Here is a 72,089-nt window from a genome sequence, read left to right as displayed (position 1 = left end):
TTTTCACCTTAGGATATCGTGATGGCCCCTAGTCTTAAGCCTAATATGCATAGAGAAATAGCTGGAAATAAAAATTAAACCTAACCATTAAACTATCATAATAAGTCTCAACAACACATCTAACAAATAACTCCCAAAATCTGGTGGAATTGAGTCATAAGCTCTACAGAATATTCTAAAACGTCTACTACAACATTTTCTGGTAAAGGAAATAACAATAATGAGAAGGTAACAGAAGGTGACTTCAAGGCCTGCGGACGTCGGGTAGGTATACCTTGAAGTCTCCTGAAAGCAGCTAGCCAATCAAGCAGACATACTTGGATCTGCAAAAAATATGTGCGCGTAGTATGAGTACACCACAAGGGTAATCAGTAAGTATCAAGCCTAACCTTGGTAGAGTAGTGACGAGGCCAGGTCAAGATACCTACTAGGACATGATAAACTGAACAAAAATATAATAACGAGAAGTAATGGAAGGCGGAGAAATGGATGATAACAAGGCAGTTTAGTAACATAAACTAATGATAGAATTTAAAAAATGCAGAGAGAAGAAAACACATAATGAGAACCACAAATAATCAAATACGGACAAAACAGGTAAGACAAGGAAGAATAAAGGCAACAAGAATTGTTCAACCAATAAAAATTTTCAATATGATATGCACAACAAGAGTCACAACTGAGGTACCGCCTCGTATGTACATTTCTTAATTTCAATCACAATCTTTATTTATAACACCGCGTGAGCCTTTACATTTACTTTTGAAAATCATTTTTTCCCAAAATAGCTACACGTGTTTTAGCCCACCTTATCTCACCGTGTGGCTTGAAGTAGTTCCCGTACTAGCAATACGCGTATCAAGCCCACATTTTCTCCCTGCATGCGCTTCAACCCCTAGTCTTATACCACCGCATGTTTATCAATATCACAACTCGCACCACAAGTGCCCATATGCAACATCTTGCCACAAAGTCAACAATACCAATGTTTCCACAACAAATATCCCATGGATCAACCACAATGTGTACAAGAATCTCAACAATAATAAAATGAAAGTGAATTTCTCAACAAGAAAGATATCTCAACAATTAACAACTTCACCTCAATGTGAAAACGGCTTTTACAACTTCAACACCAATAACTCAACAAGAAGATATTCCATTAAATACAACTCCAAGTAAAGTAATTCAACAATTAAAGAAGTAACAATACAATAAGGAAGGCAATAACTTCAACTAAAGCATATAAGAGGAAAATAACAAGTAAGAGGTAGCACAAGTATTAACAATGTCAAATAAAGCATGTAAGGGTAGATTAACACATGTCAGGGTAGATTAACAATGAAAGATATAACATGTTATGACAATTCAATTAAAGGCATTGAAAGAGTCTAAATAACCTAAACCGGTCAAGTACCACATTTAGCCCGTGTACGCACTCGTCACCTCCTGTACACATCTTTCACTTAACACAAATAACATGTTCAACCCAAATCCTAAGTGGTAGTTTTCCCACACAAAGTTAGGCAAGATACTTATCTCAAATAAGCTAAATCAACCTACTAGTAACCCTTTCCCGCGAATATCCAACTCCGGATGTCACGCCCCGACCTCGGGGAGCGCGACCGGCGCTCAACCGAGATACCCCGATCAAGCAAGCCTTTACAATACCTCCTACCCAACTCACCCATTAATAAAAAGAAGAATAAATTTCATTAATTAGATAGTAAGAGGTCGTGTGAATAATACCAGTTCATTTCCATTAGTTACGTCAATAACAAGTCTCCAAAACAGTATATTGTACAATCATAGTTAAAGTGGAACAGATGATACGATTACAACATTTTTAGTTTAACCTTCCCAAAAATAGATACAACCCACACTATGTCAACGGAGCCTCTAACAGGAACAAAAGAGTGTTATGACAGTGCCGGCAACAAGGCCCCGGCTATACCTCAAAACTCTATGTACAAAGGATAAGAGAGAGGACCCCGAAATGAAGTAGGGCTCACCAAATCAGTTAAGGAAAGGGTATGCTGCTATCACTGATCAACTAGTATGTAAAACTAAACACCCTGTCAATATAATGAGCAACAGTAAACGGAGAATAAAACATGAAATCAATAAAAGACTTAGACAGTAACAAGGTGTCAAGTTAGGGGAAAGGTAAATTTCAAGGAAGTTTCAGTAATTTAAGTTGGGAGATCTTTAGCACCGATACACCACCGTGTTTTAGCATGGAGTCCGATCTCCGCCCGACCGGCTAAGCCGTCTTACCCCGATACATACACTCACAATACCACCATGTGCGCGGCATGGCATCCGATCTCAGCCCGATCGGCTAAGCCATCTCACCAAAATGCTGTGTGGGTCGACATCACATCACATCTTGCTAGCAATAATCTCATCCCATTTAAGGGGAAACATCTCAACACACCAATCTCATCCCATATAAGGGCAAACGGTCTCATCACATTAACACGGGGATTTACCCCTCAATCACTCCTACACTGGCACGTGTAGTTTCGGGGTTAGGTTGTTCCGACCTACCCTTCCTCGGTGGCTAAACGATACTCCCGTGGCATTTATTATTAAAAGGATTTACCACTCATTTTGTATTCTTTTACATGTCATTCATTTTATTGGCACCATTTTCCATAACGCAATATCATTCTTGGCATGTTGGCCGTACTTCATAATGCATGTTCTCTTCTTTCACTTTCAAATATCATCACGGATTGTTAACAACAAACATTTCTATTCAAGACTTTAAGCACACATTTGAGCAATTTAGGGTCTTAGGCACATGTGATTTCTTACACAATTAACATGATAGCTTTTATTAGGATCACGTTTTTAAATCACAACATAATAACACATAGCCCATACTTAAACCATATTCTCAAACAGTAACTCAACATAGCAAGAATCTTTGGAATACATGTCGAACGCACATTTATTTTGACACAAGGCTTGTTTGGAATAATCAATTCATAATGGACAGCTCGGGACTTACATGAACATCATGGAAATACAATTCTAAGAGAGAAGTTTAGCCAACATACCTTGCTTTAAACTTTCCTTAATTTACTACACAGTCCCGGAATCCTAGCAACTTTGATCTATTTAGAGATATAGCAAAAGAATTGAACAAAAATCAGGAAGGAGTTCATAGTTCCAGCTCACTTGAGCATTTTATCAACCACTAGGTGTGCATTAAGGTTTCAAGGTCCTCCTATGGTGGATTCTTTCATCCCACTACCCAAAGTTTAACCAAAAGAGCTCAACAATATTCCCACTACCCTTGATGGTACATGCATGTAAAATAAACAACTCTCATACCCAAAAATTGCTTGGCTTATTACCTATTTTCAGGTAAAATCATGAAATTGAGGGCTATGGAATAGAACCTTACCTTTAGGATGAAGACCTAGTGAATTCTTCTTGTAAATTCTTCAACTTTGAGCAAGGATTGATGAATGATGAGCTTAGGAACTTCCCTTCTCACTCTATGGCACTCCCTCTCTCTAGAAATATATGTTTTAACCTTCTAAAATAATCCCCAAGGTTGTTTTATAAGAATGGGGTCGGGTTCAAAAATTAGAAAAAATGAAGCCCCGATGCAGATCTGCGGTCGCATATGTGACCGCATAACATTTATGTGGGCCGCATAATGGCCTTTCGGAACTAGGCACTTCTACCACACTCTGCGACCGATATGCGATCCGTAGACCTGTTCTGCGGTTGCATAATGTGCCACAGAACTTCCCTCCAGAAATTTTTGTGTTGGGTCTACGATGGGTTATGCGGCCCGCAAAATGATTATGTGACCGCAGAATGGGCCATAAAATTCTACTTCGGTGCCACAAAACCCCGGGTTTTAGGTAAACTTTTATTGGGCCTTACACCGGATGACTCGAATCCAGCCAAAATAACTTAATACCATAAATACAAACCATAGGAAACGACTGCGTGTAATAAAGTTGCAATCTTTAAAGAAAATCAAAAGGTCAAATCAAATGGTCAACTCCGGGGTTGCTTCTCGGAACTCGACATAATTTACAAAATCCAAATATCCATTCTGATACGAGTCCAACCACACTAAAATTATCCAGTTCCGACCTCAAATCGATATTCAAACCCTCAATTTATAGTTTAGGAAGTGTTCACTAAACTCTCCAATTTCTCCATCTCAAAACACTAATTAAATGATAAATACAATGGTGGGATCATTAATAATAAGCAAATCCTTGTTAAAAACACTTACCCCCGATCCAATCCTTGAAAGTTCCCTCCAAAATTTCCCAAAACCGAGCTCTCTAACTCAAAATGTGAAAAATGGAATAAAACCCTCGATCTCCACTGTTTCTGCCCAGTTATTCCGCTTTTGCGCATATTTGGTCGCTTCTGCGCCTCTACATCTGCTAAAAATGCCTCGCAGATGAGTCCACACTAAAGCCCGGCAATTTACGCTTTTGCAATCCAAACAGCGCTTCTGCACTTCCGCCTCTACGAACCAAAGGCGCTTCTGCGTGTCTGCTTCTGCGAAAAAAGCCCGCACCTGCGGTCCCAAGCAATCAGGCAAAACTCCACTTCTGCGGAAGATAACCGCATCTGTGGTTGTGCACCTACGCATGAAACTCCACACCTACGAACACAGTTCACCAAGACTAATCTCTCTTCTGCGGCTCAGAGGTCGCTTCTGCGGTGCCGCACCTGAGGCCATACCATTGCAAGTGCGATTGCACCAGAACTACGCATGCATAGAAAATCTTCCAAGGCCAAAATGAATCTAGATTCTATTCGAATCACACCCCATGCCCCCGGGACCCCGTCTAAATATACCATCAAATCCCAAAACATATAACGGGCATACTCGAGGCCTAAAATTATATCAAACAACATCAAATATATGAATCGCACCCAAATTCTAACCTATTGAACTAATGAACCTCCAACTTCTAAAACTAATTCCGAATCTACCAAACCAATTCCGAATGACCACAAATCTTGCACACCAGTATCAAATGACACAATGGACCTATACCAACTCCCGAAATCACAATCTGAACTCGATATCAATAAAGTCAACCCTCGGTCAAACCTATCAACCTTCCAAGCCTTCAACTTTCGCCAAAAAGCCTCAAACTAACCTACGGACCTCCAAATCCATATCCGGGCATACGCCTAAGTCCAAAATCACCATACGAAGCTATTGGAATAATCAAAATTCCATTCTAGAGTCGTCTACACAAAAGTCAAACTCCAGTCAACTCTTTCAGCTTAAGCTTCCAACTTTGGGACTAAGTGTCCCAATTCACTCTGACACTCACCCGAAACTAAACCAACTACCCTGGAAAGTCACATAACCACAATTTAACATAGAGGAGGCAATAAATAGGGGAATAGGGCTAAAATACTCAAAATCGCTGGTCAGGTCGTTACATCCTCCCCCTCTTAAAACAAACATCCGTCCCCGAACGAGAATAGAGATATACCTAAAGTGCTGAAAAGGTGAGGAAAACGATTGCGCATATCATGCTCGGTCTCCCAAGTCGCCTCCTCAACTAGTTGACCCCTCCATTGAACCTTCACTGAAGCAATGTTCTTTGACCTCAACTTTCATACCTGCCTGTCCAAGATGGCCATTGGCTCATCAACATAAGTCAAATCCTTATCCAATTAAACTGAGCTAAAATCTAAAACATGGGACGGATCACTGTGATACTTCCGGAGCAAGGAAACATGGAATACCGGGTGAACTGCAGATATGCTACGTGGAAATGCAAGCTTGTAGGCCACCTCCTCCACTCTCTCGAGGATGTCAAAGGGACCAATATACCTAGGGCTCAACTTGCCCTTCTTCCCGAACCTCATCAAACCCTTCATGGGTGAAACCCAGAGCAAAACCCTCTCTCCAATCATGAATGAAACATCACGAACTCTCTGATCGGCATAACTCTTCTGCCTAGACTGTGTTGTACGAAGCCGATCCTGGATCAATTTAAATTTATTCAAGGCATCTCGAACAAAATCTGTGCCCAACAATCTAGCCTCACCCGGCTCAAATTAACCAACTAGAGAACGGCATCGTCTCTCATACATGGCCTCATAAGGAGCCGTCTGAATACTAGATTGGTATTTGTTGTTGTTGGCGAACTCTGCAAGCGGTAAGAACTGATCCCTAGTACCCCCAAAATCCATAACACAGGCACGTAGCATATCCTCTAAGATCTGAATGGTGCGCTCGAACTGCCCGTCCGTCTGGGGGTGAAATGTTGTACTCAACTCAACCTGTGTGCCTAACTCATGTTGCACGGTCCTCGAGAAGTGCGATGTAAATTGCATGCCTCGGTCAGAGATAATGGATACCGACATGCCATGAAGTCGAAAAATCTCGTTGATACAGATCCGAGCCAGCTGCTCTAAAGAATAGGTAGTCACCACCGAAATTAAATGAGCTGACTTGGTCAACGTGTCCACAATTACCCATACAACGTCAAATTTCTTCAAGGTCCATGGAAGCCCAACAACAAAGTCCATGGTAACATGATCCCACTTCCACTCGGGAATATCAAGTCTCTGAAGCAAACCGCTCGCCCTCTGATGCTCATACTTCACTTGCTAATAGTTCAGGCACCGAGCCACATACCCCACTATGTCTTTCTTCATTCTCCTCCACTAATAGTGCTGTCTCAAATCCCGATACATCTTAGCAGCAACCGGATGAATGGAGTACCACGAACTGTGGGCCTTCTCATGGATCAACTCATGTAACCCATCTACATTGGGCACACATAACCATCCCTCCTCATCATCTCCAATAGAAACCTCCTTGGCATCATCGTGTTGTACTGTGTCCTTAAGGACAAGCAAATGGGGGTCATCATATTGACGCTCTCTGATGTGCTCATATTAAGAAGACCGAGAAACCACGCAAGCAAGAACTCGACTAGGCTCCGAAACATCCAATCTAACAAACTGATTGGCCAAGCCCTGAACATTTATGGCTAATGGCCTCTCTGCTACCCGTAGATATGCCAAACTTCCCATACTCTCCGCCTTTCAACTCAAGGCATCGGCCACCCTATTAGCCTTCCAAGGATGATACAAAATAGTGATATCATAGTATTTAAGCAACTCTAACCATCTTTGTTGCCGCAAATTAAGATCTTTTTGCTTGAACAGATGTTGGAGACTCTTGGTCGGTATAGAACTCACATGGAGCACCGTACAAGTAGTGCCTCCAAATCGGCAAGGCATTAATAATAGCTGCCAATTCCAAGTCATGGACATGATAATTCTTATCATGAACCTTCAGCTGTCGAGATGCGTAGGCAATCACCTTACCATCTTGCATCAACATCGCTCTAAGGGCAACACGTGACGCATCACAATACATAGTGTAAGACCCCAAACCAGTAGGCAACACCAACACTAGGACTGTAGTCAATGCAGTTTTGAGCTTTTGAAAGCTCGCCTCACACTCATCGGACCATCTGAAAGGAGCTCCCTTCTGGGTCAATCTAGTCATAGGTACAGCAATGGATGAGAAACCTTCTATGAAACGACGATAATATCCAGTCAAACCAAGGAAATTCTAAATCTCAGTAGCCAAAGACGGTCTGGGCCAACTCTGAACTGCTTCAATCATTTTCGGATCTACCTTGATCCCCTCACTTGACACCACATGAACCAAAAGCACCACTGAATCAAGCCAGAATTCACACTTTGAGAATTTTGCATTTAAATTCTTCTCTCTCAAGGCCTGGAGCACCATCCTCAGATGTTGCTCATGATCCTCCCGACTACGGGAATACACCAAGATGTCGTCAATAAACACAATGACGAATGAATCAAGATATGGCTAGAATATATTATTCATCAGGTGCATAAATATTGATGGGGCATTAGTCAGCCCAAATGACGTCACAAGGAACTCGTAGTGACTATACCGAGTCCTAAAGGCAGTCTTCGGAATATCTGGATCCATAATCTTCAGCTCATGATACCCTGACCTCAAATCAATCTTTGAGAACACTCTGGCACTCTGTAGTAGGTCAAATAAGTCATCAATGTGCGGTAATGGGTACCTGTTCTTTACTGTAACCTTGTCCAGCTGCCAATAATAAATACACATGCGCATAGAACCATTCTTCTTCTTCACAAAAGGAATCGGAGCACCCCAAAGTGACACACTAGGCCGGATAAAAGCCTTATCAAGTAACTCTTGTGGTTGATCCTTTAACTTCTTCAACTCCGCTAGCGCCATACGATATGGTGGAATAGAAATGGGCTGAGTGTCCGACAACAAGTCAATACCAAAATCGATATCTCTATCGGGCTGCATGCCCGGAAGGTCTGCTGGAAACACATTATGGAAATCTCTTACTACCGGAACTGACTTAACGGTAGGAGTATCAGCACTCACATCCCTCACAAATGCTAAATATGTCTCACACCCCTTCTCAACCATCCGATGTGCCGTAAGGAAGGACACAACCCTGCTACGAATATGATCCAATATATCCCTCCACTCAAACTACAGCAAACCTGGCATAGCCAATGTCACAGTATTGGCGTGACAGTCCAGAATAGTGTGATAGGGCGACAACTAGTCCATGCCTAAGATCACATCAAAGTCTACCATACTGAGTAACAATAGATCAACTCTGGTCTCAAAACCACCAATAATAACTAAACAAGATCGATACACATGGTCCATAATAATAGAATCTCCCATAGGCATAGACACAAATATAGAGAACTCAAAGAAACATGATATATATCCAAATACGGAGAAAAGTAAGATGACAATTATGAATAAGTAGAGCCTGGATCAAATAAGACTAATGTATCTCTATGACAAACTAGAATAATACTTATGATGATTGCGTCTGATGCGACCGCCTCAGTCCTACCTAAAAAAACATAGAATCTAGCCTGGCCTCCCCCTCTAGGGAGACCCCTACCCGTCTGACCTCCACCCTTAGTTGGTTGTGCAGGTGGAGCAGCAATTGGAGCAGCAACCACGACCTGTGAAACCTATGGACCCTATGGAATACGTAGAGCCTGTGTAGTCTGTGGAGGTGCACCCCTCTTAAGTCTGTGGCAATCTCTCACCATATGTATGGTATCCCTACACTCAAAATAAGTTGCCGGTGGGCGTGGCTGCTGAAACTAACTCTGGCCTGGTCGGCTAGACTGACAGCGAAGGCACCCCATGCAGGAGGTACACTAGATAGTGGCTAAGAAAAATGTGCAACCTGAGACCTCGGAATAGCCGGAGTACCACTAGAAGGTGGAAGTGCTAAATGGACCAGACGGATCACATAGCCTCTGCCATGATGGGTTGTAGCTAGGGTATGGGCACCACTATATCCTCCAAAATCTCGAGGCCTCTTAGCCTCCATATCATCTCTCTCACGGCCCTGCATACCCTTCAACCTCTGCGCGATCTCTCCCATCTACTGGTACGAAGTATCTATCTCCAACTCTCGAGCTATGCTGAATCTAATACCGTAGTTATGCCCCTCGATGAACCGACAGATTCGCTCACTGACTGTAGAAACCAAGGTAGGTGCATGTTTGGACAACTCATTGAATCTGATGGCATACTCTGACACTGTCATAGTACCCTGGTGCAGGTGCTCAAACTCTACGCGCCATGCATCCTGAAGGGTCTGGGGAACAAACTCTCTCTAGAACATCTCTGAAAACTGAGTCCATGTGAATGAAGCTGCATCGGCTGGGCTACCCTCCTCGTAAGCCCGCCACCACTGATATGCTGCTCCTGACAGCTGGAATGTAGTAAAAGCAACTTCGCTCGTCTCCAAATACCCATGGTGCGGAGAATATGGTGGTACTTCTCCCGAAAACTTTGCACATCCTCTATAGCTAGGCCGTTATAAGTAGGAGGATGATACTTCTTGAACCTCTCAAGTCTAAGTTGCTCCTCCTCATATGCCACTGCCCTAACCTCGGGCTAAACCGAAATAACCTTTGGGACCTAATCAACATGGTCCTGCTGCTCTAGAGTACGGGTTATGGGAGTCTAAGCTCCTCCCCCAGCCTAAGATATAGCTGGAGCAAGTGGAATCAACCCCACCTGAGCTAGAGTACCGAACATGTTCAAGACTTGTGCTAGGGTCTCCTGAAGTGCAGGGGTGACAATAGGCGCCTCGGGTGCCTGTCCCCTAAATGGAGCTACTGGTGGCTCCTCCGTCACTGCTCGGGAAGGTTCTCTAGCTATACCACGTGCCCCTTCTCGGCCTCTGCCCCAGCTCAGACCTCTCGCGACTCTAGCAGGGGGCGAGGGTGTCCGATCATCAGATCCAGCAGTGGTGTCCTCACCATCTGTGAGAGAATAAAAAGACAAAGATTGAGATTTCGAAGTCAATAAATTCGCATGATAAGGAATCAAAGAAGTGGAATTTTCCTAACAGTTTCGTAGCCTCTCGAAGATGAGTACAAACGCCTTTGTACCAATCTGCAAGACTCTACAAAACCTGCTTCTGACTCGCAAAACCTATGAACCTAGAGATCTGATACCAACTTGTCACGACCCCAATTTCCCACCTTAGGATGTCATGATGGCACCTAGTCTCTAAGACTAGGTAAGCCTAAAATGCATAGAGAAATAGCGGAAAATAAAAATGAAACCTCAACTTTACACTATTAAACTATCATAATAAGTCTCAATAGCACAGCTAACAAATAACTCCCAAAATCTGGTAGAACTAGGTCATAAGCTCTACAGAATATTCTAAAACATCTACTACAACACTATCTGATAAAGGAAATAACAATAATCAGAAGGTAACAGAAGGTGACTTCAAGGCCTGCGGACGTCGGGCAGGTATACCTTGAAGTCTCCTGAAAGCAGCTAGCTAATCAATCTCAAGCATCTAGCACAAGCACACGTACTTGGATATGCACAAAAGATGTGAAAAAATGCAGTGTGAGCACACCACAACGGTACCCAGTAAGTATCAAGCCTAACCTCGGTAGAGTAGTGACGAGGCCAGGTTAAAACACCTACTAGGACATAACAAATAGAACAAAAATATAATAACGAGAAGTAATGGAAGGCGGTGAAATGGATGAAAACAAGGCAGTTTAGTAACGAAACTAATGATAGAATTTTAAGCAAAAAATGCAACGAGAAGAAAATACATAATGAGAACCACAAATAATCAAATACGGATAAAACTGGTAAGTCAAGGAAGAATAAAGGCAACAAGAACTGTTCAACAAAAAAATCTTTTCAATATGATATGTACAACAAGAGTCACAACTGAGGTACCGCCTCGTATGTACATTTCTTAATTTCAATCACAATCTTTCCTTATAACACCGCGTGAGCCTTTACATTTAGTTTTGAAAATCATGTTTTCCGAAATAGCTACACACTTTTTATCCCACCTTATCTCACCGTGTGGCTTCAAGTAGTTCTCCTACTAGCAACGCGCGTATCAAGCCTACCTTATCTCACCGCATATGTTTCAACCCCTAGCCTTATACCACCGCATGCGTATCAATATCACAACACAATTCCAACTTGTACCCCAAGTGCCAATATGCCACATCTTGCCACAAAGTCAACAATACCAATATTTCCACAACAAATAGCCCATGGGTCAACAAGAAAGATATCTCAACAATTAACAACTTCACCTCAATGTAATAACGGCTTTTAAAACATCAACACCAATAACTCAAAAAGAAGATATTCCATGAAATACAACTCTAAGTAAAGTAATTCAACAATTAAAGAAGTAACAAGACAATAAGGAAGCCAATAACTTCAACTAAAGCATATAAGAGCAAAATAACAAGCAAGAGGTAGAACAAGTATTAACAATGTCAAATAAAGCATGTAAGCTTAGATTAACACATGTGAGGGTAGATTACAAATGAAATATATAACATGTTATGAAAATTTGATTAAAGGCATGAAAAGAGTCTAAAAAACCTAAACTGGTCAAATACCACATTTAGCCCTTGTAGGCACTCGTCACCTCGCGTACACGTCTTTCACATAATACAAATAGCACGTTCAACCCAAATCCTAAGGGGTAGTTCTCCCACACAAAGTTAGGCAAGATATTTACCTCAAACAAGCTAAATCAACCCACTAGTAAGCCTTTCCCGCGAATATCCAACTCTGGACAACTCGAGTCTAGCCAAAATAACTTAATACCATAAATACAAACCATAGGAAACGATTGCGTATAATAAAGTTGCAGTCTTTAAATAAAATCAAAAAGTCAACTCAAAAGGTCAACCCCGGGCTTGCTTCTCGGAACCCGACAAAATTTACAAAATCTAAACATCCATTCTGATACGAGTCCAACCATACTAAAATGATCCAATTCCCACCTCAAATCTACATTCAACCCCTCAATTTATAGTTTAGGAAGTGTTCACTAAATTCTCTAATTTCTCCAACTCAAAACACTAATTAAATAATAAAAACAAGGGTGGGATCATGAATAATAAGCAAATTCGAGTCAAAAACACTTACCCCGATCCAATCCTTGACAATCCCCTCCAAAATCGCCCATATCCGAGCTCTCTAACTCAAAATGTGAAAAATGGAACAAAATCCTCTATCTCCACTATTTCTGCCTAGTTATTTCTCTTTTGCGGACATTTGGTCGCTTTTGCGATTCCGTATCTGCAGAAAATACCTCATAGATGCGGCCACTCTAAAGCCCAACAATTTACGCTTCTGTGATCCAAACAGCGCTTCTGCGGACCAAAGGCACTTCTGTGGAAAATACCCGCACCTGCGGTCCCAAGCCATCAGGGAAAACTCTGCTTCTGCGGAAGATACCCGCATATGCGGTTACGCACCTGTGCATAAACCTCCGCACCTGCGAACACAGTTCACCAGGCTCAATCTTACTGATGCGGCTCAAAGGCCGCTTCTGCGGTGCCACACATGCGGCCATACCATTGCAAGTGCCATTGCACAAGAACTCGGCAGGCATTGAAAATCTTCCAAGGCCAAAACGAATCCAGATTCAATTCGAATCACACCTCACACCCCAGGGACCCCGTCCAAACATACCATCAAGTCCTAAAACACATAACAAACTTACTCGAGGACTAAAATCACATCAAACAATATCAAATCTATGAATCGCACCCCAATTCAAGCATGTTGAACTAATGAACCTCTAACTTCTAAAACTAATGTCGAATCATACCAAACCAATTCTGAATGACCTCAAATTTTGCACACCAGTCCCAAATGACACAACAGACCTATACCAACTCCCGAAATCACAATGTGGACCCAATATCAATAAATTCAACCCTAAGTCAAACCTTTCAACTTTCCAACCTTCGCCAAAAAGCCTCAAACCAACCTATGGACCTCCAAATCCATATCCGGACATACGCTTAAGTTTAAGATCATCATACGGAGCTATTTGAATCATCAAAACTCCATTTTGGAGTCGTCTACATAAAAGTCAAACTTCGATCAGCTCTTTCAACTTAAGCTTCTAACTTTGGGACTAAGTGTCCCAATTCACTTTGAAACTCACCTGAAACCAAACCAACCATCCCGACAAGTCACATAATCATAATTTAACATATAATAGGTAATAAATAGGGGAATATGGCTAAAATACTTAAAATGATTGGCTGGATCATTACACATTTATTCCATGTTATATCTTGTTACATGCTTTGATTGCTACATGTCTTTACTTGTTATTTATGCCTTTACTTGTTACCGACCATTTATTTGTTACTTGTTTCTATTTATTCATTCCTTGTTTATTATTTGATTTACTTGTTATATGCTCTCGCCTGTATGGAATGGACATCTTTAATGTTTCATGCCTTTGCCTACCTTTATTTCCTTTACTTGTTACTTGTTGCACTTTATTATGTTATATTCGATTGTGTGAGCCCTTGGCAATTCTTGCGTTAATGACTTGTTGGGGTTCGTGTTGTCCTACGATGTGAGGATACTTTATAGATTTGCGTTGTTGGATGTTCTCTGTTTCTACTCGTATTTCCATTGTAATTTATACGCTCTAGTTCCCTTTTATGTTATGATTTTGGAGTTGGTTGCAATGAGCTGTTAATGTTAATGAAATTATATTTGAAATAGGTTGTGCACCGCAACAGAATGAAAATAAAATTATATTGGGATCGGGTTGCTCACCGCAACAGATATTGAAATAATATTGTGAATGGGTTACTCACTGCAATATATGTTGTTCTTGTAATAGGATCAGGTTGCATGCCGCTATAGGGAAATTATGTGTTGTAACTGTTTGTAGCTATGGTGTTTTGTTTTTCGTACTGTGATATGAGATTACAAGATGATGTTATTCCGGGGCCCTCTGTTATTGACCTTTTGGTCCCGTTCTTATGAATTTATCTTTTTTCTCTATATTTCTGTTGTCTTCTATTTGTTACTCATATAGGTTTATAGTGATTGTCTTGTCATAGCCTCGTCACTACTTTGTCGAAGTTAGACTCGGCACTTACAGAGTACATGGGGTCATTTGTACTCATACTACACTTCTGCACTTCTTGTGCAGATCCCAGAGTTGGTCTTAACAGTATAGAAGAGATTGCTCGGACAAGATCTATCCACGTGACTTGAGGTAGAGCTGCACGACATTCGCAGTCCTTGAAGTCCCCTTCTTATCTTGTTTACTATTTATTTAATTTCGGACAGTTGTATTTTATTTCAGATTTTATTTGTAGCATTCTAGTCACTCATGCACTTGTGACTCTAGATTTCTGGGATTAGCATAGACAACGTTACTTATGGATGTATTATATGTATTTCAGAGTACTTCAGCCTTTAATTCTTAATATTTTGCTTTTAAATTGTTAAACCAGTTCATTATTTAGCTAATGTTGGCTTGCCTAGCAAGTATATGTTATGCGCCATCACGATCCCGTGGTTGGAATTTTGGATCGTGACACCTTATGAGTTCAATTCATGATTTTCAATTGCAAACACTATGCTCTTCTCTTGAAGTTATTTCAACTATTTTAACCTCTTATGTACTCATGAATTTGTAGCCAAGATTTACCAATACTTTAATGATATTTGATGTCTTTTAATAGTCTACAACAAGAGAATGAAATGAAAGTATGAGGATGGAATGTGCCCATTTTGTCAAAATGAGAATGATGATGTATTCCCAAGGGACAAATGAAAAAAAAAAGGTTTTATGAAACATTTAAATGAAATGTTTTGGGAGCATTGCTATGTAATTAAGTAGGTATATGTTGTAAATGCTTATACCCAATAACTACAGGTATTGGTGTAGGAGACAATTGGGGGACAAATTCCCTTTGCATTATGATGAAATATTTTCCCTTAATTGGATGGATTGATTGCTATCAAAGACCACATCGACCCACACAATATTTTGAAGAGACGACTTAGTCAATCGGTCTGAAATCGGACTCTATCCCGCACATATGGTGGCTTTAGACACATCAATCCACATACATTGTGGTGGGACGACTTAGCCGATCGGGCCGAGATCGGACTCCGTTCCATAGTGGTATGTCGGTAACTAATAATCTCCCAAACTAAGATGTTAATGTTTATTTGTGGATTTCACTCATGTTACGCTTTTTTTTCCTTATGTTTTAACATGGCATTTTCATTACTATCAATTTTCTCCCTATTTCCCTGCTTTTCTCTCCTCATCATGGCATTCTATTCTATGTGACGGTACTTAGCTTTACATACTAGTACTATCACATATGTACTAATGTCCCTTTTTTGGAGACACTACATCATTAATGGATATTGGTGGCACCTCAGCAGATGACACAAATTCTTGATAAGAGTGTATCCCTCCCTCCTCCCCCCCCCCCAAGTGGATTTTGGTGAGCCCTACTCCATATCTATACACTTATGTTGTATTGATCATCGTACATTATTTTGAGGTACATCTGGGGGTTTGTCACCTATACTTTCATATTTTTCTCATGTTAGTCTAGAGGCCACGTAGACTTTGTAGGTCATGTATGTATGGAGGAACTATAAATGTCGTTTTGTTATTTTCTTCCACTTATAAACTATGGGTTATATTATTTTGTCATCCATCAATGAAACTGCTTAATTAATGGAATCAGCGTTGTTTATCCCTATCTTCTCGGTTACCTATCTCATATCTTTTCTACTTAAATATCATGGTCAAGGTTAGAGAGTAGGCATCAAGAAGGCTTGCTTGACTGGGTCACCTCGGTCAAGCGTTGGTCCCGCTCCCCAAGGTCGAGGCGTGATAATATTTACTACTACATTTGAGGTAAGCAATTTTCACTTGGATTTGGGTTATATCTTGAATCCCCATGAATTTCTACATCTAAAACTTAGATTTTTACAGAACAATTTGGGGCTTTTGTCTGCAACTTAAGAGAATAAAAATTAGAAATTTGAAAGTCGATTTGGACTTGCTTTTAGAATCCAATCATATATTTGAACTCATGGGGTTATGGATAGTTGGGATCTACCCCTTGACTCAAATTTTGACCATGTGGGTTCGGGTTGACTTTTGTTGACCTTTGCAAATTTGATTAAAGATCGAAGCTTTATTATTTGGGGTTGTTTCCTATGGCTTCGTTTGACGTTATTGAGTTATTATTTGCCAAATTCGAGTTGTTCAGAAGTGGTTTCTAAAGGAAAGGTGATTTTGGAGGATTGATTTGGTGGTTTGAGGTAAGTATCTTACCTAATCTTGTGTGAGGAATAACTCTTTGGCCGGGACCTTATTTGTCTACTTGTAATGTATGTGATGCAATGTATATGTGAGGTGACGAGCGTATATACGGGTGCTATATATGAAAAATGACCGAATTAGACTCTAGACTTCTACTATGCCTTGATCTGATTATGTGTTGTCTATGATACATGTATAATTCTTTGTATGACTACACGAGCTTACCTTTTCATGCTAGAGATCATGTGCTAGGATTATAATTTTCTAATTGGCCAAGATGGGCATTTGTAAAATCATTGCTAAATTAATTTAGCCATAGTCATGTTTTATATGTTGAACTCTCATCCGCGGTTTTATTATTATCATGTCCTTGTGCACTTTGTTGATAAATTATGAGCATATGTCTTTTGATGGTAATTTGGCATAATGCCTTGTTATGATTATAGCACATGTGAAAATATTGGGCGGATTGATTGGGCGTTGGCACAAGATTTTTTCGTGCAATTTGTGATGATATTGTGTCACGAGATCTTTGTCATGCAATTATGATTATTATTATGCATATATGGCAGAATAAAGGAGGTTATTCTTGAATATACACATGTGACAAAATAAGGGTGGCTATTCTTGATTATGCACATGTGGCGGAATAAGAGTGACATTCTTGTTTATGTAATGTGGAGTGTAGGGGTAGCATTCCTGATTAACCAAGTGAATTCTTCATGCTTGTTATGCAGCTTACATGATTTCATATTGTTTTTAACATGATACTCTATGCCTCTATTATTTGACTGATAATTCCTTGTCAGACACGATTTACCTGTGTTGAGTTGATAACTCTTGTTTTCATCGTGTTGATAGTACTACATCTCGTTGTATTCTTGTTGCCAGTTATTTGAGATATTACACATGTTATTTGATTAGTGAGTATCACATGACTTGAACCTCGTTAGTACTTCACCGAGGTTAGTCTAGATACTTACTGAGTACATGTTGTTCCGTACTCATACCACACTTTTGCATATTTTTGTGCATATCCGGATGCTAGAGGTAGCAGACCTCGTGAGTGAGCTTGTGACTGTTCGAGAATATTCAAGGTAGTATTGTATGGACGTTGCTGACCCTTGGAGTCCCCTTCCCTCATTTTTATATTGTTGTATTACTTTCAAACAATATTGTACTTATTGAGACTTATTATGTATTTTGTTTAGAGCTCATGACTCAGTATTACATGGTTTTGGGAAGCTTGACTTATGTACCTACGTTTTGACTTTATTGAGGCTTTATTCCGCATTTTATGTTAAAAATTCAGAGTTATTATATATTATTTTGATGTTTTATATTATTGTGTGATTGACTCACCTAGTCTTAGAAGTTAGGTGTCATCACGACCATTGGTGAATTTTTGCATCGTGTAACCCAAATCCCTCCGGGCTTTATTCGATCATTCCTACAAGTCCAAATACCCTATATGAAATTGTCCAAAGGCTCCAAACACCCAAGTGAACATCACAACAAGGAATTAAGGCTCAAACCGAATAGAATATCTCTTAAGTTCTTCAATCTTCATTCTTTCAAAAGAGTGTGCGAATCACACTTAGACACTTCGGATTATTTTCAAACTTTACACACAAGTTCAATTCAACTATACAGACCTATCCAAAGTCTCAAAACACCAACCGAAGTCCAATAATATCAAAGTCAAAATTTGGTCAAACTTATGAACTCTTAAGTTCTTCAAATTGCCAACTTTTGACAAATGGCGTTTCAAACTCTTGTAGGAATCTCCAAAATAGAATCGGAACATACGTACTAGTCCAAAATCATCACAAACCTATTGGAACCATAAAAATATAATTCCAAGTTCGTTTACCGAAAAGTCAAATATTTGTTAACTTTTCCAACTTAAAGCTTCCATTTAGGAACTAAGTGTTCCAAATCACTTCCAAACCTCTTGGGACCAAAATCACTCATACCCGCAAGTCATAAAATAACAAATGGACCTACGAGAAGTCTCAAATCATGGAATGAGATGCTAGAACTCAAAACGACTAACCGGATCGACACACATACCAACAAGTCAAATACTTTATCCAAACTTATTCCAGGGCTCAAAACATAAAAAATAACGACAAAATCAAGAATCGAAGATCAAAGTCATCTCTTAACTTTCAAACATTCCAACTTCACTAAATGCGTCTGAATCACACTTAGACATACCAAATTACAATCAAACTTTGCACACAAGTTCCAATCAACTAAATGAACCTGTCTAATTTTATATGTTAAGTAATTTATTTTACTTTATTTTATATTTTAACTTATCCTAAGGTATTTTCGGAATCCGGGCACATGGTCCCCAGGTTGAAATTTAGGAACCTTCCTATTTTGGTTGGGTAATTACTCTAATAGTTTAAATTATGAACTTTTGAGCATATATTGATTAGTTTGTACGACCTTTGGATTGTTTTGGACTTCTCAGTATTGATTTGAGGCTATTAGTGTGATTTGCGGACCAGGAAGAGGACTTGGAAATGAGGTAAGTCTCTTGCCTAACCTTGTAAGAGGGAATTAACGCCATATGTGTTTCAATTTTTATTTGCTAATAATTTGTGTGTGCTACGTATGCATGAAGTGACGAGAGTCCGTACGTTGCTAAAATCATGCTATGTCCAGGTAGACATAGGACTTTATTATGCAATACTTGTACTATTTGAACTCAACTTGTAAGTTAAATTACTTGTATTAATAAGTGAAACTTGATTAGAGATTATGTTAGACCGGGCTTCATACTTTGAGTTTTGGCGGGATGTTTCATTATTGATAGAAATATTTATGCTCCTTTATGTGCTTATCTTGGGATTGTAAATGTATGCCTCATAGTCCGAAGAGTTTCCCTATTCCTGTGGATTGGGTCGAACGCCTCAGCAATATTTATATATAATGAGATGCATCCATGGATCGGGCTGTACGACCTCGGTAGTGTATGTACACGATTGTTATGGATTGGTCCGTATGACCTCAGCATAACTCGTGCGTAATGTCGCTAGGAGTCCGATTATACTCGATATTTTTTATGACTTTAGAAACTATAATTACTTGCTGGCCCTTATTTGTTGAAATTGGCATGTGATATTTCAGAACTTTTAACTTGTTATTTTTGTTAAAGAATCACTTATTTATTGTTTGTTATTCCATTGTTAATTTTGCATTTCATGCCTATATAAAATTCTTGCATTTGATATATATTGACCTTTAGTAAGTGTCGATGTCGACCCCTTGTCAGTACTTCTTCGAGGTTAGACTAGATACTTACTGCGTACACGTTGTTTACGTATTCGCGCTTCACTTCTACACAAATTGTGCAGGTACTGAGGTAGGGACATCTGGTATTCAGTCAGGCGTGCATCCACACTATCCGAAGGCCTAGCGGTGAGCTGTTTTTCATGATCCGTTCTGCAGCCCCAGAGTCTCCTCTATTGTATTTATTATTTCTGTCTATTCTGCTTCAGTTAGTAGTTGTAGGGCTTTTTGTATATTCTACTAGATTGCTCGTGCACTTGTGTTACCGGGTCATGGTTTTGTCTATTAATAATACTGCTTCACTCTCATATTTTATTTTATGCCTTATACCGTCATGTCCTTTTATACTTGATTTTCTCTATTAAATAAAAGAATTCATGATTTTAAAGGTAATAAAGTGAATAATTAAATGGATAGTTCATTGTTGGCTTGCCCTACGATGATGTTGAGTGCCATGACGCCATGTAGTGGGAATTATGTCGTTATAGCTTGGTATCAGAGCACTAGGTTCACATAAGTCATGAGCGGTCCTAATAGAGTCTTGTGGATCGGTGCGGAGACGTCCGTACTTATCTTCGAGAGGCTATAGGGTGTTAGGAAACTTCTCTTTCTTCATCTCCCATAGTGCAGTTGATGTTGTGATAAGTGTCTTTCTCTTAATTTTTGACAGATGGTGAGAACACGCACGACAGATGCACACGGCGGAAGAGGAATTGCTCCCCTATTTCTAGAGCCGAGGGAGGACCCAGCTCCCGTTAGAGGACGAGGGAATCCTAGAGTTTCCCCTGTCGTACCACTAGCAGATCCCTTGGAGAATCCTGTCATTGATGAGCAGGATGAGGCACCTGCAGCTGAGGCAACCCCGATAGATTTCATGTCTGCACCGGGATTTCAGGAGGTCATGGGCCGTATGCTGCGGTTCATGGATTCTATGACGCATGCTAGTTTATTTCCAATGGACCCAACCACATCTCAAGCAGTAGGGGGAGCACAGACCCCTACCGCTCAGGATCCAAGGCACGTTGCTGCCATATATTAGACCCCAAGTACTACCTGCGGGTGGGGCTCAACCAGTTGCAACGGCTATACCAACGCCCAGACCAGCCGCGACCGTCGAGCAGCAGAAGCAGTTGGATAAGTCGACCAGGCTACATCCTCCTATGTTTGGCGGTGAGTAGCATGAGGACCCCTAAGAATTTATTGATCATTGTAGGGACAGGCTGCACAACATGGGAGTATTGGAGTCCAAGGGGGTGGACTTCACCATATTTCAATTGGAGGGCAGGGCCCGTAGATGGTGGCAGTCCAATCTTTGTAGCAGGCTAACAGGTTTGCCTCCCTTTACTTGGGACCAATTCACACGCCTCTTATTGAAGAGGTATATTCCACCCTCTTAGAGGGAAGAGCTACAGGGTCAGTTCGAGTGGCTCCAACAGAGTCAGATGTCTGTCACTGGCTATGAGGTGAGGTTCTCTGATTTGTCTCGCCATGTACTTATGATACTCTCTACTGATGCAGAGAGAGTGCAGAGGTTTATCGCGGGCTTGCACTATGGCATTCAAGTTACTATGGCCCGGGAGGTTGAGATGGAGACTCTTTATGAGTAAGTTATGGAGATAGCTCGGAGGATTGAGGGTATCCGCAGCCAGGGCCAATTGTATACGGGAGAGAAGAGGCCTCAACATTATGGAGGATTTAGCGGCTCCCCATCTGGGGGCAGAGGTTAGTTCATGAGGGGTCAGTCCATCAGACCCACATATTAGGCACCACCGCCTTCTGGGCGTGCCCCGATACGGCCCTACTTCAGCGCTATTCCAGAGAGTACCTATCGCCTACTGTCTATTCAGGGTACTTCCAATGGGCATTCAGGTCACTAGGGCTAGACCCAGGGTCAGTCATCTTCTATACCGAGAGGTTGCTATGAGTGTGGGGAGCTTGGTCATATGAGGAGACTTTACCCCATGCTTCGGTGTAAGACAGTATAGCAGGGCCATCAGCCTATGATCACCGCACCAGCTGCCGCACCGCCGACCAGCCAGCTAGAGGCGGAGGCAGGTAAGTAGGGGTCATCTTAGAGGTGGAGGCCGGCTAGGTGGCGCTCCAGCTAGGTTCTATGCCTTTCCAGCTAAACTAGATGCAGTACCCTCAGATGCTGTGATCACATGTATTATTTCTATATGTGGTTGGGATACTTCAGTACTATTTGATCCAGGGTCTATTCATATGTGTCTTCTTGTCTCGTGAGTCCTTGGGTGCTCTTTTATAAGTGTCCACGCTAGTGGGTGATTCTGTTGTTTTGGATCGGGTTTACCGGTCCTATATTGTGACTTTCTGTGGTTATGAGACCAGAGCGGATCTTTTGGTTCTTAATATGACCAACTTTGAGGTCATCCTGGGCATGGACTGGTTGTCTCCATACCATGCTATTCTAGATTGCCATGCCAAGATTGTTACCTTGGCGATGTCGTATTTGCCTAGATTGGAGTGGATGGGTTCATAGATCAGTATATCTAGCAAGGTTATCTCTTTCTTGAAGGCTCGACATATGGTCGAGAAGGGTTGTCTGGCCTATCTGGCTTATCTTCGGGATACTATTGCGGAGACGACTACGATTGATTTAATGCCCATGGTGCGGGAGTTCTCCGACGTGTTTCCTTCTGATCTACCAGGCATGCCACCAGATCATGATATTGATTTCAGTATTGCTTTGGCGCCAGGAACTCAACCTATCTCTATTCCACCGTACCTTGTGGCTCCAAAAGAGTTGAAGGAACAACATGAGGAGTTGCTAGCGAAAAGGGTTCATCTGGCCGAGTGTGTCACCTTAGGGTGCACCAGTATTGTTTTTGAAAAAGAAGGATGGGAGTATGCGGATGTGCATTGATTATTTCCAGTTGAACAAGATTACCATTAAGAATAAGTACCCATTGCCGTGCATTGATGATTTATTTGATCAGTTACAAGGTGCTAGTGTGTTCTCTAAGATCGACTTGAGGTATGTGTATCATCAACTGAAGATTCGTGCTTCAGATATTTTGAAGGCGACTTTCCGGACTAGATATGGGTACTATGAGTTTTTAGTGATGTCCTTCGGCTTGACTACGCCCCGACGGTATTTATGGATTTGATGAATTGAGTGTTCAGGCTATATCTTGACTCATTTTCCATTGTGTTCATTGATGACATTTTGATCTATTCGCGTAGTATGGAGGAGCACGAGCAGCATTTGATTTGCTTCAGACCTGTAGGGATGCTTCAGTACTATTTGATCTAGGGTCTATGTATTCATATGTGTATTCTCTATTTGCTCCTTATCTGGATGTCTCTCGTGAGTCCTTGGGTGCTCCTGTATATGTGTCCATGCCAGTGGGTGATTCTGTTTTTGTGGATCAGATTTACCGATCCTGTATTGTGACTTTCTATGGCAATGAGACTAGAGCGGATCTTCTGTTCCTTGATATGACTGACTTTGAGGTCATCCTGCACATGGACTGGTTGTCTCCGTACCATGCTATTCTAGATTTCCATGGCAAGACTGTTACCTTGGCAATGTCGGATTTTCCTAGATTAGAGTGGATGGGTTCATCTATAAGTACATCTAGCTAGGTTATCTCTTTCTTGAAGGCTCGACATATGGTCAAGAAGGGTTGTCTGGTCTATCTGGCTTATGTTTGGGATACTACTGTAGAGACTCCCACGGTTGATTCGGTGCCCGTGGTGCGGGAGTTCTCTGATGTGTTTCCTTCTGATCTACCAAGCATGCCATCAGACCGTGATATTGATTTCAGTATTGATTTGGCTAGGCACCCAACCTATCTCTATTCCACCGTACCGCATGGTTCCGAAAGAGTTGAAGGAAGAACTTGAGGAGTTTCTCGTGAAGGGGTTCATCAGGCCGAGTGTGTCACCTTAGGGTGCACCGGTATTGTTTGTGAAGAGGAAGTATGGGAGTATGTGGATGTGAATTGATTACCACCAATTGAACAAGGCTACCATTAAGAATAAGTACCCCTTGCTGCGCATTGATGATTTATTTGATCAGTTACAGGGTGCTAGGGTGTTCTCTAAGATAGACTTGAGGTCTGGGTATCATCAGCTGAAGATTCATGCTTCGAATGTTCCGAAGACGGCTTTCCGGATTAGATATGGGCACTATGAGTTTCTAGTGATGTCCTTCGGCTTGACTATTGCCCCGTCGACATTTATGGATTTGATGAATCGGGTGTTCAGACCATATCTTGACTCATTTGTCATTGTCTTCATTGATGACATATTGATCTACTCGCGTAGTATGGAGGAGCACGAGCTGCATTTGAGAGTTGTGCTTTAGACCTTATGGGAACGGAAGCGATATGCTAAGTTCTCCAAGTGTGAGTTCTAGTTAGATTCTATGGAGTTCTTGGGGCATATTGTATCATGTGAGGGTATTAAGGTAGATCCCAGGAAGATCGAGGCAGTTTAGAGTTGGCCTCGTCTTACCACAGCGATTGAGATAAGGAGTTTCTTTGGGTTAGCAGGTTATTATCACTGGTTTGTGGAGGGCTTCTCATCTATTGCAGCACCTTTGACTGGATTGACCTAGAAGAGTGATCCATTCAGATGGTCAGATGATTCCGGGGTGAGCTTTCAGTAGCTCGAGACCGTGCTAATTACAACACCAGTGTTAGTTTTGCTGTTCGGTTTGGGGATGTGCACTGTGTATTGTGACGCTTCACTCGTTAGCTGGGGTTGTGTATTGATGCAGGAGGGGAAAGTTATTGCATATACTTCATGTCAGCTGAAGCCCCACGAGAGGAATTACCCCATGCATGATTTGGAGTTGGCCACGATAGTTCATGCTCTCAAGATCAGGAGGCATTATCTTTACACCGATCATCGCAGCTTGCAGCATTTGTTTAAGCAGAGGGATATTAATTTGAGGCAGCGCAAGTGGCTTGAGTTACTGAAGGATTATGATATTACTATCCTATATTATCCGGGCAAGGAGAATGTGGTTGTGGATGCCTTGAGCAGAAAGGCTGAGAGTATGGGTAGTTTGGCATTCATTTCAGCAGAGGAGAGGCCATTGGCTTTGGAAATTTAGTCCTTAGCTAACAAGATGAGTTCTTGCATGTTTTGTGGCTCAATCTTCATAATTTGAGCGGATCAACGCTCGCCAGTACGATGATCCACACTTGTTGGTTCTTAGAGAGATAGTACTACAGGTGGTGCCAAGGAGGTTACTATATATGATGATGGCATTCTATGACTCCAGGGTCGCTTATATCTTCCTAAAGTTGATGGCCTAAGGGAGATGATTTTTGAGGAGGCACACAGTTCATAGTATTTTATTCATCCTCGAGCTACAAAGATGTATCGCGACCTGAGGCAGCATTACTGGTGGCGGCAGATGAAGAAGGACATAGTTGAATATGTGGCGAGATGTGTAAATTGCGAGTATGTTAAGTATAATCACCAGAGGCCAGGTGGCCTACTTTAGCAGATGGTTATATCGTAGTGGAAGTGGGAGAGTGTCACTATGGACTTCGTAGTTGGGTTGCCGTGGACATCGAGAAAATTTGATGCCGTTTGGGTCATTGTCGATAGGCTGACCAAGTCGGTGCACTTTATTACGGTGGTGACTACGTACTCTTTAGAGAGATTGGCCCATATTTATATTCAGGAGATCATTCGGCTACATGGTGTGCCTATTCCCATCATTTCAGATAGAGGCCCTCAGTTCACTTCGCATTTATGGAGAGCAGTATAGAGTGGGTTAGGTACCCGGGTAGAGCTCAGCACAACCTTTCATCCGCAGATCGACGGGCAGTCGGAGTGGACAATTAAGATTCTGGAGAATATGCTCAGAGAGTGTGTGATTGACTTTAGAGGGTAGTGGGATCGGTTCTTGCCTTTGGCCAAGTTTGTATATAACAACAATTATCAATCCAACATCGAGATGTCTCCATTTGAGGCTTTATATGGTCAACGATGTCGTTCCCCCATCGGGTCGTTTGAGCCAGGCAAGGCTAGGTTGTATGGTACCGATTTGGTAAAAGATGCCATGGATAAGGTAAAGTTTATTCAGGAGCGACTTCGCTAAGCACAGTCCAGACATAAGAGTTACGCGAATCAGAAAGCATGTGATTTATCATTTATGGAGGGCGAGAAGGTTCTCTTGAAAGTCTCACCGATGAAGGGTATCATGAGGTTCGGAAAGAATGGCAAGCTGAGTCCAAGGTTTATTGGCCAATTTGAGGTGTTGAGGAGAGTTGGGGAGGTTGCTTATGAGCTTTCTTTGCCTCCCAGTCTATCGGGAGTTCACCCGGTCTTCCTTGTGTCTATGCTGAGGAAGTATCATGCCGACAGATTGCATGTGTTAGATTATAGTATGGTTCAGCTATATGAGAGCTTGGGTTGTGAGGAGAAGCCAGTTGCTATTCTTGACAGGCAGGTTCGCCAGTTGAGGTCTAGAAAGTTTCTGCAGTAAAGGTCCAGTGGAGGGGTCAACCAGTCAAGGAGGCAACTTGGGAGACCAAGGAGGACATGTGGAGCAGATATCCACACTTATTCAGCACTCCAGGTATGATTCTAGACCTGTTCGAGGATGAACGTTTGTTTAAGAGGTGGAGAATGTAACAACCGGAATAAAACATAAAGGAATATTAGACATAAGACAACCCAACATGATATAGAAACTTATACATGTGACAAACGAGCCTATAAGTCCGACATGATCATTTGTACATTCAAAACATAGGCCTACAAGGCCATACAAGTATCCATATATACGACATTTGTCTACAAGCCTCTCAGAGTACATAAATGTCATAAAGGTCGGGATAGGGCCCCACCATACCAATCAATACATGTCCAAATCATACTGACTAAATAGGAAACTCCAAAGCAAGTGGAGTGCACCAACACCTTCCGCTGAGCTGATAGCCTATGAGGAGGACTCTCAACCTGTCTATCGGGACCTGCGGGCATGAAATGCAGCATCCCCAGGCAAAAGGGATGTCAGTACAAATAAAGTACCGAGTATATAAAGGACATGAAAGAAACATGGAGTAAAGAACTTAAATTGTGAGTCTGAATAGCTCTGTGAATCATGAAACATTTATAATGTCATGCATATGCGTATAAATGTCACATCATGCATAGGTATATGCATACATAACATCGGTTAAATGAATGCAATGCATAAGACGTAAGTCAATAAGATCTCTCTGGATATCATAAGATCACTTCGGTTAATATCATGAAATAAAACTTTATCAACTTACGTATTTTCTAAGATCCATGAACAGACGATATAGTAATAGGACACATGGGGAATCAAGAACATAGGCACACCTAATACTTCTATATATAGAGTCATTTGTGAAAGTTCCGTGTTGCTCGTTTCATTTGTATCATATGGATCATGCCAACAGGAAAGAAGGGATAGCCTTAACATACCTTACAGAAATCTGTCCAATAACAATGCTAAACTCAGCTCACTGCATCTTAATATACAACAACAACAGTGAAGCAATTGTCAAGTTACAAATGACTCTCTCATTTATATAACGAAAGTAACTTAATATGTAACAAAACAAACGGGCAACATTTCCCCTGATTTTACTTATCCCTCAAGCATACTATAGGTGATACAACAACACAACACAATCAACAACTCAAAAACAACCTAACTATAATTCAGGACCTTTAACACAACAACAACCCCAAATATACTATAACACATCCAATCAACAAGTTATCAAGTGGCCTGAAACTGCAACGACGGACGACCAACCCACTACCCGACCACATGCGGAATTTCTCCACGCCCTTTATCCTTCCAAACTCCATAAATCATCAGCATAAGAGGCCAACATGAGTGGACTACAAAATAGTCCACTAAAAAGGGAATAAATCAAACTCACGACTTTCGATCACAGTCCCGTGAGTTCTAACTATTAGGAAACGAATTTATCAACCTTTCTTGATATTTAAAAGCTTAAATACAGAAATTATGTGTTTTTTAACTATGAAGTACCTTCCAAAACTCCAACTACAAAGAAAAAGAGAGGCGGTATAATGATACTTACGTCGCAAGGATCGTTCTGATGTTATCGCTTCTTGAAAAATGAAGATAAAGATGACTTAAGACATATATATATATATATATATAGACTTAGGACCTATATATATCAACTTTTGAAAAGTCAAAGAGGTGCTAGCTTGGCACCCTAGCATTGGCCCTTCTTCAGACGCTCATATCTTTTTATTCGGACATCGTATGAATGAAAATTTAAGAGTGATGGAAATTAAATTACAATACCTTTAATTTGGTATATAATATGTCCTAAACAGACCTCATATAACACACGAAATGTATTGCTCAAAAAGCCTCATTACAAGGCAAATCCTTAGTCGGTTGTTGCGCAACTAAAATCCGATTTTCCCAAACTTTGTATTTTATATCCAAACATGATATATAGTCATATTATGACTTTAAAATCATTTAAATTATGATTAACATGTCTCATATTCACAATACGACACCTTAGGATGCACAAGGTGTAACAGTTGTGATGACCTTTGCCAACTTTTGTTCCATAACTCGCTTGACTTTAACATGTAATACAAGACTATCATACGAATAAAATAACTCATAAAATAACCTCCTTATCATGTTAATCACTCTAGTCTAACCCCAAAAGCACATGTTATAATATTCCCAACTTGTCGATATTCGACGAAACTTATTTTCTTCAATTTGTTTAGCTTCTAAGCCTTTCAACACTCTTGGTACTTGTTATCCACGATCTTAAAGATTTGTAACCTCGAAGGTAACATGATTAACTTAATTTATGTACTTTCAAAGATGATCTCATTTCTGAGCTTACATCAACTGACTTATGATGTATTTTTACGTCGAAAACATGGGGTGTAATATCATTCCCCCCTTTGAAATATTCGTCCTCGAATGTTGATTGATGCGCCTATCATTCTCATAACCTATATATTTTACGAATACTTTAATATTGTCCTTGCCATCTAGGCAACTATTCTGTGAATAAATCCAAAGGCCAAGGCATTCCCCTCCCCCCCCCCTCCATGCCTCTATCTCACACCATGACTTGTGATCGAAATTCTTCCAATATCGTAACTGTTGCTACCTTCTGTCATGCAGCCTGTACGACTCTGAACTTGTAAGTGCACCTATGCAACTCTTCTCTCCTTTTTTCTCCAGGTTTTGGCCAATATTTAGGCTTCACTTTGTGAACATATACAGAACTATGATAAGTTATCCCTCTGGGAATCTATAGGTGTACTGAAGTTCTTCGCTCGGTACTTTATTAGACTTACAACTATTGATATATCTTGTTTCATAGCCTCATTTATCTATGCTTATGGATTTACTACAGATAGGTAGGTCATACTATACCATAACTCTTACTTGGGTTTATTTTTATCGAGTTCTGCTACCCAACTCCATGTTACTCTCTCGCTGCTTATCTTATATGTATAAATCTAAGTCCTTTAATGCTTCCTCATTACTGTTCATCTTACTAATGATAGCCTAATCTCATCTCATACTTTGTAACTTTTATCCATCCATTCTTGATTCACCTTAATGTTGATCCATAATCTACCACTGATAAATTGAAACCTCTTATGTAATACATTGTCACTAGGGCTCACGTTGCATTGGGGAACATTTGAAGTGATTTTCCTAATCCACCTTGGGACGATACTATACTTTAATAACCATATTTCATAGCATCCTAACGTGATTCATCTTATGGGGGTATTCTAATCCCGTGCAATTCATGAAATCCCTTTTCTTAAAATCATTACTCAATCAAAGGCCTAAATGTCATCCTCTTATTTATCACCATTACATCCTTATTCTACTACCAGGGCATCATTTCATCTCTTCTAATTACTCCTAGTCTTAGACACCTCCGAGTTCGTTCAAGCTATACTAAGCTTTTTATAGCATACAGAAACCATCAGCTCTCTTGTTTGATGGGCTTAATCTTGAGGCCTTACCTATTCTTGTCACCTTCTAACTCACCTTTTCTTATTCTTACTCCCATCTACCTAAAACCTTGTCACTCTACCATACTTTAGCTTGCGACCTACACATATCTATTTATACTACTCGCAACCTTCCTTTAACTTGCTAGCACCATAGATTTCCTTTCGTGCCTTCTCAGTTGTCTTTAAATGTAAGCAATTACTTTTCCCGGTTGTTCTGCCACTTTTTGCATGGATACTTTGACTTGCCTTATTGCCCACGAATACTGGAATTTCCAGTACATCATATGATCTCAAACATCACCTTTGATTTTTTTTCGTTCATTAGCCACGATAGGTGCTACTTTCTTAAAGAGTGTATACAATATTGTAGTGAGACTGTTGTTACAAGACCATTTCTTATTCAAGTTACTATGCTTACATTGAAGCCTTTTTACTTATTTTCCCAGCTAGTCTTTCGTTGTAGTACTTAGGGGAGACCCTCTGACTCTTGTAAGGTTGCGAACTTATTACATCATATACCTGCCGTAATTTTTGATGTTCTTGCTCGCCTATAATTATCCTTAGTTACTTACCTCCACACTCTTGTGCTTGTAAGGTTGCTTCTGAACTGAAATTTTGACTATCTCCCTAGTGGCACTTTCTTTTATTTCTATAACACTTATACGGTACCTTTAACTACATCAACTCCTATCTGAATATTTCTCTAGGATCACTATGTCATCATATCTGCGAGACTGAATTCCCTATGTTGGGTTTCACTACGTTTATCTAGCATAATTTGCTGATTTGTTTGTATCCTCTTGTCTTGCCATAACTAGACTCTTCCTGAATCAACTACTAACTACTCGTTGGTCTATTCTCATATCTATATTTTGCGTAATCTCTCTCGGGACATGTCCTTTGTCTTAGCTTACCTCTCGCACTGGCTCCTGATGTATCAAGTGTTCATTCGCACTTATTTATCAATAATATCCTGGGCGGTAACCCTTACTGCCTATCCTTGGCGTCGTGCTTGCATAATGTTCTAGAGTCGCGACATATTTGTAGGATCTAAATAAATGCAACCTCACCCCTTTCGCCTTTTTTACCACATTCTTTATTTACCGTTCCATAGTTACCTAAACCACTTAATCCTGACTTAATACCACATCACACTATCTTCCCCCTTCTCTTCATTTTTGGCATCTTTCCACATATTTACTGCTAATTCAAAACTACAGGAGAAGGCTCGGTATGGATACTGCAATATCAAATGTTAATGGGAAAATATAGCTATTTATTGATGTGTGGTGGAGTGGGAGTTGCTCATTGACACTGAATAGCAACTAACAATCAAGGTGTATCATCAAGAAATTGGCAAATACACCATGATGACTTTTGTGTACGCAAAGTGTTCATCCCTAGATAGATTAGAACTGTGGGATAAGCTATACTACCTTGCTGCTGATATGGAGCTACCTTGGGTGATTGGAGGGGATTTCAATGTGGTTCTTCATGAGGATGAAAAAATAGGAGGACTTCTAGTATATCCACCAGAGGTTGAAGACTTTTCCTTCTTTGTTAATTCTTGTGGTTTGTTTGACACTGACTACAAAGGAAGCCCTTTCACATGGTGGAATAGAAGATCAAATGAAGAATTCATATTCAAGAGGCTGGATAAGATCTTTGTCAATCAACCTTTTCAGACTCTATTCCCAAATATTAAGGCAGAACACCTTATAAGAACAGGGTCTGACCATGCACCTTTGCTGATGAATTGTAGGGAAGAGGCTCAACAGTCTGTTAAACCCTTTAAGTTTTTCAACTTTTGGACTACTCATACCACTTTCACTGATGTTGTAAAACAGAATTGGGTAGCAGACTTTGTTAGAGATCCCTTTCTAATGTTCAAACAGAAACTGAAGAGAGTGAAACTGCTTTATCCCATTGGAGTAAACTGACCTTTGGTGACATCTTCAAACAGCTTGCCATTAGGGAAGACATTGTCAGGATTAAGGAGATGCTTTTTGAAGAGGAACTAACAATTGAGAATAGAATTGTACTACAACAGGCACAAGCAGAATTGAAGAAGTATCTTAGCTTTGAGGAGCAGTTTTGGAAGCAAAAACCAAGCATGACTTGGTTTGCTGAAGGTGATAGGAACACCAGATGTTTCCACAATCATGTGAATGGAAAGAGACAGAAGCTGCAGCTCAAAAGAATTCAAAATGGAGTATTTTATTGGAATCACATGACCTTGTGTCTGATGCTGCAGTTGATTTTTTCCACAAACATTTCACACAAGAAGGGGGGAGGACATCTTCAACATGCTACAACAGTTTTATGTTGGTGCATCACTACCAAAATCAATCATACATACTAACCTTGTGTTGCTACCAAAGAAACCACAAGTTCAAACATTTTATGATTTAAGACCTATAAGTCTTAGCAACTTTATCAATAAGGTTATTTTTAGGGTACTGCATGACAGATTAGAAACCATATTGCCTTCACTAATTTCCTCAAACCAGTCAGGATTTGTGAAGGGGAGAAGCATATTTGAAAACATTTTGCTTACACATGAAATAATTACTGATATACGGCTGAGATGGAAACCTGCTAATGTTGTGATTAAGATTGACATGGCAAAGGCCTATGATATGGTATCATGGAAGTATCTTCTTTAGGTACTAAGGAAAATGGGGTTTGCTGAACACTACATACACATGATCTGGAATTTGCTGGCAAACAATTGGTATTCAGTACTGGTGAATGGTCACTTCACTGGATTTTTTAAATCAACAAGAGGGGTTAATAAGGGAGATCCTCTATCTCCAGCCCTGTTTATCCTATTTGCTGAGGTTCTGACAAGATCAATGAACATTCTGTTTGACGACAAGAGATTCGTAGGATATGGTATGGCAAAATGGACGGACCCATTGAATCATTTGGCATATGCTAATGATACAATAATCTTTGCCTCTGCTGACATATACTCTTTGAATAAAATTGTTGAGGTACTCACACAATATGAATAGACTTTAGGTCAACTGATCAATAAAGCAAAGAGTTCATACTACATGCACAATAATGTGGCAGGACAAATATTTCAAAGTGTTGGTTCAATCACTGGATTTCAAAGAGGTAAGTTCCCATTAACTTACCTAGGATCCCCAATTTTCTATACAAGTAAAAGAAAAGCATATTACAATGACTTAATTCAGAAAGTAAAGACCAAATTACATTCCTGGAAAGGTAAGCTGCTGTCTTTTGGAGGCAAAGCCACTCTCATCACCAGTGTGCTCTAGAGCTTACCTATACACATCCTGTCAGTTCTAGATCCTCCTAATAACATCATTGAACACATGCATAAGTTATTTGTTAGATTCTTTTGGAGTACAAAAGAATAGGGCAGGAGCAGACACTGGACAAAATGGCAGAATCTCTACCTTCCAAAGGAGGAGGGGGGAATTGGTTTTAGATCCTTGTTTGATATTTCTAAAGCACTCTTTGCCAAACTCTGGTAGAGGTTTAGGACATCAAAATCATTTTGGTCCAACTTCATATGGAATAAATATTGCAAAAAGGATATTCCTACTACTGTATATTTTAATAAGGGATATCATGTTTGGAAGAAAATGTTAGAGGCAAGGGAGGGGGTTGAACATGAAATCCTTTGGGAAATGAATAAGGGATCTACTAATGTGTGGTATGAGAACTGGACTAGACTGGGTTCACTGTATCATGTGGTGCCAACAGATTTCAACATCAATGAAGATCTACAAGAAGTAGTAGCATTGAGAGATGAAGATACATGGAATGATAAGATTTTAATCCAAAATTTCCCTGAAGACATTGCTGACTATATAAAGCATGAGATCTATTTTGATAAGTCTGCAGAAACATGGGACACTCCCAAATGGATGCCAACGGCTTTAGGAAAGTTTACACTAAGCAGTGCTTGGCAATTACTAAAGCATAGCCACAGACCAAATCATGAATATAAGCATCTATGGACAAAGGGATTACCATTCAAGATATCTTTCTTCTTATGGAGATTATGGAAAGGAAAGGTTCCAATAGATGATACATAAAGGCGATGGGGATGCTTAACTGTCTATAAATATTAGTGTTGCCTACCAACACAACAGGAAATTCTTCAGCATATTTTCCTTACAAGTGATACTGCCACAAGGCTGTGGAGGCTGTTATTACAAGGTGCAGGATTGGTTGTCAATCTGGTTCAGCTGCATCAGGTTATCAGAGCATGGTGGGGAGCTGATTTGTTGTGCTAAACTATAACCTCTGTATCAAGCAACTCTAGGTATAATCACTCGGGAACTCTGGAAAAGAAAAAACTCAATGAAACATGAATGAGGGCCAGTTTCTTTTAACAGGCTAGTACATGAGGTGAACAAACAACTGCACTATTTGGCAAAGGTTAGATATCATTAGCTGCCTAATATACCACTGAACTGGCCTGAAATGGTTAGATTTTTTGAAGGCTACATGCCTTATGCTGTAACAAAAAAGGGAAATCCTGGGCCAAGCTCATATGGTTTCTATGTAAAGAATGATGCAGGAGATGTGCTATTTGCAAAGGCAGAAGAGATATGGATAACAAATAATATAGTTGCTGGGGCTAAGACAATTATGGAAGGACTATCATATTGTGTACAAAGGCAATTTCATCCTCTCATAATTGAGACAGATTCACTGGTGATGAAGAAAATAATTGATGGTGCATGGGAGGTACCTTGGAATATAAGAAAGGAACTCAAGAAGACCAAACAATTGAATGAGAACTTCAATGTGATGTTTGAGCATGTTCTAAAAGAGGGCAATATTGTGGAAGGCTATTTGGCTAACATAGCTTTTTCTGGTGCAGGTACAACAATATTTCAATCATTTCAGGAATTCTATAATGAAGGCAAGACACTCATTAACCAAGACAAGGCACAAATCGCTAACCTTAGGGTTAGGATTGCAAGAAAAAGACCTCCAGATTGAAGTCTGCTATCCTAACTACCCAACATGCATATGATTTCTGCAGATTATCGTTCTACTGTACAGTTTCAAGTTGCAGTGCATTACTACAAACAAGATTTTATTTTTTCCAGTCAGGGTATGTTACACAGGTTATACTATGGAAACATGATCAACCTGCAAGTTTTGGTGTCCTGTACTACATCACTACAACAACCTGTCAAGCATTCAAAAGATCAAAATTACCACAGGGTGAAGTTAATTACACACATACGATCAGTTGGCTGCCTATATGTACAAACAATTCTGAACATTTTACCTTACTCAGAAATGAGTTATCACAGGATTGTTCTCAAAGTCTCATCCAAGGAAATCTGGGCTTACATAAAATCAGTGGGTTTCTTTGTTCTGGAGGCTTACCACAGGTTTGTTACAAGGTTTTCAGCAACTGGAATCTTTCTGTGGTTGAAGCATCAATAAATGGGAAGATACTTTCCAGATATTCCCTAAGGAATACACTAGGCACTTATTGGTTGGGTATAGCTGCTTATGCACAAACATATAACAATGTGTTTTTGCTACTTCTTCTTCCTTGCTGCTGTGATTACATCACCTTCATGTCCTTCAACATGACAACCAAGCTATACTTGTACATCTGGACTATTGTTGTTGTGGTTTTAGAGGTACTACATGGTTGTGTGCAATCTTATTACTTCCTAGTGGTATTAGTACGGCATCATGCTCATTCTGGGGGTGGTTTGATGACATACAATAATAATATACCAACCAGAAAACATCCACAACATTCCTCCCTCACTCACAACCCAATATTCTTCACTACTTCCAGAACACACAAGAACTTGGGAGCAGAATTGTTCCTCCTAACTTGTTTGCTTCATTTTGCAGGTTCCAGAGATAGGCTCAGATTATTAAGGCATCTGCATGGAGTGGTATTAGCATCCCAAATGCTCAAACTCCTGCAGTTGTATCAATTATCTCGGGCCTGTAACAAGGATCCGGCTAAGACAGTCAAACCTCACATGCAGGATCCCATTGACATTTTGCTACACTTTATGGTTTCTTCTGCACCAATACATAAGTATTCAATGACGCTACAACTGTAAGTGTGCTTCTACGAATACATCAACATAACATCATTCCACAAAAAGATCAAGCTTCACTGTTTCTGCATAACACCTTACTACTGCTGGTGTGATCTTGAAGGTAATTACTGTTTGGTTGTTGTCGTATCAATTCCCAGTAGTATTAGCATGTTACCATGCTCATTCTGGGGGTTGTTCGATAACTTGCAACAACATTACTTCAACACAGAAGCTTTCAGTATAAACAGGTGCAACAAAATGGACGATATCCTTACATTGCTCTACATAGCTTCAACACTACTATGGGACTGTTAGAGCAACGTAAACTGCTTTGCTTGTTTAGCAATCTACAGTGCTTACTCTGGTGTGTGGAACATCATTTGTACTTAGCTGTTTTATGCCTTATGGAAACTCAGTTGGGCTTAGTTGTTTGGTTGATGGAAATTAACCATTACAAACTCTTCTTTATGACAACTTTTACGCTGGAATTTCAGTTCTTCAGCACCAAATTGAAGATATCCGACCTGCAATGCTTTACGACATGTGACTTTATACATACCTACGACTTTGGATTGCAACATATGGCACCTGGTGAGAGCTTTGTTGGTGCTACATGGAATTGTTTGCAATTGGTGTGTGCATTTACTATCATCAGCAACAATTGGATGTTTTAAATTATTAGCTTTCTAATATCCATTTACCATTATGCTATTGCTACATTGTATTTGGTAGCAATAGCCCTTGGCTTTTTTATTTATTATTTTCATTTACTTGGACAGTGTATTTGACCCAGTTTGGGATTTATTATATATAATAGTTACTAGGTGAATAACCTAGTTATATATTTGCTAAAAAACAAAAATCCCCAAAACTCTACCCCGTGACCGCTCGGTCAAAACCCGGGTCCAAGGGTAGATCCCGGCTACCCATAACCTCACGAGTCAATATATGTATTTTGTTTTTAAATCTGAGTCCAATTCGACTCTCAAATCCCAAATTTTTATTTTTTAAAACATAGACAAAACTCTCCAAAATTTCTTTTTGATTCTTATAAATTTGATGTTAAATCTCATATATAATCATGTAATATAGTTGGAAATCGATCAAAATCACTTACCCAATAATTGTAGGTAAGAGTCCCCTCTCCAAATCACCTCCTACCGAGTCTAGAGTTCTAAAATGAGATGAAAACCCATTTTTCCAGCCCTTTTGTTCAGTTGCAGATGTCGCAATTGCAACACTGGGTTGGAAATTGCGACCCCTCGCAATTGCAAAGAAAGCCCCGCAATTGCGATGCCTGACAACCTAAGGGGAAGTCGCAAATGCGAACCTACTCAGTCTAGCCTACTCTTCACAATTGTGATCAAAGCATCGCAAATGCGATACTTGAGACCCCTCTTCTATGATTACAATTGCAATATTGTTGGTCGCAACGACATCTGAGACACCCGTACAACAGTAATCTGGAATTGAGTCCAAACCATTCCGAAACACATCTGAAACTCATCCGAGCCCTCAAGGCTCCAAACCAAACATCCACACTAGTCTAGACACATCATACGAACTCTATCGCATGATCAAAAAACCAAAAAACACATTTAGAACCATGAATCGGATATCAAAACGCATTAATTTCAAAAGAAAACTCAATAACCTCTAGAATTGCAACAAAGCGTCTAAATCCTACCAAACCAACTCCGAATGTCACCAAAGTTTGTAGACAAGTTTTAAATGACAAAACAGGCCTATTCCAAGTCCAAAAATCAAATTCCGATCTCGATAGCCATAAATTCAACCTACGGTCAAACTTAGGGAAACTTCTAAACCTCAAATTGCTAACTTTAGGCAAAACAAGTCAAATCAACCTAGGGACCTCCAAATTAAATTCTGGGAATATGACCAAGTCCAAAATCATGATACAAACCTATCGGAGCCATCAAAATACCGTTCCGATGTCATTTTGAGAAAAGTCAAACTTCGGTCAACACTTCCAACTTAGGCTTCTAAACCAAGAACTAAAGGGTCCAAATCAACCAAAACTCGAAACTAACCAACCTCAAAAAAATAAAACCACAATTACACATGTGTGAAGCATTAAAAGGGGAAACAAGGCTCAAAACACAAAATGACCGGTCGGATCATTACAATTATTGTCGTTTTGTAGAGGGATTTTTATCCATCGCAGCTCCTTTGACCAGGTTGACTCAGAAAGGTGCTCCATTTAGGTGGTCCAACGAGTGTGAGGAGAGATTTCAGAAGCTCAAAACTGCCTTGACCATAGCTCTAGTTCTAGTTTTGCCGTCAATATCTGGTTCATATACAGTTTGTTGTGATGCTTCGTGGATTAACATCAAGTGTGTCTTGATGCAGGAGGGTAGGGTGATAGCTTATGCTTTGAATCAGTTGAAGCCCCATGATAAGAACTACCCCGTTCATGATTTAGAGTTGGCAGCCATTTTTCACGCATTGAAGATTTGGAGACACTATCTCTATGGCGTGTCTTGTGAGGTATTCACAGATCATTGGAATCTACAACACTTATTTATGCAAAAGGATCTAAACTTGAGGAAGCGGAGGTGGTTAGAGCTGTTAAAAGACTATGATATCACCATTTTGTATAATCCCAAAAAGGCCAATGTGGTGGCCGATGCCTTGAGTAGAAAGGTTGAGAGTATGGCAGATGCTTTGAGTAGAAAGGTTGAGAGATGTTAGTTTCGTTGGGGGAAGGTTATGGGATGATTTGGACCCTTTAGTTCTTGGTTTAGAAGCTTAAGTTGGAAATGATGATTAATTTTTGACTTTTGTGTAAACAACCCCAGATCGATGTTTTGATGGCTCTGGTTGGTTCGTATTGTGATTTTAGACTTAGGTGTATGTCCGGAATTGAATTCGGAGGTCCCTAGGTTGATTTGACTTTTTTTTGCCGAAAGTTGGAAAATTAAGGTTTAAAAGGTTCCCTAAGTTTGACCGTAGGTTGACTTTGAGGCTATCGGGTTCAGATTTTGGATCGGGACTTAGAAAAGGTCTTTTTTCTATTTGGAACTTGTCTACAAAATTTGGTGTCATTCGGAGTTGGTTTGATAGGATTCGGATGCTTGGTTGCAATTCTAGAGGTTCTTGAGTTTTCTTTTTAAATTCATGCGTTTTGATGTCCGATTCATGATTCTATATGTTATTTTGGTGTTTTGATCATGGGAGAGAGTTCGTATGATGTTATTAGACTTGTGTGGATATTTGGTTTGGAGCCCTGAGGGCTCAGGTGAGTTTCAGATGTGTTTCAAAATAGTTTTTAGTTGGATCACATTTGCTGGTGTGTTGATGCCTCAGGTGTCGCAATTGCGAGCATCGACATCACAATTGGATCTTAGCAGGGTGTCTCAGGTGTCATAGTTGTGATACCTTGATCGCAATTGCGAAGTAGTACCTGGGCTGGGCAGTTTCTCATATGCGATCATTTGGCCGCATTTGTGACTTCCCAATAGGCTATCAATCGCCATAATTGCCAGTTCTTCTTCACAATTTTGACATGTCCAACTGAGCAAAAGGGCTGGGCAGTCGGGATTTGACCTCATTTCTCTCATTTCTGAACCCTAGACTCGGTAGGAGGTGATTTAGAGAGGGGATTTTCACCTACAATCATTGGTAAGTGATTTTAATAATTTCCAACTATATTACATGATTATATATCAGATTTAACATCATATTTATGAGAATCAAAGAAAAAATTTAGGGGACTTTTGTCTATGTTTTGAAAAATTAAAATTTGGGATTTGAGAGTCGAATTTGACTCGGATTTGAAAACAAAACACATATATGGACTCGTGGGATTATGGGTACTCGGGATCTACCCTTGGACCCGATTTTTGACCGGGAAAGCCCTTTGTTAAATTTTGGGGAATTGTGTAAAGATCTTAGCTTTATTAATCGAAATTGATTTCTCTTGCATTATTTGATGATATTATGTTGGTTAGATTTGAGCCGTGCGGAGGTGAATTTTAAATAAAAAGCTATTTTTGAGTGTTGATTTGGCCGAGTTTAGGTAAGAATCTTGTCTAACTTTGTGTGAGGGAAACTACCCCTAAGGATTTGGGTTGATTGTACTATTTAAATTATGTGTAAGATGTGTACACGAGGTGACGAGTGTGTACACATGCTTATATGTGATATTTGACTGGTTTACACTCCTGGGTTACCTATATGGAATAGTACTAGTATGTAAAACTACACACCCTCTCAACAGAATGAGTAGCAGTAAACAGAGAATAAAACATGGAATCAATAAGAGACTCAAACAGTATCAAGGTGTCAAGTTAGGGGAAAGGTAAATTTCAAGTAAGTTTCAGTGATTTCAGTTGAGAGATCCTTAGCACCGATACACCACCGTGTCTTAGCACGGAGTCCGATCTCATCCTAACCGGCTAAGCCGTCTCACCCCGAGATATACACTCACAATACCACCATGTGCGCGGCATGACATCCGATCTCAGCCCGATCGGCTAAGCCGTCTCACCACAATGTCGTATGGGTCGATATCACATCACATATCGCTAGCAATAATCTCATCCCATTTAAAGGGGAAACATATCAACACACCAATCTCATCCCATATAAGGGGAAACAGTCTCAACACATTAACATGGGGATTTACCCCTCAATCATGCCTACACCGGCACGTGTAGTTTTGGGGTTAGGTTGTTTCGACCTACCCTTCCTCGGTGGCTAAACGATACTCTCAAGGCATTTATTATTAAAAGGATTTGCCACTCATTTAATATTCTTTTACATGTCATTCATTTTATTGGGACCATTGGCCATAACGCAATATCATTCTTGGCACGTTGGTCGTACTTCATAATTCATGTTCACTATTCCACTTTCAAACATTATCACGGATTGTCAACAACAAATATTTATGTTCAAGACTTTAAGCACACATTTGAGCAATTTAGGGTCATAGGCACATGTGATTTCTTATACAATTTGATATGATCACTTTCATTTGGGCTTGACTTGAGGTCACAACATAATATGATAAGAATATTCCGAAACATATTTTGGACATATTCATATATATATATATATATATATATATATATATATATATATATATATATATATATATATATATATCTTTCGACACCAAACTTATTCAGAAAAGTCAATTCATAATGGACAACTCGAGACTTACAAGAACATTGTGGGAATTCAATTCTAAAAGAGAAGTTTAGCCAACATACCTTGCCTCGAGCTTTTTAAATTACTACAATGTTCCGAAAATCTTAGCCACTTCGATCTATTTAGGGATATAGCAAAACTGAACACAAATTAGGAAGGAGTTCATAGTTCCAGCTCAATTGAGCATTTTATCAAAAACTAGGTGTGCATTAAGGTTTCAAGGTCCTCCTATAGTGGATTCTTTCATCCCACTACCCAAAGTTTACCCAAATGAGTTCAACAATCTTCTCACTACCCTTGATGGTACATGCATGTAAAATAAACAACTTCCACACCCAAGAATTGCTTGGCTTATTACCTATTTTCAGTTAAAATCATGAAACTGAAGGCTATGGAGTAGAACCTTACCTCTAGGATGAAGACCTAGTGAATTCTTCTCATAAATTCTTTAACTTTGAGCAAGAATTGATGAATGATGAGCTTAGGAACTTCCCCTCTCACTCTATGGAACTCCCTCTCTCTAGAAATATAAGTTTTAACCTTCTAAAATGATCCCCAAGACTGTTTTATAAGAATGTGGTCGGCTTCAAAAATTAGAAAAATGAAGCCCCGATGCAGATATGCGGTCGTATATGCGACCGCATAAATCTTCTGCGGTCTTCAAAATGGGCCGCATAATGGCCCTCCGGAACTGGGCACCCCTGCCTCACTCTACGACCGGTCTGCGGTCCGCGGACCTATTCTGCTGTCGCATAATGTACCGCAGAACTTTCCTCCAAATTTTTTTGTGTTGGATCTATGAGGGGTTATACAGCCTGCAAAATAATTATGTGGCCGCATAATAGACCGCATAACGGTCCAAAAATTTTGCCCAAATTTCTGCTTCGGTCTGCGGCAGATATGTGGTCCACAGATCTGTTCTGTGACCGCAAGATGGACCACAGAAACGCCCTGTATTCCAAAAACTTTCTTCAACTCCTCAACAGACTGTTCAACCCAAAAAGTCCGAATATAAGCCTATTTCGGCACCACAAAACCTCGGGTTTTAGGTAAAATTTTACGGGGCCTTACATAGAATCTGAATAACAGGTTGTGCTGGCATAACCTCTGGGGACTAATCAACATGGAACCATTGTTCTGGAGTATGGACCGCGGGAGTCTGAGCTCCTCCCCCAGCCTAAGATATGGCTGGTGCAAGTGGAATCAACCTCGCCTGAGCTAAAGTACCGAACATGCTCAAGAACTGTGCGAGGGTTTCCTGAAGTGTAGTGGTGCCAACAGGTGCCTCGGGTGCCTGCCCCCCAACCGAAGCTACTGGTGGCTCCTTTGTCACAGCTCGGGCAGGTGCTCTAGCTGCACCGCATGCCCCTCCTCGGCCTCTACCTCGGCCCCGTCCTCTCATGGATCTAGCAAGGGACATGGGTGTCTGATCGTCGGATCAACAGTGCATGTCCTCACCATCTGCGAGAGAATAGAAAGTCAAAGATTTAGATTTTGAAGTCAACCAATTCGCACGATAAGGAATCAAAGAAGTGTAAGTTTCCTAACAGTTATGTAGTCTCTCGAAGATAAGTATAGATGTCTCTGTACCGATCCACAAGACTCTACTAAACCTGCTTATGACTCGTAATACCTATGAACCTATTGCTCGGATAACAACTTGTCACGACCCCAATTTCCCACATTAGGATATCGTGATGGCACCTAGTCCCTAAGCCTAACATTTATAATAACTTAGCAAAAATAATCAAACAGGAATACTAAAGTAAAACTGTTAAACTCATATAACCTCCGAAAAATAGAATCTCAACAACACTTCTCCCAAAACTGGTGGAACTAAGTCATAAGCTCTGCAGAATAATCTAGAATGTTTACTATAACATTGTCTGAATAAGAAAATAACAAATGAAAAGATATGGAAAGTGACTCTGAGGCCTGCGGACGCCGCGCAAGTATACCTTGAAGTCTCCAAAAGGCAGATAACAAGTCAATCACTAACCTTCAGCACGGGCAAACATACCTGGATTTGCACAAAAAGATGTGCAAAAGTGTAGTATGAGTACACCACAATGGTACTCGGTAAGTATTAAGCTTAACCCCAGTAGAGTAGTGATGAGTCCAGGTCAAGACACTAACTAGGACATAATAAACAGAACAAAAATATAATAACGAGAAGTAATGGAAAGTGGAGAAATAAATGATAACGAAGCAGGTTAGTAACATAGACTAATGACAGAATTGTAAGCATAGAGATAACAAGAAGGAAGCAAATAAAGAGAACCACAATAGTCAAATACGGAAAAAATTGATAAGACAAGGAATAATGAAAGCAACAAGAACTATTCCACCAATAACTCTTTTCAACATGAGATGCACAACAAGAATCACAACCGAGGTACCGCCTCGTATAAAACAAGAATCACAATCGAGGTACCGCCTTGTATACAACAAGAACCACAACCGAGATACCGCCTCTTATACAATAAGAATCACAACTGTGGTACCGCCTCGTATTCATATTTCTCAATTTAAATCACAATCTTTCCTTACACCGCCGGGTGAGCCTAACATTTCGATAGTTTTGAAAATATTTTTTCCGAAATAGCTACACGCACTTTAGCCCACCTTATGACACCGCGTGGCTTCAAGGAATTCCCTTACTAGCAACACGCACATAAATCCCACCTTATGCTGCCGCATGTACACTAAGCCCTATCCTTATACCACCGGATGCGCATCAATATCACAAGTGCACATGAATCACAACTTGCCAAAATCAACAATATCAATGTTTCCACAACAAATAACCCATGGCTCAACCAAAATGTGTACAAGAATATCAACAATAACAATGAATGTGAATTGCTCAACAAGGAAGATAACTCAACAATTGACAACTTCTCATCAATGTTATAACGACTTTCATAACTTCACACCAATAACTCAACAAGAAGATAATTCACAAAATAACGACTTCAAGTAAGAGTAATTCAACAATTAAGGATGTAACATGACAATAAGGAAAGCAATAACTTCAACTAAAGAATAAGAGCAAAGTATCAAGTAAGATATAGAACAAGTGTTAACAAAGTTAAATAAGGCATGTAAGAATAGACTAACACAAGTAAGAGTAGATTGAGAGTGAGAATTAAAGCATGATATGACAATTCAATTAAAGGCATAGAAAGTGTCTAAATAACCTAAACCGGTCAAATTCTACATATAACCCGTTTACCCACTCGTCACCCTACGTACACGGCTTTCACATAACACAAATAACACAATTAATCCCAAATCCTAAGGGGTAGTTCCCCCACACAAAGTTAGGCAAGATACTTACCTCAACTAGGCCAACTCAACCCTCAAAAATAGCTTTCCCCCTAAAATCCGCCTCCACACGGCTCAAATCTAACCAAAATTGACTTAAAACAATGCAAGGGAAAACAATTACAATAGATAAAGTTATGATCTTTACACTTTCCCCAAAAAGTCAACAAAAGTCAACCCCGCACTTGCCCGGTCAAAACATGGGTCCAAAGGTAGATCCTGATTATTCATAACCCCACGAGTCCATATATATGAATAGTTTTGAAATCCGAGTCCAAATCGACTCTCAAAACTCAAATACTTATTTTTCAAAAACTTGACAAAATTTCACAAATTTTCGCTTTGATTCACATGATTTTGATGTTAAATATAAAATATATTTGAAAATTGATTAGAATCGTTTACCCAATAATTGTAGATGAAAATCCCTTCTCCAAATCGCCTCTTACCGAGTCTAGAGTTCTAAAATGAGAGAAATAAGACTAAATCTTGACTTTTCTAACTTTTTGTTCAGTTGAAGTTGTCACAATTGTGACATGGGTTCACAATTGTGAACCCCCGCAATCGCGAATAAATCCTCGCAAATGCGGCCACTGACAACCTAAGAGGAGGTCGCAAATGCGACATTGGCTTCGCATTTGCGAAGCCTGTCCTCTCGCAAATGCGGCTCTTTTGTCACAAATGTGAACTACCCAACCTCCTGTCACTATTTGCAATTGCGACACCTGAGGCACCCTCTGCTAAGGTCACAATTGCGACACCAGAGCCATCATCACACCAGATTCTATTTTTCAGTCCAAAACATTCTAAAACATATCCGAAACTCATCTGAACCCTCGAGGCTCCAAACAAAAGATCCATAAAAGTCTAAAAATATCATACGAACAAGCTCACACGATCAAAACACAAAAATAACATATAAAACTACGAATCAGACACTAAAATGCATGAATTTCAAAGTAAAGTTCAAGAACTTCTAGAATTGCAACTAAGCGTCCGAATCCAATCAAATCAACTCCAAAAGATACCAAATTTTGTAGACAAGTTCTAAATAGCATAACAGACGTATTCCAAGTGCCAAAACCAAATTCCGAACCCGATAGCTAAAAGTCAACCTGTGATCAAATTTCTAAACTTCAAATTGCCAATTTTCAGCAAAACAACACAAATCAACCTACGAACTTCCGAAATTGATTCCGGACATACGCCCTAACGAGCACAAAACTCACACTTAAATTCTGCTCTCTGATCAAATATAGTATAGTATAATATCATATCCACGGGGATTGGATTTAAATAGTATTCTCATAGTTTCTAGCTTGATTGCTATCCAAGATGATCAACACTTGAGATTTATAAGATTTCTAACTAAAATTAACTAAGAGTCTAAAGCTATTGACTAATGACAATTGAAACAAAGATAAGCAAGGAAGTTATCAATGGGAGAAAATAGGGGTTGATAGGATAGGTGCAAGATAATTGTTTGGGATCTAACTCTAGATAATTCACTTCTAATGTTCAAGTGAGTCTCTCGAATTCACTCAATTATTAGTTCAAACGTTCAGCAAAAACTCCTCTCTCGATTAAGTCTTAACTCCACAAGATGAACCAATTTAAGCATGTGAAGATATGCAAAAATGCTTAGTAGATTGGTCTTTAGGAGAACCTCTCTCGATTATCCTCCTAACTAGGTTTAATCAATGATTCAACTAGCCTCTTTCAATTACTAAGAAGAATTAATGAACTCAACCAACAATATAATGCAAAGATGTCACAAGTTATGCCTCTCTCGATTACATAAACAAGTGAATATAGATGCAACAGTTGAATCATCGAAAAATGCTTCAATACAAAACTAGAGTTATAATCCACAAACAATCATCAATACACCAAATCCATCAAACCCTAAAGAGAACTACTCCATAGATATGGAGAAATTCATCACAAATATAGTTAAAAGATAAGAAAACATAAATTCAATCCAAACACGTGTCTTGAGTGAGGAAAGAATGATGAAATCCTTGTGCTCATGTTCTTCCAACTCCTTCTCAGCCTCCTTAGGCCAAATATGTGTCAAAAGTCCATAAAATGACATTTTTCTATGTATTTATACCAAGTAGGGTCGGACCCAGATGAAATCAACTTTTCCTAGTTGAAATAGGATATTTACTCTGTAAAACATATACATGCGTGCCGCATGGGGCGACGCGCCATGCGGGGCATTAGTGGGGAAATCCAGAGAGCTCAACGATTTAACAGGCAATAAAAATACATTGTTGCGTCGCACTATGCTTCGCACTAGTGCAAATTTCTCAGAGTACGGCTCAAATCATGCATTTTGACATTCAGACTTGGTCCTCGACCCCCGAACACGATCCCGGCTTAATCCCTTGGGCTTTTACTCATACTTCAAAGCCCCAAATATCTCGAATTCATTCTATAACATCTACATAGCTCGGAATCACTTCTACAAGACATAAAACACATAATTAGTGCAAAACACTATCAATTAAAGCTTAAAACAAATAAAGTGCAGTAAATTAGAGTGCAATAAGCGCCTAAAATACGTAATTATAGCCTACTATCATGCTGTCAAAAACCACAGTACGAAGCTATCAGAGCCCTCAAAACACTATTCCGGGGTCGTTTTCACAAAAGTCAATTCAATCCGAAATTTTCCCGGAACAAAACTAATCAACCCGTAAGTCATAAAACATAAACATATACATGTGAATCATCAAAAGGGGAAATGGGACGCAATTACTCAAAATGACCGGTTGGGTCGTTACACTTATACCAGTCTAGGAGTAAGAAATTTGATATTCATTGATCCTGTACATGTATTCTTGCATATCTGCTTTCTGTGTGATATGGATTGGACTGGTAGCCTGTGATCATGCCAGTGGATTGTGATATTGAGCTTGTGACCACTCCGGGCTGAATGTGATATTGAGTCTGTGACCAGTCAGGTGGTTGATATTATTAGAACGTGAGTTGTTCGTGCAACACATAAGTTGTCTATGCGATTGATATTATTAGCACGTGAGTTTTCCGTGTAGCATGTGAGTTGTCCATGCTGGTAATATATATTGTTATTATTAACACGTGAGTTATCCGTGCAGCATGTGGATATGGATCCATCCCCCTAGGGTCACCCTCTCATGTTCCTTCTTGATGGTGTACACACGGTTGCTGAGAAACCAACAGGTTTCTGGTTGATGTGAGCCTTGGGAAGGTTGATCAGTGGTTTGCTTCAGTTATTAAGATTCTGATATGGGCCTTAGAGCCTTGTTTTGATTTCTATTTGGATCGGGTTGCGCGCCGCAATAGATTGGTATTTGATTATTGCATTTCATCTTTACTTGCAATTTTCCTTGGTTATTTACTTGATTTATTTGCATATCTTCTTTATATGCTGGATTGTTGACTGGGCAGAGTACTTTAAGTTATTGCTTGCACTAAGGTAATTTTTTCTGTGATTCATGACTTGATCGTATTATTGTTCTGTACTTGTTGGAGTTATGAACTGTACAGGTGATTAGCGAGTATCATTTATAATTCTTTCCACTATTACCTCGCCGATATTAGTTATGATACTTGTTGAGTACATGGGGTCAGTTGTACTCATATTATACTTCTTCACCTTGTGTGCAGATCTTGGAGTTGAGATGTTGTGGATGACGGGAGCTAACACTGAAGATGCATCTGCTTCCCGAATATAGCTACCACTTGTTCTTGGTAGTTTTAAATTTGTAATTTGTTTATGTATATTCAAAACATATGATGTATTTATTCTCATACCAGTTTTGTAAATCTAAGTCTTAGTGGATCATAACTTGTACTACCAATCCTTGGGTTATTGTATGGAAATTCAGTTATTTCTCTTATTGTTTCCTTATTATTTTTTTTATTAGAATTGTGTTGACTGTTATTTGGCATACCTAGCGGGTTGGGTTAGGTGTCATCACAACTAGATGAATTTTGGGTGGTGACATGAATATTGAGCTTTATACTTATTTAGGTGTTAACGAATAATGTAGGTACATTGACGAGGGATTATAGAGCAAAAGTAACGAAATTGGAAAAAAATATTTATTGGAACATTCAAAAGAGTTCATCTTGTCTTACTGATTGGAATATAAGTTGTCTTATTTTAATGGGTTAAATAATGATCAATTAGGATGCAATGAGATGAGATGCATAAAGTGAAAAAAAGAAAGAAAGAGAGACAAAGACATTACTTGGAAAGGAAAAGTTAGGCAAAAGCAACTTAGGAAAAGTAAATTTGCAGCAACAAGTTGTAGAAATGACATCAGGTAGCCACTCTAAAGGAATGTTATTTAGGAATTAGTTAGTGCGTTCTGAATTTTAGTTTTTTAGTTTAATTTTTTAGGACAAAAATGTTCTGAATTGTCCTGAAGTTAAGATATTTAGCTTAAAATTTCATGACAAAATAAATATTGATTAATATCTAAGTAGTATTCATGAGAACGACTATCTGTGTACTTGCCCCCAACAAGTATTGATCTCACTTGAAGGAAGTCTCATTTCGCTGCATTTATAGCGAATGAATTTCGTTTTGAGGCGTGATATATTGTCACGCCCCAAGCTCAGGGAGCGCGACCGATGCTCAACCGAGAGAACCCGGCCGAGCAAGCCTATTAGACTTACTTCTACCCAAAAATCATCCATGAATAAAGAGGAGATGTACTCCATTAATCAATCACTGAAAAGATTTTATTAACAACTTCATTTTCATTCCCATTAGTAGCTTCATTCATAATTTCCAAGTACCAACATTTCTAGTTCAATTCCAAACATCAACCATAACCCACAACCTGTCTACGGAGCCTCTAAATACAATAGAAGAGTAATATAGAAATGCCGGCAACAAGGCCCCGGCTATACCTCAAAACACTGTACATGAGAAACAAAAGATACATGACCCCGAAATGAAGTGGGGCTCACCAAATCAGCTGAAAAGAGTGTACTGCTATCACTGATTAATGCCGTCTGCTGAAGAACCACCTGCATCCATAAAAGATGCAGCGCCCCCGGCAAAAGGGGCGTTAGTATTATCGAATAACACTAGTATGTATAGCTAAAAATCCTCTTTCAAAATAGAATGCCATATAAGAAAAGGCAACACATAGAAACAGCAAGTCACAATCAATAATAACCAAACGTCCAGTTAAAACATAATAATTTTCAAAATACGAACTTCATATATAATTTTTGGTTGGGAGATCATTAGCACCGATATACCACCGTCTTTGTTAGCACGGAGTCCGATCACGCCCGATCGGCTAGGCCATCTCCCCACGAACAATGTGGTTTGACATGTGATGCGAAAGAAAGTTGTTACCAAGAGTAGTACCACCATATGCGCAATATGGCGTCTGATCTCCACCCGATCAGCTAGGCTGCCTTCCCATATATGCCGTGTGGGTTGACTTTTTCAATCCACAAAGGTTCCAGTTTCATCCCAATTAAGGGGAATAATATCACAATTTCCAAAGATTCCAATTTCATCCCAAATAAGGGGAATAATCCCAATCCACCCTTACACCGGCACGTGTAGTTTCAGATGTGGGCCTTATGACCCACCCTTCCTCGGCATTGCTAATGATGCTCCCAAAAAAATAGTTTTGATTTGATTTGAAAACAGAAATATCATAAACACAATTGTACTCACCTCAACATCTTTCACATTGTATGAATTCTCATTAGTAATTTCCAGTCATTCATAACGACAATATTTCCTTGGCTCATTAGGCCATTCACAAGATTCTTTATTCCTGGCACGATGGCCTATTTTATATTACACACTTTCACCTCTTTCAAGTTCAAAGGTCACCATCAAGTATCAACATATAGGATATTTCAGAAATCAAATACTTCAAATCCATTTGAAATGGAAACTTCAAACACAAATGGTTTCTTCCCAAAGAATGAGGCATACCAACCAAAAATAGAAACACGCAGGAAAAATTATAAATAATCAATACACCATTTACTCTTGTAATACTCTTCCCCAGAAATGACAATGTACAATTTCAACACATGAGTATATAGAACTCGAATCACACTAGATATATTTATAAACCAAAGCATTAGTTAAAGCAGCCGCTAATGGGCATGAATTTAGTACAAAAGCTTTTGGTGGGTACAAAAGCATCTTCTCAAATCATATGCACTAGTAGACACAATCATAACTTAAATTCTTGGCACGTTGGTCACACTCTATATCCTCAAATTAACTTATTTCACTTCCAACCATCTTTATAGATTATCAACAGTAAGATATTTCCAAATCAAGACTTTAAGTACACATATGAGCAATTAAGAGTCTTAGAAATATTGAGATTTTCTCACACAATTTGGCATACTATCTTTCATTGAAACACGACTCAAAGCCATAACCTTTTAATATGTAACCCATACTTTGAAACTTACGGAAACATTATGGAATTCAGTTCCAAGAGAGAAAGTTTAGCCAACATACCTCACTTGAGCTTCCTTAAACTCTAAAACGTTCCGGAATTCTTAGCAACTTCAATCTATTGTAGAAATATAACAAATTGAATAAAAATTTGGAAGATGATCATGGTTCTAGCTCACTTGAGCATTTTATCAAACACTAGATGTGCATAAGGTTTCAATGTTCTTTTTATGAAGGATTCCATTATCCCACAACCCAAGCTTTACCATTTTTAGCTCAATAATCTTCCTACACCCTTTGATAACACATGCATGTAAAATAAACAACTCTCATACCCAAAAATTACCTTGCTAGTTATCCATTTTCAGAAGATTTCGAAATTAGGGTTTAGGGTGTAGAATCTTACCTCTAGGATGAAGACCTGGTGAGCTTCCCTTCTAAATCTTCCAAAACTTGATCAAGAGTTGAAGAAAATTATTGAAGAACACCTTCTCACTCTAGGGCACTTTCTCTCACTCTAAAATATCAGATTATGGCTCAAAAATGGCCCAAAGAGTGTATTTAACGAAGTAGGGTTGGGTTTTAAAAACCTAACAATGGAGCTCCGGAACAGGTTCTGCAGTTGCATATGCGACCGCATATCGGTCGCATAATTACAGACCAAAATGATCAAAAATCTGCTCGTGTATGCGGTCCGCATAACTGTTATGCGATCGCATAATGCACCACATAACAGTTATACGGTCGCATAGCCGACCGCATAATTACCCCCAGACCGGCCTTCTCCTGTTCACTTCTGCGGCTATTATGTGGCCCGCAGAGTGATTATGCGGTCGCATAATGGACCGCATAAATGCGCTCTTCCGCCAAAAATTTTCCTTTACTTTCCGGTGCATTGTTCAACCCAAAAAGTCCGAACCGCGGCGAGCTTGCGAGCCGTGAAGATCTTATACCATCCTCAAACACGTAAACCTATTCCGGCACCACGAAAACTTGAATTCACTTGCAAAAATTACGGGGCTTTACACTGAAATACTTTAAAAGTTTTTCGGGGTGTTACATTCTCCCCCGCTTAGGATCATTCGTCCTCGAATGAGGGTCAAAACCCGTCATTAGCATTCAATGTGGTTCAACTGTTGGTTCACACACACCAGTAGTTTCAAAATTTGGCTGACTCCCTAAATTTCAGAAAATTTCGCCAGAGTCTCCCCTGTAACTGGGCCTATCCACCTGCCAGAGTAACACCAAAACAATTCCTAACAACATATCCACAACTTGACACAATATCACCATGTATAACAACGTCACTAATCTCATCATTACATGCATTATACTATCAAGAGTGGTGTCTGGACATGAGCTGCACATATTTAAATCATAACACACATAAGTACCTTTCAAATCACAATCATTTAACTATACACTCAAGTGGGAACATTTTATTTCTTTAACACTTTTTGCCCCTACATGTGGTCTCCTCAACTTACAGACTTTGCCATAACACATTAACAGAGACAATCTCAGCTCCCTGACTTTTCTAACAAGGATAGCAAATAGTTGCTCCTCATAATCCCATTATCCCTTATCTTCACCTTATTAGACATAGACACATAAAACACCGGGTACACGGAGAACAATAATAGGGAAACATCATACTCATAGTTTAGTCTATTTCCTTTCAAAATTTCATAAGGCCTAATGTGACTTCACATACTTTACCTTTATTGACAATTCACATAGCATCCTCATGCAGAAAATATTTAGAATAACCCATTCACTTTCTTCAACTCTAAATCTCCACGCCGAACACCCAAACTAAACCTTTGGCAACCTCCAACAATTTCTCTAAGATGTGCTAGCTTGACTATGACCATAAAATTTCCTATCCCATATATTTGATCACGGGAAGATGCTTCTTGTTTGACATGCCTGAACCAACAATACTCGATAGATTTGCTACAACCAGAAACAACGAGGTTTGAGATTTCGTTGGAAATATTAAAGAATCCATCAACGTGCTGAGCACGGCATTTTAGGAGGTTATATCCTAAGAGACATGAAGGTCACTACCAATAGCGCTAACATGGTGATTCGTTGTGGTGACATCATCGGTTCAACAAACGAGTCATAGAGTTGCCTAGTAGGCATTGATAACGTAGGGACAATGTTCATGATTTTGAGATTTAAAAGAAATGAGTCATGAAAAGGACATCAACAATTGTTTCATTCCATTCGTGCCTTATTTGGCAATAGTAAGCCTCAAAGAGAGCTAACACTTATGTGACACTAGTCGCCTCTTGGTATGTAGGAAAAAATCAATTTAACTTGAAATGAGAATATTCTAGCACCCTGAATATGATATGGGTTTCAAGATACACAAAGTTGCATTACACTCTTAACAGTAACTAGCACAAGGGATCTAGTCCACAAGCTTACGAGGATGAAAAGAAGTTGAACACTTGTGAGATTATTATCATTCCCACAGCTTAACCTTTGCCAATATTTGATCCTATGTGAGAGGACTAGAGATACGACGAGTTTGTCTTTCAATTCAATATGCTCATCATAAGGCTGCTCAACTTTCAATCTCACACAAGTGGAATCATGTAACTGGGACATCTTAATGTTGGATAAAATCATGTATTAGTTAGAGAGAATGAACACTTTGTCGTGAGCTAGACATGTTTTTGCCATAACAACTCTCAAGTTGCCATATCAGGCCAATTCACAGGCAACCAAAATACTGGGAACAAGTTGAGTTACTCAAAAGTCCGAACCGCGGCGAGCTTGCGAGCCGCGAAGATCTTATACCATCCTCAAATACGTAAGCCTACTCCGGCACCACGAAAACTTGAATTCACTTGCAAAAATTATGGGGCTTTACACTGAAATACTTCAAAAAAGATTTGGGGTGTTACATCTATCACAGGAAAAGCAGTCGTGTTTCACGCTACGAGGTAGCCCAATTTTGGCGCCTTATGTGGCGCGACGCACTGATGGTCTGGGTCCGAGTCTATTTGGTCTCCTTTTTGGTCTTCGATTTAGTTATTTTATCTAGGCTTTTTCCTACCACTATAAATAGTCATTAAACACAATTTTCACACAACCTTTGAAGAAAGGAGAGCATAGAGCTGCCATGGAGGCCATAAATCATCATATTCCATCTTTCTTCTACCAAACTTAGTAATTTTTATGTTTTCTTGGATGATTTGTTGTTTTTCTATTATGTCTATGTGGAGCTAAACTTCAGTTTTTAGGATTGCGGTTGACATGAATATTGACGTTTATTAAATATATCTTAGTTAATTTGAATTATCATATCCTGGTTATTTCTTTAATTCTAGTTTTAACTTGTGAATTATTGTAGCTATCAATTCACCCTACTATTTATGCTATGCTTGGAAAAGATATGTTTAGATTAGAGTAGAATTTAAGAATGCTTGTTTTTGAACCCGTGGCTCGAGGAAAGATTTCACGGTTAGGAGAGGAATACACCTAACGGTCTTGGTTAGTTGAATACCGTATTTTCTTTGTTCATGATAGATTCAATACCATAAGAATATAGGATTGCTATATTGTGGATAGACGGGTAGTATTATGGAAATATGTTATTTATAGAAATAATTAAGTCAACTAGAAATCATAGATGATTCGGATTAATAGGTGTAATTACTATTCAATAGGATTGATAATCCGGCTACAATCCTGGAATCTTCACCTCCTCTCATTAAAGTCCAAACAACAAACTTTTGCATTCTTGTTAATTTAGTTGATCCATTGTTTAAATTTTGCAATAGTAGACTAATATAAAAACAACATTCTTGATTACCTTGGACAGTTGATTGATTTGAATAGCCTAGTTAACAATTGTTCTAAGTATCTGTGGGTTCGACATCTGACTTTTGAGTCACTTTATTACTTGACGTCCATGTATGCTTGCGTGTACTTAGAGATGATATGTGTCTTACATCATTAAAATGTCAAAGCTTGCATACAGAGAAGATATGCATAAAATATCAAATAATCCATTCACAGTTGCATATACAAAAGATATGCATAAAATATCAAATAATCCTTCTACAGTTGCATATAGAGAAGATATGCATGATTAAACAAGTCAAGTCACATAGATCCATATATAGAGAAGATATGTACTGTGATTCATCTGATCAAGTAAAGAATCATATGGAGAAAATATGCATAAAAGTCATGTATACATTCCGGAGCTAGCATATAGAGAAGATATGCAGTAAAATCATGTAAACATCCAAGGAGTTTGCAAATAGAGCACAGATGCAAAGTCCAACCAAGGATCAATTTTCCATAAACCACGTCAACTAGAAACCCGTTCGTTTCTCACAACATACGTGTATACCATCAAGAGAGAAACATGAGAGGGTGACCCTAGGGGGATGGATCCTTATCCACACGCTGCACAGACAACTCACTGCCATAACCGCACGGATAACTCATGTTCCATAATCATAACAACCACACGGACAACTAACGTACCATAATAACTCAACCCACACAGAACACTTACGTATTGCTAAACCAGTCCATCACATAGAAAACATATACAAGAATAAATTGTCGAGGCCCAAAATCCAAACCATGGGGCTGTAATAGGGCCTAACATCTACTTGCTAGGCAAGTCAACGTTAGCTCAAGATTTAACCAATTTTAACAAGTTAAAACCAGAATAATAATAATTGATGACTGATAAACTCTGAAATAAATGTAATAAAGACATAAGTAACGCCGTCTATATTAATCCTTGAATCTGGAGTGACAAGTACATGAGCAACTAGAATACTACAAATGTGATCTGAATAAAATACATCTGTTTGAAACAAAATAAACAGTAAAAACAGGATAGAAGGGGACTTCGGGAACTGCGAATTCCGTGCATCTTTACCTCAAGTCTCCTGAGCAACTCGGATATGAGCAAACTTCTCTACGCGCGGCTGTGACTAACACCAGGATTGTCACGGCCCAAAATCTAACTAGATGTGATGGCACCTAACTGTCACGCCCCAAATTCGAGGAGCACGATCGGCGCTCAACCGAGTGAACCTGACCGAGCAAGCCTGTTAGATTCCTTCTACCCAAACTCATTCATGAATAAAGAGAATATATATTTTCCTTAATTAAACAATAAAGTGGTCATGTCTGCAATTACCAATTTCTTACCATAAGTTTTACCATTACCAAACAGAATACACAAAGTATAAAAGATTCATGACCTCGGAATAAAGTGGGGCTCACCAAGTCAGTTGGGAAGAAGGTGCACTGCTATCACTAACCAATATCTCTTGCTGTGGAACCACCTGCATCCATTGAAAGATGCAGCGCCCCTGGCAAAAGGGACGTTAGTACTGTCTAATAGCACTAGTATGTATAACTAAACACCCTCTCAATAGAATGACAAATAATACAAATAAGATTATCATAATATCAATGAAAGCCTTAATTAATATCAAACCTTAATTTAGGATCAAGACAGTGTTCAAATTAATTTCCATATCTCACATTGGGAGATTTTTAGTATCGATATACCATTGTCCACAATACCAGTACCACCATATTCTCAGTACGGAATCCGATCATGACCCGATCAGCTAGGCTATCTCATTAGAGACATCAACCATAATTACTCCCAATATCAATACCACCGTCTTTAACACGGAGTCCGATCACGACCCGATCGGCTAGGCTATCCATTAGGGACATCGACCACAATCATAATTTCAATTACAATTTCTAGTACAATCACCACCATGTGTGCGGCATGGTGTCCGATCATGACCCGATCGGCTAGACTGTCTTATTTGAGACATCAACCTTTTTATATCAATCATCGCATTTCATAATATTTTCACATCTTTTCATTTCATTGGCACTAGTGGCCATAATTATAAGATCATTCTTGGCACGTTGGCCATATTCAGTATTTCATGCTCACCTTATCAATTTCAAATATCATCCTCATCATCAACAACAAACACAATTCAAATCAAAGTGTGTAGTACACATGTGAGCAATTTAGAGTCTAATGCACATAGAGATATTTCACAAAATTTGGCATAATAACCTTTATTTGAACTTGACTTAAAGTCGAAATATTATTAATGCACAGCCCATATTTTAACACATCCTAAATTGGTAACATAACATGAATAAAGCATTTGGGATGCTTGTTGAACATATATCTTTCAACCCAATCTTACTCGGAATAGCCAATTTCATAATGAATCACTCGGGACTTACATAATTTACATGAATATCATGGGATTCAATTCTAAGAGAATAGTTTAGCCAACATACCTCAATTGAGCTTCCTTAAACTCTAAAATATCCTGGAATTCTTAGCAACTTCAATCTATTTTAGAAATATAACAAATTGAATCAAAATTAGGAAGATGATCATGGTTCTAGCTCATTTGAGCATTTTATCAAACACTAGGTGTGCACAAGGTTTCAAGGTCTTTTTATGGAGGATTCCATCATCCCACAACCCAATCTTTACCATGCTTAGTTCAACAATCTTCCTACACCCCTTGATATCACATGCATGTAAAATAATCAACTCTCATGCCCAAAAATTATCTTGCTAATTACCCATTTTCAGATGATTTCGAAATTAGGGTTTATGATGTAGAATCTTACCTCTAAGATGAAGACCTAGTGAGCTTGCCTTCTTAATCTTCCAAAACTTGAGCAAGAATTGAAGAACAATTATTGAAGAACACCTTCTCACTCTAGGGCACTCTCTCTCACTCTAAAATGTCAGATTATATCTCAAAAATGGCCCAAAATGTGTATTTAACGAAGTAGGGTCGGGTTTTTAAAAATTCAAAAATGAAGCTCTGGAACAGGTTCTGCGGTCGCAATTATGCAGACCGCATATCGGTCTCATAATTGGTGTCCAAAATGACCAAAACTTTTCCTGAGTCTGCGGTCACTATACGGTCCGCATAACTGTTCTGCTGTCGCATAGTGCACCGCATAACAGTTATGCAGTCGCATAATTGCTTCCAACTGACCCCATTAACTGCCTCACTTTGCGGCCATTATGCGGTCCACAGAGTGATTCTACGGTCGCATAATGGATCGCAGAAATGCACTTTTCCGCCAAAAATTTTCCTTTACTTTCCGGTGCATTGTTCAACCCAAAACGTCCGGCACCACGAAACATTACTTTTTTTTGCAAACTTTTACGGGGCTTTACACTTAAGTACTTCAAAAATTTTCGGGGTGTTACATTCTCCCCCGCTAAGGATCATTCGTCCTCGAATGAGGGTAAAAATCCGTCATTAGCATCTTATGTAACATAGTTTGTTTTATACCACAAACTAGTAGCCCCAAATTTGACTAACTCCCTAAATTTTCAAACATTTTGCCAGCGTTTCCTTTGTAATTTGGCCTATCCACCTGTTAGAGAGCCCCAGAAACATATTCTAACAACGTATACATAATCCAACTATATAACATAATACGAAATAACACCAACTGTGGCCTCATAAGCAATATATTTCCAGAACGGAACACCCTCAACATCAAATGTACAAATCATATATAATTCATAGAAAGTAAGTCTTATAATTTTCCTAGATCACAACTTTATAAATACATGGTCATTCAAACAAATTCGGCACCAAAACATTACTTTCTTTTGCAAAATTTTACGGGGCTTTACACTTAATTACTTCAAAGTTTTCTGGGGTGTTACACTAACCCAGCCCGCTAGGTAAGACAAATAACAGTAAACAGAATTCAAATGAGAATAAAATGAATCAATAAGTGAAATAACATAATCTCTTTACAATAACCCAAGGACTGGTAGTACAAGTCCCGAGCCACTAAGACTTAGATTTACAAGCTGGTATGAAGTAATAAAATATTTGTTTGGAATATACATAAACAGAATTCAAATCTAAAGCTACCAAGGACAGCTGGTAGCCATATCCGAAACGCAGGTACATCTTGAATGCCATCTTCTGTCATCCATAGCATCTCAGCTCCAAGATCTTCACACGAGGTGAAAAACTGTAGTATGAGTACAACCGACCCCATGTACTCAATAAGTATCATAACTAACCTCGACAAGGTAATAGAATCAAGAATTGTAAATGATAGACACTAGTCACCTGTACAAGTTCATAAATTTCCAACAAGTATAGAACAAATATATGGTCAAATAAGGAAAATAGAGATAAAACGACCTTGGTGCTTGCAATTCTTTTTAAAAGTGTTTTGTTCGGTCGACAATCCAGTGTATAAGGAAGATATGCAAGTAAATCAGGTAAATAGTCAAGGAAATTGCAAATAAAGATGATATGCAATAACCAAATATCAATCTGTTACGGCACGGAACCCGATCCCAATAGAAATCATATCACGGCTCTCCGGCCCACATTAGAATATCAGTAACCGAACCAAACCAATAACTAGATCTCCTAGAGCTCACATCAACCATAAACCCGTCGATTTCTCATAATCTGCATGTACACCATCAAGAGAGAAACATGAGAGGGTGATCCTAGAGGGATGGATCAATATCCACACGCAAGCACGGCCAATTCAACGCGCTATAAGCCTGGCGTGGTCACAGGCTCAATATCATAATCTGTCCGACGTGGTCACAAACTCAATTTCAACCAAAAAGTCAAACCCAAGCCCATACCTCGGAACCCGACCAAACTCACAAATTCTGATAACCCGTTAAATTACGAGTCCAATCATACTAATTTCACTCAAATCCGATTCCGAATCGATGTTCAAATCTCAAAGATTCACTTTTAGAAATATCTAGACAAAAATTCCCCCAATTTCTCTTCTAAAATCATGAATCAAATTCCAAAATCGAAGACAGGATCATGAAATATAATAAATCCGAGTAGAAATTACTTACCCCAATCCATATGGTGAAAATCCTCTCCATAATCGCCCAAATCCGATCTCCCCAACTCAAAATGTTATAAAATAACTCAAAGGTCCGAAATAGAGTACTTATATGCACTGCCTAGAGGTACCCTACGCGATCGTAGTCACCAACCTCATGATCGCGATTCCAAAATTGTCCAACACTGTTTTTACCCTTCGCGATCGCGGCCATTTCCCCGCAATCATGATGAACAAATTCCATTACCCTTCCTAAACTATTCCCAGATAGCCTGTAGTATGCAAGCTATAACCTTTTGTACATAACTCTAAATGACAAATGGTTTGATTTTCAGAAAACTAAAAACAAAGGGTTACAACTTTCATTTTTGGATTACATCAAAATTCCTTATAGATTGCAAGATATAAGCTCCCAAAGTCAGCTCAGTGACAACATAAATGTTTTCTTCGCGAATGAGAAGCATCCTCTGCGAACGCAATTCACATGTCCAATTTTCCATTTTACTTTTCGCAATCGCGGCCCAGAGCTCGGCGATTGCGATATACATCCTTGTCGCCAAAAGCCAACAATTAAAAAGGGCCTAAAATGGTGTGAAACTCACCCGAGCCTCTCGGACCCCGTCCGAACATACCAACAAGTCTCAAAACATAACACGAACCTACTCGATGCCTCAAATCACACATAACAACATCAAATTCACGAATCACACCTCAAATCAAACTATATGAACTTTTAACTTCCACACTCCCGCTGAATCATATCAAATCAATCCGGAATGACCTCAAATTTTGCACACAAGTTCTAAATGACATAACAAACCTATTCCAACTCCCAAAATAATAATCCGAACCCGATATCATCAAAGTCAACTCCCAGTCAAAATTATTAACCTTCCAAACCTTCAAATTGCCAAATTTTGCCAATTAGTGCAAAAACCTTCCAGAAACATCCAAATGCAAATCCGGGCAGACGCCTAAGTCCAAAATTACCATACGGACCTAACGGAACCAACAAAACTCCTATACGTGGTCAAATAAACAAAAATCAAACTTGGTCAACCCTTCCAACTTTAAGCTTCTAAAATGTTTCCAAATCAATTTTGAATCACCTGAAAACCAAAACCGACGATACACACAAGTCATAATACATTATACGAAGCTACTCATGCCCTCGAACCATCGAACAGAATGTAAATGCTCAAAACGACCGGTCGGGTCATTACATTCTCCCCCACTTAAACATACGTTCGTCCTAGAACGTGCCAAGAGTCTCTCAAAAGACACCAAATAACTGTGTAAACTCACCATGCACATACCCGGGGGTGATCCCACGCCACCTCAATCCATGTAAGTCCGTCAACTCAACATAACCAATGATTTTTCCTTCAACCTTAGTCTATAAACCTTGAAACCCAATTTCTAACATCCGAAATCCATTACGAGACCCGATTCTCACACCCATATACTGTATAAGTCTGAACAAGCTTGTATCAAAGCCATAACTATAACCCAAGATGCAACCACATGGTATACCACATAACTCAGATACTCATAGCAATAACTTTCGATCATAATAGTTGCTCAATAACGAATCAGGTAGCGGTAACAAACCTTATATCAAATTTAACCTTGTTCTAACACTTTGTACATTGACAATGATGAAAGAAACCCGCAGAGACTCATAACCACCCATCAAATCAACAAGTTGTGGAGCTATCGCCCAACAAGAACCATGGCCCAAATTCTAAGCCGACTAGTGACATCATCAAATATCCAAACATACCTTAATCTCGATAGTGCTAATTCCAGGTTCAATAACCTCATCTCACCCAGTACAAGCTGCTTGACCGACATGCCACACCAATAACACCTAGAGCCACATTCCATGCAATCCGTGCACTAATAAGCAACAACTAAAATGCACCCAAAAATGGAAAGAGATTCAGATGAGAGAATCGTTCCGCAAGCTCAAAGGGTACCACCACAAGCGCAATGCTATGAACACATCACACAAGGAGAACAAAAACACACGTAATCAACACAAGGGATCATATCCCAACATAACTTTGCCACAGTGCATGACCTAATCGAAACACCGGCCTATATGAAATACCTCGAGCCATAATGCTCAAAATCAACAACCATACGCAAATCAACAACTAACACACGAAGTGCATAACCATAATCATGGAGAAACAGATAGCACAATATACCACAAATTGGAAGACCATAACCAAGGCGCATTCACCCATTCAACACCCCATGAACTATCTCGCTCGAATTTCACCACTAGGCCCAAATAGAATTCATCATGTGTGTAAATAGTCAACAGTCTCACAACCCATTGCACCATCAAAGAGCAATACATGGAACCCAATAGACACAAATAAGATCTACTCTAATCGATGACACATATTTCACAATAGATGTGTTGAGTAAACAAATCCGACCAGGTGTGGAATACACATCTTTGTCAGACCTACTAATGGGCCCCCAAATCAATTTTGGTCATCCACAAATAGAAAATAACCCTCCAAGAGTCCACAATAGCCTAACCATAACACATACTATTAGCTGTCTAACTTGACCATACCTTCACCGGCCGCAACCAAGGAACAATCTGCCTTTGAGAACTCCCAGGCTCCATATCCCTAGAATACATGAATCACCATATCTGATCCCAACTCCACCATTCAAATGACTAACACATCCCCCATACACAATCTTCTCACAAGAAATACTTCTATAATTCTTTTGTGCCACATAGAAAAATTATAACTTCAGTAGTCGATCAACCAGGCGAGTACCGCAATACCAATGAAGCACCCGTAAGTCAAAACACAAGGCGCTTTCTAAAATGCGCACTCTTCTCAGGTGATACCAGATAGTGCCTTCATTCTTTTGAACATCAGAAACTGTCCATACTATCTAGATCTCATGGCCTTCCCGTCGAAACTGAACCGCAAACTTACACATGCAAACTCTTCTAACATACCATCAAATGAAAGCACGAGAATCCCATTATCAACTCTGATTCACAGGTAGGATACATACTCAATTACTCAAGAACATTCCACTTGATCCCATCCAGGAGAAAATCAACATACTCATCATGCCGGTAGAAAATATCCATCTCAAACCGTGGTAGAAATCATCGAGAACTCTTCGAAACCCATTAGCAAAAGACCAAGTCATCAGAACTGAACCCATCTAACTCAACCAAGTCACACAGGTTACTCATCCTAAGAGTATTGCCACAAAATACTTAGAACCATACCAAGAAAACCAAAAGAACTGATCATTCCCATTACCATATCGATCTAAACCACTACCAAGATGATCTATTTCTTTGAGTTCCTATCCACTAGCTTTCAAGTTAACACTTCTCATTTCCAGTACACTATGATCTTTAACCCAACACTCACCACAAGAGATCCTAGCATGAAACCACATCACCCAAAGCCCATAAGCCATTGTATTCCCTCTTAAGTACCTAAAAATGCCATATCCGAGATACCCACTCCGAAGAGACCTTATGTGAATTTGATATTGTTCCCTTTACCTTTCTGATACTAAAATGTAGAATCCACAATGGTATAGAAATATCGCATGTCTCGACACCATCCACTGCAAATCCCAGATTTTAGAAATTTACAAATTCGAAAATTCCTCAAATACCACATATAAATCTTGAACCCATTAGAACCTACTCAAGAGTCACCCACTCTGCCCAAATATCTAATATACTACCAAAACGGGTCGAACGACTTGTGCTCCATTAGCACCAAATACCTTAAGAAGTAACCCGCGCCTCTAAGCAACTGAGTGAGATCCCTACTCCATGAATACTACCCCCACCTCGAATACCACACCTGAATCATCCCAAGATTTCCACACATCCGCAAAGTGTAATACATCATGCGTCCAGATATTTCCTTACTCGAGTCATCCTCGAAATCAACCTCTTCAAATCATAACTGACCCACAAGTATGCCTCAAACCAGAACTAATATAACACATAACCATGCAATCAAATTGTCAATAGTAGACTCCCCCACTTGGCTCGAAGTCATAGAATAAAACATCTGATAACCCACAATACTACTACATAACTGCTATGATCTCGCACCGTATTTCAAACAAATCCTTCATGAACTCACGTAGCACTATTCATAACATACCTCAAATCATCTGCTAAACTCACATTCACCCTCGTGAAAGTCAAGCCAACTTCCTCAAGCAATCCAAACTCAAATTGCAACACATATAAATCACTGGTAGAAAGAAACTATCCACATAATCATCATAAGAATCACACAACCTCAAAACATCCCGCAAGAGATAACCCAACTGCTTAGTCTCAACCTGACATCTCTCTATGCCATTTCATGGCCGCAACCACTATGCAATCATTAAATCTTCCCGAATCTGAACTTGTCAACAAGACATAAGAACACACTTTATTTCACAAACTAACAACTGAAAGATCCCTACCATACTCGTAACTCATGACCGAACAATACATCAAGATAGAAATCAAGCACCCAATAGTCCTTTACATATCCCAAACAAACTCTTCTCGTCATATTCAAGCCATCTGAACACATCCCTCAGTCACATCATACTCATCATATAGCCATCCAACCATTCACCGAGCCATAAATCCCCCTTCTAGGGACATTACCGAATGTATAAGTCCAAAAATACATACTCACACAACCAAAACCACCGAGCCCAAGTTGCGGTCTGAACCTGGCCTCAAGTCCTCTAGACTGGCCCACCTTCACAACATAAAGAACACATCTCATACCTCATCAATGGAATCACAAGTCGTCAATGCATAACTGGTACCGAGCGCTCACATAAAATACGAGTGAGTGGAAGGAATTCAAAGAGTTATGCTTCAAGCTGAATCAATGCCACACAATAAGGAAAGAAAGACGGGAAGTTTATCCTAGATTCCCTATAGCCTCTCGAAGATAGGTATAGACGTCATCATACCGATCTGCAAGACTCTACTAGACACTTGCTCATGACTCATAGAACCTATGAACCTAGAGCTCTAATACCAACTTGTCACGACCCAAAATCTAACTAGTCGTGATGGCACCTAACCCAACCCGTTAGGTAAGAAAAATAATAGTAAACACAATTCAAATAAGAATAATATAAATCAATAAGTGAAGTAACTGAATCTCTATACAATAATCCAAGGACTGGTAGTACAAGTCACGGGCCACTAAGACTTAGATTTACAAGCTTGTATGAAGTAATACAACATCTGTTTGGAATATGCATAAACAAAATTCAAATCTAAAGCCACCAAGGACAACTGGTAGCCATATCTAGAGCACAGGTATATCTTCAATGCCATCTCCCATCATCCACAGCATCTCAGCTCCAAGATCTGCACACGAGGTGCAGAACTGTAGTATGACTACAACCGACCCCATGTACTCAATAAGTATCATAATTAACCTCGGCAAGGTAATAGAAGCAAGAATTACAAATGATGCACACCAGTCACCTGTACAAGTTCATAATTTTTTGTTCGGCTTGCTCGGTATTTGATTTGACTTGCTTGAGGTAAGTATCTTATCTAATCTTAGTTGAGGCACTAGTTGTATGAGTTATTTGTGATAGCTACATGCTATGGGTGCACATATGTGTGGGGATTGAGCCCATATACGAGTACCATGGTATTTATCCATGCTCGGGGTAGTGCTTAGGCTATGATATGCCTTGAATTGACTGTTAAGCTTTAAAGTGTGATATTTCTCATATTTATAGCCCTATTGTGAACTATTTGATCCATGTTTGAGTTTACAAAGAGGTTAATTCCCTGAATGAACTTGATGTTTGCTATTTTGCGTTATGAAATTGTCGATTTGAGCTATGACAACACACTTTGCACATGCATACACCTTAGCATGTCATTTATACCAATCCAGGATTCTGAAATTTGGCGTACTTGAGCATGCACATATATTCTTGCATATCTACTTTATATGTGATATGGGTTGGACTGGTAGCCTGTGACCATACCGGGCGGATTGTGTTATTATGCCTGTGACCATGGCGAGCGAATTGTGTTGTTATGCATGTGACCACGCCGGGCGAATTGTGATGTTGAGCTTGTGACCATGCCAGGAAGATTAGGGTTATTGGTACATGAGTTATCCGTGTAGCACGTGAGTTGTCTATGCGTATCAAGATACATATATAATGGCATGTGGGTTGTTCGTGTAGCACGTGAGTTGTCCGTGGGGTTGATATTGAGCATGCGACCACGCCGGACGGAGTATGATATTAAGCATGTGACCACGCCGGGCTGATAGCATGTTGAATTGGCCGTGCTTGCATGTGGATATGGATCCATACCCCTAGGATCACCCTCTCATGTTTCTCTCTTGATGGTCTACACACGAATTATGAGAAATCGACGGGTTTATGGTTGATGTGAGCTCTGAGAGATCTAGTTATTGGTTTGGTTCGGTTTCTAAGATTCTGATGTTGGCCGGAGAGCCGTGATGTGATTTCTATTGGGATCGGGTTACGCGCCACAACAGATTGATATTAGGTTATTGCATATCATCTTTATTTGCAATTTCCTCGACTGTTTACCCGATTTACTTGCATATCTTCCTTATATGCTGGATTGTCGACCGAGCAAAACAATTTAAAAAGAATTGTGAGAAACAAGGTGGTTTTATCTGTGTTTTCTTGATTTGACCATATATTTGTTCTATACTTGTTGTACTCTCGAACTGCCATCCCGCGCGAATCATCTTCCAAACGGCTCGACACTAGCCCAAAGCAACTCAAAAACATCAAATAATGCCAAAGGGAACAAACCCAGACGATGAAGGTTTAATCTTAAATCAAAAACTCAAAGTCAACCAAAAAGTGAAACCCGGGCTCGCACCTCGAAACCCGACCAAACTCACAAATTCTGACAACCTATTAAATTACGAGTCCAATCATACTAATTTCACTCAAATTCGATTCCGAATCAATGTTCAAATATCAAATATTCACTTTTAGAAAAATCTAGACAAAACCCCCCAATGTCTCTTCTAAAATCATCAATCAAATTCCAAAATCAAAGACAGAATCCTGAAATATAATCAAATCCGAGTAGAAAGTACTTACCTCAATCCATGTGGTAAAATTCCTCTTCAAAATTTCCCAAATCCGAGCTCCCCAATTCAAAATGTGATAAAATAACTCAAAGGTCCGAAATAGAGTACTTATATGCACTGCCTAGTGGTACCCTATGCTATCGCGGTCACCAACCTCGCAATCGCGATCCCAAAATTGTCCAGCACTATTTTTTACCCTTCGTGATCATGGCCATTTCCCCGCGATCGCGATGAACAAATTCCATTATCCTTCCCAAACTCTTCCTAGACAACCTGTAGTATATCAGCCATAACTTTTTGTACATAACTCCAAATAACAAATGGTTTGATTTTCTGAAAACTAGAAACATAGGCTACAACTTTCGTTTTAGGATCACATCAAAATTCCTTATAGATTGCAGGATATAAGCTTCCAAAATCAGCTCAGTGACAGTAGAAATTTCTTCTTCGCTAACCCGAAACTTCCTCCGCGAACGCGATTCACAAGTCAAATTTTTCAATTTACTCTTCGCGATCGTGGCCCAGAGCTCCACGATCGCGATGTACACCCTTGTAGCCAAAAACCAGCAGTTGAACATGGCCTAAAAATCATCCGAAACCACCCCGAAACTCACCCGATCTCCTCGGAACCCCGCTTGAACATACCAACAAGTCCCAAAATATAACACAAACTTACTCGAGGCCTCAAATCATACATAATAACATCAAAACCATGAATCACACCTCAAATCAAACATTATGATTTTTTGAACTTTTAACTTCCAAAATCGCGCTGAATCATATCATATCAACCCAAAATGACCTCAAATTTTGCACACAAGTTCCAAATGACATAACGAACCTATTCCATCTCCTAGAACAATAATCCGAACCCGATATCATCAAAATCAATTCTCGGTCAAACTTATGAACCTTGCAGATCTTCAAATTGCCAACTTTAGCCAATTAGTTCCAAAACATTTCAGAAACGTCCAAATGCAAATCCGGGAATACGCCCAAGTCCAAAATCATCATCCGGACCTAATGGAACCATCAAAACTCAGATTCGAGGTCAAATACACAAAATCCAAACTTGGTCAACTCTTCTAACTTCAAGCTTCTAAAATGAGAATTATTCTTCCAAATCAATTCCAAATCACCCGAAAACCAAAATCGACGATACACGCAAATTATAATACATCACACAAAGCTACTCATGCCCTCGAACCATCAAACGAGATGCAAATGCTCAAAACGACTGGTCGGATCGCTATAGGGATCTACACAAGAAGTGCAGAAGTGTAGTATGAGTACAACTGACCCCATATACTTTGTAAGTGCCGAGCCTAACCTCGACGAAGTAGTGATGAGTCTATGACAAGAAACTCACTATAAACATGTACGAATAATAAATGAAATACATCAGAAATATAGAGAAAACAACTAAACTCTTCAGAACGGGACTCGAAGGTCAACTAACAGAGGGCCCCAAAATAACATCATCTCAACATCCTACAGACATAGAATACCACAACTACAGACATTACAACGCATCATACTCCATTTTAGTGCATAACCCGATCCCAACATTATCATAATATTTGTTACGGCGTGCAGCCCGATCCCAATATCATATCAATATCTATTGTGGCGTGCAACACGTTGCCATTGGCAATTCATTTCAATACTGCTGTGACGCACAACCCATTCCTAATATCAACTCATTAAACATGAACAACTCAACACAGCCAAATTCTTTAATCTCAACACAAAAGGAAATAAGCGTGTAGAACACCCAGGAAATACCAGTACAAACAAAGAATAACTAATACCTCATATTCACAAACCTCGACAATTCATAAAAGAAACGCTAAAGGACTTACATAATCGGACACAATATAATAAAGTACAACAAGTAAGGTTAAAATAATAAAGGCAAGTACATGAATGAAACAATGAAAATATGCAATCAATATAGGTAGGAACATATAACAGGTTAGCAGATATTGATTGAAGGATGAATAAAACGAAATATGTAACAACTAAATGACAGATAACGAATAAGGCATGAATAGCAAGTAAGAACATGTAGAAATCAAAGCAGGTAACGATATATAAACATAGAATAAGCGATAACATAAAGGTAAATAGCACAACCCACATGTTTTAACCTATGATAACACATATACACTCGTCACCTCGCATATACGCCATCCCCATACATAATTCACATAGCAAATAGACCAACAAGTTCTATTTCCCTCAAGTCAAAGCTAAACACGACACTTACTTCATTACGCAACCAAATCAATAACTAACCATGACTTTTCTTTTCGAACAAGCCTCCAAACCAACCGAATCTAACCAATCCAACAATTCAAAATAAGCTTTAGAAACCACCACAAATGAAAAAGGTTCAATCTTTAGCTAAATTGAAAAAGTCAACAAAAGTCAACCCTGGGCTCGCTTGTCAAAATCCGATATTCGGACCAAATTTCGATTACCCATTCACCCCCGAGCCCGACTATGAGAGTTGTTTTGAAATCCAACCTCAATTTGAGGTTGGATTTCAAAACAACTCACAAGGTCTAAATCTCAATTTTACAAAATCCTTAAATTCTACCCAAAATCCCTAATTTCTACCATGAAATACATATATTTGATGTTAAAAATTCATGAAAAGTAATTAAAATTGATTAAAAACTAGATAAAGATGCTAACTAATGAGTTTGGGAAGAAAACGTTCCTCAAAAACCGCCTCTAGAATGATTAGGATTGAAAAATGGTGTAAAATGAGCTAAGCCCCGAATTTTCAAACATTTACCCAGCTGCAGATGTTGTTCGCAATTGCGATATCCGCAAATGCTACACATTGATCGCAAATGCGATCAGTGCATCAGACCCACTGTAGTCGCAAATGCGACATATTTTTCACAAATGCGACTAGCCCCCAATCGCAAGTGCGAATAAATGCTTCGCATATGAGAAGCTGTCCTAAACGCTCAGGGGTCGCAAATGCGACCATAATATTCGCAAATGCGAATGCCCAAATCCGCAAAAGTGAACTTACCTTCGCAAATGCGACGACACCCAACCCAGCCCCTTTATCGCAGATGCGATCCATTGGCAGCAAAAGTGAGCTCGCAAATGCGAGATCTACAGACCTACACCAACAACACCTACTACCATCCATTCCAAAACTTCCCAAAACACATCCGAAACTTCCCTGAGCCCCACAGGCTCAAAACCGAACATGCACCTAAGTGTAATAACATCCTACAAACTTTCTCGCTACCTCAAATCATCAAAATAATATCAAATAACAAGAATCGATCAACAAAACTCAAGAATTTCAATTTTCACAATCTTTCACATAATGCGCTATGCGTTCGGTTACCCCAAACTCCAACCAAATGTGCATACAAGTTCAAAAATATCATACAAACCTACTAGAATCGTCAAAACACCGATCCGAGGTCTTTTATCAAAAATATTGACCGTGGTCAACTCTAGCCTCATTTTAAGTCAAAAATCATATTTTCTTTTAAATTTCACATAAAAGCTTTCTGAAAAGCGACACGGACCACATACACAAATTAATAAACATCAAATGAATCTATGGGGGGTCTCGAAATAGTAAAATTAAGGCTATTACTCAGAACGACCTATCGTATAGTCGCATAAATATATACAATTAATGGATATCAAATCGCATACTCATAGACCGAAGAAGATAACATGCTAAGGTATATGCATGTGCGAGTGTATAACTACATCTGAGATCAGGCGTATGCGCCATATAATAGCAAATATCATGCTCAAATAGGGAATCAACACTTACATATGATCTCTAGCATGATTCATAGAGTTTATGTAGTCATACAAAAATATAAATCATGATAGTAAGAAACACAATATCCAAATCAAGGAATAGCACAACCTAAAGACTATTCCAGTCATGAATCATACATAACACTCGTATATACGCTCGTCACCTCACATATATGTTGACTTTCACACTTTTCAATTAGGCAAACAATGTCATATCCTAAGGGTTATTCCCTCAACAAGATTAGGCAAGATACTTACCTCGTCCAGCTAGCCTTCAACCACAAATCGCATAGAAATCTTGCTCTAGCCCTCCAATCACGTAAATCCAAGCCAATCATCAACCAAGGAAGTCAAACAATGTTATAGAAAGCGATCTCAATCCTTAAAGCTTTGATTTTTGAAAAATTCCAAAAAGTCAACACGGGGTCGCGTGCCCGAAATCCAGAATTAATATCGAAATTCGATGACCATAATCTGCCGAGTCCAAATATACGATTAGATCCAAAACTGAGTCCACATCGATTCTCAAATCCCCAAAATACACTCACTTAAAGTATAGTCAAAACCCCAAATTTCATCTCAAAATTCTATATTTTGGGTGTTAATAATTCATGTAGATTTTTGAAATAATACAAAAAATAAATAGAAATTACTTACCCCAAAGTCTTGTATGAAAATCTCCAAGCAAAATCGCCCCTCTCCAAGTCTAGAGCTCAAAATGTAAGAGAAATGATTCAAAATCTAGAAATAACATCCTAAATACACTGCCCAGTAGTACCCTTCGCGAACGCGACCTTTGCTTTGCGTTCGCAAAGCACAAACCAAAGCTACTGACCAAATTCACTTCGCGATCGTGGCATTAACCTCACGATCGCAACATCAACCTCACGATCGCGATAGCCAACAGCCCCCCCACCTTCGCGAACGTGAAGGCAAAATTCTCCCCTGCCTGCTTTAACTCCTCGCGAACGCGACAACCACTCGCGAACGTGATACCCCTGGAACCAGCACTATGCGAACGCGACACTTTCTCGCAAACACAAAGAGAAACAAACCTAGCACCAAACATGCACTTCGTGAACGCATCGCTTTGACCGTGAACGCGAAGCACACTAACACCTGCTAAAAACCAGCAACTCCAACCATCACCAAAATGGTCCGAAACCACCCCGAATCACACTCGAGGCCC

At 39.5% G+C, this 72,089-nt stretch overlaps 3 protein-coding genes across 3 annotated transcripts; all 3 read left to right on the top strand.

The window, feature by feature from the left end:
- The first annotated feature begins 26,154 nt into the window (after positions 1–26,154).
- LOC138906041 (uncharacterized) lies at positions 26,155–26,487 on the top strand. Its single transcript, XM_070194559.1, has one exon. The coding sequence runs from the start codon at positions 26,155–26,157 to the stop codon at positions 26,485–26,487; it is 333 nt and encodes a 110-aa protein (XP_070050660.1).
- A 4,915-nt stretch (positions 26,488–31,402) lies between these two features.
- On the top strand, positions 31,403–32,698 carry LOC138906039 (uncharacterized). The gene is made up of 3 exons (XM_070194558.1): positions 31,403–31,885; positions 31,996–32,244; positions 32,543–32,698. The coding sequence occupies exons 1-3, from the start codon at positions 31,403–31,405 to the stop codon at positions 32,696–32,698; spliced, it is 888 nt and encodes a 295-aa protein (XP_070050659.1).
- Positions 32,699–32,710: 12 nt separating this feature from the next.
- On the top strand, positions 32,711–34,105 carry LOC138906038 (uncharacterized). The gene is made up of 3 exons (XM_070194557.1): positions 32,711–33,028; positions 33,111–33,155; positions 33,539–34,105. Exons 1-3 carry the CDS (start codon positions 32,711–32,713, stop codon positions 34,103–34,105), a joined length of 930 nt encoding a protein of 309 aa, XP_070050658.1.
- Positions 34,106–72,089: the final 37,984 nt, after the last annotated feature.

This window comes from Nicotiana tomentosiformis, chromosome 2 (genome assembly GCF_000390325.3).
Source record: "Nicotiana tomentosiformis chromosome 2, ASM39032v3, whole genome shotgun sequence".
NCBI classification, from domain to species: domain Eukaryota; kingdom Viridiplantae; phylum Streptophyta; class Magnoliopsida; order Solanales; family Solanaceae; genus Nicotiana; species Nicotiana tomentosiformis.
This window is presented reverse-complemented; position numbering and strand designations above follow the sequence as displayed.

Coding starts and splice junctions, on each gene's coding strand:
- LOC138906041 (XM_070194559.1), top strand. CDS start 26,155: ATGGAGGGCGAGAAGGTTCTCTTGAAAGTCTCACCGATGAAGGGTATC.
- LOC138906039 (XM_070194558.1), top strand. CDS start 31,403: ATGACTTTTGTGTACGCAAAGTGTTCATCCCTAGATAGATTAGAACTG. Junction 31,886..31,995: donor ATGTTGTAAAACAGAATTGG/GTAGCAGACTTT, acceptor ATCTTCAAACAG/CTTGCCATTAGGGAAGACAT. Junction 32,245..32,542: donor TCAAAAGAATTCAAAATGGA/GTATTTTATTGG, acceptor TCCTCAAACCAG/TCAGGATTTGTGAAGGGGAG.
- LOC138906038 (XM_070194557.1), top strand. CDS start 32,711: ATGGGGTTTGCTGAACACTACATACACATGATCTGGAATTTGCTGGCA. Junction 33,029..33,110: donor CTTTGAATAAAATTGTTGAG/GTACTCACACAA, acceptor ATAATGTGGCAG/GACAAATATTTCAAAGTGTT. Junction 33,156..33,538: donor AATCACTGGATTTCAAAGAG/GTAAGTTCCCAT, acceptor AAACTCTGGTAG/AGGTTTAGGACATCAAAATC.